The 72,089-nt window shown below is 35.0% G+C and overlaps 5 protein-coding genes across 8 annotated transcripts; 2 read left to right on the top strand and 3 right to left on the bottom strand.

Annotated features, from left to right (window-relative positions):
- Window positions 1-20,425: 20,425 nt before the first annotated feature.
- Window positions 20,426-22,496, top strand: LOC137829495 (actin-depolymerizing factor 2). Its single transcript, XM_068636300.1, has 3 exons — window positions 20,426-20,692; window positions 21,700-21,965; window positions 22,098-22,496. The coding sequence occupies exons 1-3, from the start codon at window positions 20,690-20,692 to the stop codon at window positions 22,246-22,248; spliced, it is 420 nt and encodes a 139-aa protein (XP_068492401.1). The 5' UTR covers window positions 20,426-20,689; the 3' UTR covers window positions 22,249-22,496.
- Window positions 22,497-25,914: 3,418 nt separating this feature from the next.
- LOC137829493 (pentatricopeptide repeat-containing protein At3g53700, chloroplastic) lies at window positions 25,915-28,675 on the bottom strand. Its single transcript, XM_068636299.1, has one exon. It carries the CDS (start codon window positions 28,447-28,449, stop codon window positions 26,182-26,184), a length of 2,268 nt encoding a protein of 755 aa, XP_068492400.1. The 5' UTR covers window positions 28,450-28,675; the 3' UTR covers window positions 25,915-26,181.
- An 18,431-nt stretch (window positions 28,676-47,106) lies between these two features.
- Window positions 47,107-47,727, top strand: LOC137829328 (uncharacterized). Its single transcript, XM_068636136.1, has one exon. The coding sequence runs from the start codon at window positions 47,107-47,109 to the stop codon at window positions 47,725-47,727; it is 621 nt and encodes a 206-aa protein (XP_068492237.1).
- Window positions 47,728-53,369: 5,642 nt separating this feature from the next.
- On the bottom strand, window positions 53,370-53,834 carry LOC137829327 (uncharacterized). Its single transcript, XM_068636135.1, has one exon. The coding sequence runs from the start codon at window positions 53,832-53,834 to the stop codon at window positions 53,370-53,372; it is 465 nt and encodes a 154-aa protein (XP_068492236.1).
- Window positions 53,835-62,646: 8,812 nt separating this feature from the next.
- Window positions 62,647-66,241, bottom strand: LOC137829491 (short-chain dehydrogenase TIC 32 B, chloroplastic-like). Of its 4 annotated transcripts, none has more exons than XM_068636298.1 (9): window positions 65,960-66,241; window positions 65,436-65,566; window positions 64,338-64,569; window positions 64,038-64,117; window positions 63,737-63,890; window positions 63,534-63,612; window positions 63,263-63,347; window positions 63,119-63,165; window positions 62,647-62,998 (listed from the first exon to the last, which is right to left on the bottom strand). In XM_068636298.1, exons 2-9 carry the CDS (start codon window positions 65,554-65,556, stop codon window positions 62,825-62,827), a joined length of 972 nt encoding a protein of 323 aa, XP_068492399.1. In that variant the 5' UTR covers window positions 65,557-65,566; window positions 65,960-66,241; the 3' UTR covers window positions 62,647-62,824. The 4 variants fall into 4 exon arrangements, with proteins under 4 accessions (XP_068492399.1, XP_068492397.1, XP_068492398.1 ...); XM_068636296.1 differs by having other exon boundaries at window positions 65,863-66,150; XM_068636297.1 differs by having other exon boundaries at window positions 65,667-66,078.
- Window positions 66,242-72,089: the final 5,848 nt, after the last annotated feature.

Raw genomic sequence — 72,089 nt, 5'->3', positions numbered from 1 at the left:
GTGCTCCCTCAAATGTTATAAGTATAGATTTCTGAATTTTATTAATGTAGGTTGTATATGAATTAAGACACTTCAAATGTTTCTTTTAATATGTTTTTATTTTTTTATCAAAAAAATGTATAATTCTAAATGTTAACATTGAGAAACTATATCTATTAAACACAACAAGTTTATATATAAAATAAAAATATAATTATTTGAAGTGTTTTTTATTTTTAAGAAAAACTCAATGATATTATATTAAACATTTTTAACTCGTAATATTTAATTTTTTTTAACTTCGTATTATATTTGAGTTGAAAACTAGAATTCCCTCAATTGATAAAAAGAACATAACACTATAAAACTATGTAAAATGTAAATGGCAGTGCGAGTGGAGGTACTTTAATTGCTTGCATTAATTTTACACTCAATACTGTTTGGGGAGAAAATTGAGTAGCCAAATAATACCAGGTTATTTCCACAATCAGTACCTTTTGTTTGATAAAGGTTCAGTCAACATATAAAAAATTCTATTGTGTGCCTCATGAATAAGAAGGGAGAGCCACTAGTGAGCATAAAAATGTGGAACATGAGGTTGTTTAAGAAGGAATTCCACAAGAGGATGTTAAAAATACTCTTCACTTTATCTCAGTAGAGGCTTGTACTCAGGTTTTGAATTCGACTGAGTGTGAAAAAAATTCTAAAGCGAAGGGGGAAGTTGAAGAATTTCCTACAATGAAGAAGAAGGTTAAGAATAGTGATTATATTTGTTAGAAGAATATTGATGATGTTGAAATGACTGTGGAAGTGAAGCTTAAAGGTTGTGGAGTGGTTGACAGTAAAATTTGAGACAATGGTGACCTAATGTCTGCAAGTCATAATGAACCTGCTATATCACAACCTGCTCCTACTGATACAAACACTGAATTTGTGAATGTATTAGAAGTTGAGAATAAGGCTGATGAAAAGCAAGCTACTGATTTGCTGATAATGGGAATTCAAACTCAAAGCACTTGGTTTTCCTGGATGTTGACCATTCCTAAGATGATAATGAGTCAGGAACCGAGGAGGATCAGTTAGCATTTATGAAAGAGCTTGAAAACTTCTTTAAGGAGAGGAGCTTGGAATTCAAACATCCTAAGTGTTGAACATAGGCTTTGATGTCTCCAAATCCAAGAAGATAGCTTGAAGACTTTGTTGTTGCTTGTGTGTGTTGGTTTTGTGTAGTTTGAATTTGTAAATATACTCATAGATTTGGTTCAAGTTCTTTTGGAAAAAGGTGTTTTCTAAAGAAAGTAGAAAATCAACATGTTGAATTTTCATTTCAACCGGTTGTTTTACTTAGTGTTTTTGAAAAGAATTTGAAAAAGCTTGAAATTGGTTGACTTTGTTGTCAAGCCAATTCAACCGATTGTTTTGTGTTTTCAATCGGTTCATTTTTAAAAATTCTTAATAGAATTCAGTTTGACTGATTTAATCTGTTATGTTTGTTTTAAAACTGATTTGGCTTTTGCATTAAATGTTTTTAACAACTGATTAGAGTATATATAATCTCTTTTACGCTCCTGGTTGTTATTGATTCATGGGAATACTTTCAAATCAAGTTTTTCCAAGATTACTTCAAGCTTTGGATTCTTTCTAAGAGTGGAATAGGATTGTTGTGTACTTCATCCATTCAATCTGTGATTGTATCAGGTGTTATCATTTCTTTTCTCTTTTGACCATTGTATTTATGTAAGAATTGTTGGTGTGCAGATTCAGAGGGTGTTTTGAATTATGTGATTTGATTGCCAAAGGTGATGTGTGTTCTTGAAGGGTTCACGATCACCACTTTGGTGTGTGTGTGTGTTGTAATCAAAGTGTTTGATTGCTTAGTGGAATACTCAGAGGTTTTCTGGGAACTGGATGTAGCTCTTGGCTAAGGGTGAACCATTATAAATTTCCTGTGTGAATTTTTCTATCCCTTATCTCTTTAAATCTGTTTTTGCTTGAAGTTTATAATTGTTGCTATAAACAACAACTGGTTAATTTTCTGCTGTTAAGTGAAAACTCTTTTTAAAATCAGCTGAACAAATTTTTGATTGATTAATTCTCATTGGCCTTCATTATGCCTTCAATATTTGTGAAAATCCTTCATAAACAATTCACCCCTCTTGTTTAAGGCCTATAGTTCTAACACTAAGTTCTATGGAGAATGACTAAATTGACTCAAGTGGGTTATTCATGTTCATTTAAACTTTTTCTTATATTTAAATATGACATAAATACACTAGTCCATAGTATGATCACTTTGACATGATGCTAACTTGTGGGTGAATATTAGGTTGTGGAGAGTTGTAAGGAGATTAGGTGGCTATGTTAAGGTATTCCCTGTTGGATCACTTACATGTAGAAGTTCATTGTAATTTTGCAATGGAGGTTGCTGGTTTAGCTTGTTCACAGTCTTCATATGAGTTGTCTAGCTAGCATGTAACATGATTTTTTTTCACTTTATGGATTGCAAGGTGTCAGCCATTCAAAGACCAATGCTATTTGTCCTAGTAAAATGAAGTGAACAAATACCAACTTGCCAAATACTCACTTAATAATCCTGTAATCTGTTTTTGTTTAATTAATTTATAAATGAATAGTTTGTCATAATGCACCTAACACTTTGTAAATCTGGCTACTATTTTAGTTATACAATTGTTTAATTTTCTTCAGTTGTTGAATAAATGTCCTGTACTTTACAATTGAATGAACAAAACTTTAAGGGGTTGTCTTGAACCAAATTAACTTTGGTTACACTCTAAGCTATTACTTTGTTTATTTATCTCTTGTTTTGATGTTTCCTAGACTAACTTCATGTAAGTTATGGTGGGAGAGTCTTTCAAATCTCCCAAGTAAGGATTGACATGCACTTTCAATATCTTTATCTTTTTTATGGCTCTGAAATCAAAGTTTTCTTATATATGTATTTTTTGTATTTGATTTCTGTGTAGTTTTTATGTCTTCTATTTATTTTGCTAAGTATATCCACTTTGGAATTATAGAATGTATTTGGAAAGGGTGTTGAGAGAAATTGAAGTGTGTTTTAAAGTTCTAAGTATTCATGGGAAACAAAGAGTGTTGGATGCATCTATTGAACTGTGAATGGTTGATTTAAGAAAGCATACTAACTTAATTTTGAACAAGCAGTTTTCATTATTTAAGACATGTTTTGCTTGTGGTCTTCCAATATTTCCTCATTGTTTTGGCTTTTCTACATATCCTACCCAACTTTTCACTCTTTTTTTCAATTTTCTTTTCCTTTTCATTGGGTGGTTGTGGGTTAGGGAGTAATGATACAATTGTTTTTCTATATTACTTTTAACATAATATAATTAAAGGAGTAATGATAAATATCTAACCTATATGTATAATTTCTCTCTATCTTCTTCTCTTTGTCATATCATAAAATTCCTATATTTATTCACATTAAACACAATTTATTATTTAAAATGTTCATGTAATCTTATTGGTAATTCCAACTCATGGGTAAATAATTATTTTCATGAATATTTAACTACTAGAAGCATGAGCAACAATCTTTTTATCCAAACACATATAAACCTTAAAGGTTTACTCAAATTAGGAATAATCAACACTAGAGCACTAGTCATCCTCTGTTTCAACTCTAGCAAATTTTAATCACACTTTTTTTGTCTAAATAAAAGGTTGTCCATTATAAGTGAATTGAGTTAGAGGAGTCATTATCATGAATCTTCTATAATATCTAATCACCCGTACAAAAGTCTTAGTCATTGAAATTGTTTTGGGACATTCTCATTGAAGAACAACATTGCCTTTAGAAAGATCTACGTTAATCCCTTTACTCGAGATAACATGTCAAAAATAATTCACATTTTGACAACTTGGCATACAACTACTTCTCTCTTAGACTACCCAACATTGTCCTCGTATGTGAATCATATTCCTCATGCGTATGAGAGTAACTCATTAATAAACACCACCATAGATTCTCTAAAAATCATATTTCATGCAATCATGAATATGGGTGAAGCATTAGTAATGTGAGTTGATTTATTTATCCATTTTATACATGACACTTTACTTAGGATTGAGATTTTATTAATTATATGGTGAGAACCCAAAGAAGATCTCCACTGGACACGAACTCTTAACCAAGTGGTTAAGTAAGTGTGAAGGTTCACTTCTAAAGGGCAAAGGAAAAAATACAAGTATATGGTGATTGATGATGAAGAACGGAAATTAAATGAACATGGAAGGAAACATAAAAGCATGATGGAAACCGAATTGGCAATGGAGGAAAATAAGAACATAAGAACACAAAGATAAATGGAGTAATGGAAATATGAAAGAGATGAAGGAAGGAAAAACTTATGTGGTGGAAGAGAGTTGGTCACGCCACTTGGAGTGTGGTTTTCCTCCAAGATAAGTGTTGATGGCCGCCACTTGAGAGCTCTCCAATCACTCAAGATGAGAACTAATGCTAAGAGGAAACAAGCCTCACAAATACCTCACAATTTGTGTTGAGTAACTTTTCTATTCAAATTCAATATGAAAATACATGGAGTAAGGCACCCTATTTATAGAAATGGGTGCCTTTGAAAACAAGATGAGCAAGGATAGGATGGTAAATGTGTGAGGGGCTGCCTTTAGGGTTTGACTAAGTCAAAAACGCACCCTAGACTTGATGTTATAGAAAATAGGTCAATTTTCCTTCCTAAAGAGCTAGAAACAAGCTAAAATGATAACTACACCCCCTTTTTATGCTAAATGCACCTTATTCTAGCCTATCTTGCTATTTGGACCCCTAAAGTGACCCCAAATTATTTACAACATGTTTTATTTTTTAAGAAAACCAGAAGAAAGAACATTCGATCTTCTAGTCTTTGCCCATTTCTTCTTCTGGTAAGGTTTGCTAGATCATTGGTGGGGTCTTCATTTGAAAGTTGAGATGACTTCTCATAGTGTGAATGATCATGTGAGTCCTTGGTCATCTCCTTGTTGGCTTGGATTGTATCAATTAGTCACTCCAAAAAGCATGGCTACATACATAGTAACCATACCTAGTACGAAAAGTTGTCTTATGCAAATATCAATTCAATCTTGGAGAACATCATTGCTCAGTGTAACTGATCTAACAAATCCTCAATCATGGGCAAAAGGTATTAAATTTTTATAATAAGCTTATTCAATTGCCTATAATAATGCATGACCTTGATGATTCATCCTTCTTCTCCATCAACAAAATTGGACCATGAAAAAACATTTGATATAATAAATCATTTCTCTAACATATCTTCAACTTTGTCAACTTAGTTGACACTTAAAACCAAATTAATGTAGAAACTCATCCTCCTCTAAGGTCGCAACTTAGGACTATTATATGGAAAACATGCATAAATTCTTGCACCGCCTACATTACCAAACTAACGTCATTAATCATAGTATGAGTTAACAACACATAATATTTTTGCACCACCATATACATCCTCCAAAAATTATTGAGCTAAAATTATGTTCTCTCTAAATATTATGGATTATAAATAGCTTTTTAATACAATCCATAAAAATACGATTGTCAGGTAATCGATAAATCCCTAAAAAAATCTAAGTCCTTTTAAAGCATACAAACAAGAATAACCATGAACTTGTGTCCTTTAATCAATAGTCCTGACTCATCCATCCCTAAAAAACATATAAGTCCTTCAAAAGCATACAAACAAGAATAACTATGAACTTGTGTCGCTTAACCAACACACCTGACTGATCTATCCCTAAAAAATATTTAAGTCCTTTAGAAGCATACAAACAAAAATAACTATGAACTTGTGTTCCCTTAACCAAAATTCGACTGAAAACATACAAAATAATAAAATTGACATTCAAAGACCATGAAAACAAATAAAGTTATTATAGATGATTATATATCGTACACTCCTTTTACGTAGCAAAAATAATTGAGTGAATAAAATTAAATATTTTCCACGTTTTTGTTATTTAATAATAATTTATATATTTTTTAAATTATATATTATGGTGCGACCATGTTGTCATATTTTATATATATATATATATATATATATAATTAGATTAATCTTGAGTGCCATGGAACAGAATTAATCATGGAAAATATAAATAAATATATTTTTTGAAGGAAAAAGTCATTATTGGTGAAAGACTTACATTATCTAGATCTAGTTTGGAGGTGCAATCGCATACGTTAAAAAGGGATCCAATTTTTTTTTAAATTCTATAATTATATAATTTTTTTAAATTTTTTGTGTTATTTTTAATAATATATTAAATTTATTTTTTATTTTACGTTTCATTTTTAAAAAAAAATTAAATCTTATATTAATTAAAAAATATTGTCATGTTGGTTGATAGCTTTTATAAATGTTACATTTATAAATTTATGTTGAAACAATTCTCTTGTAACATGTAAAAAATATGATAGATTTGTGATAAGTATTTAAATTTTTTACTTTTTTACAATATAAGAAAAAAAATTAAAACTCAAATTATAAAAGGAAGCAAGCTAAAATTTAGTGCATTAATAAATAAATAAATAAGTCTTATGATAGCATGAATGTTAAATAAAAAATGCTAGAGACTGATGAAAAATATACAAATAAATATATTTTAAGAAAGAAATAAAATATTTTCTAAAGTTCTAATAATTAACAATACTTTCTTTATTCCTTATAGTATATTATACATCATCTTTACGTTTAGATTAGACTATAAATAATCATCTACATTAAACTATATATTCTTAAACAATAATAATTAAAAAAAATTAATTATAAATGTTATTTAATATTATTTTTGGAGGTTTACTTTGTTGTCCTTGTCATTTATGGAAAATGATTATTTTGAAAAAGTTAAGATGCACTATTTGAATTGTATGAAATTTATGTTGATATTATTTTAAAAATATTTTTTTTAAAACATTGAATTATTTAAAAATATTTAATTTTTTAATAAATTTTATAAAAAATAACTTCAAATTATCATGACTTTTCATATAATGTTTGGATTGAGACAAGTTCAAAATGGAAGTTATTTGAGATGAGGTAAGAAATGTGATGGTCAATAACGGAATAAGATTATGAATACAAAATTTTCAATAAATTAATCATTTACTAATAGTTTTTATTTTTTAGTATTTTTGAGACATTTTTGTATATTTTAGGCTTTTAGTTTTTTTAAGGTTTAGTTAACACAAATTTTTTAATTAATTTATAATTAAAATAATAAATAAATATTTCTTAATTTTATAAAATGTGACAAATTAATAATTCAATTAATTATTTCATTTAAAAAATAAAAAACAAATAATTTAAGAAAAATCAACAAAGTTGAAGTCGTGTTCTACATGTACAACTTCAATGTAAATTTCATACAATTGAAGTTGCGTTATGTATGTACAACTTCAATGTAAATTCCCTACAATTGAAGTTGTGCATGGATATGACGAATTCTTCATAGTTTTTTTCTATCGTAAGTCGTACATCCATAACACGACTTTGTCATCATTTTTTTCTTTCAAAATCATGTTTTTTACCACAACTTACATATTTTCGTAATAAAAGAATTATGTCAATTATAATAATTTTGAGAAAAAATTGCACAATGTCTTTTCTTTTACTAAAAAAATATATTAAATATTATCTAATGATCTCTCTTCATATTTTTCCATAACTATCTCTTATAAATACTTATACATAAAACATTCACAAGTATGCAATATTATATTACAATTATAATAATGATGAATTACAAAATTTTATTAAAAAGTATAAATCATACTAATTTAAATATAAAACAATACAAGTTATATTTTTTACGTAAAACTTTACTTCCAACATAAAATAATAGAAGTCTTGCTATGGATAACTTTAGTTAAAAAAAAATCATATACGAATCTATTGAAAAAAATTATAGTTAATATAAGTTGAAGATGATTTAGGAAAAAAAATAAAATAAACACATTTATATAATGTCCAACACAATTTCTTTAGGATTAAAAGCAAAAGTTGAAGTTGTGTTTGAAAAACACAATTTCTTTACTATAAGTGTTTTTTAAGTATAATTTACTTATTCGTGTAAAAAAATTACACCACCATAGTAAATTTTCCTAAAACATTGTAAATTTTCCTAAAATATTTACAAATATGAAAAAGAAACTCAACTATCATTTCATATGTGAATCTCTATTATATTCATTCAAACTTTGTAAAATTATTTTATCCTCTCCTTTATTTTTAGTTAAAAACTTTTGGCTTACATTTATATTTGTCTATTTAATACATTGTAATTCACAACAAGTAAGTAGAAAGTCAAAAAAATAAAAAAGTAATAATAATTGGAATAATTACTTAAAAATTGCATAAAAAATATTTGAGTCTTTTTTTTATAAAAGTAATTTTTTGTAAAAGTGTTTTTTTAATAGAAGTTGGACTTCTCTAAAAGCTACAAGTAATCATGATATGGAAAATAATTAATATAAAACTATTTGTTTCCTCCTTTTATCCCTTTTAATGGAACAAATGTTTTAAACTATCTTTCAAAAAAAAAAGTATTCAAGTGCAAAATGTTTTTGAGAAGCACAAGTAATATTTTTTTATATCTTTTGTGTTAGTAATGATATTTGTAAACAATTGTGTGACATATTGATACAGTAATTCACACACACACACAAAAATCAATAAAGTTCATTTGAGATTATTTGGAAATATAAAACTATTCATTTAAAATTGAATCTTTCCCATGTAGTGTAAAGATAGAAATGGAGAAAGCAAACCTCTTTTCCAACTTATCACTTGTCACATTGTCATGCTATTTATGTGTTTTTCTAAGAATTATTAAAATTATATTGATAGTTTAATAGGATAAAATACACCATTTTAAATGATTTATCTATTTTTATATAATATGAATTTTTAAATATTTACATGGCCTTATTTCTTTTGGTCCAAGACTATAGTTTTACATTCCTAGATTTTCATTAACTCCTTTTCATACAAGATTTTTTTTTAAATTTCAAAACCAACAATTTTCTTTTGCTATTTTATTTGTAATAACTATCAACAAAATAAAAAATTTAAAGGATGTTGGGGTGTATCTTGTACATCCTATATTCCCTTATGATATGTAGCAAGTTCAACTCTTATAAATGCAAATAATAAAAAGAAGAAGTTGAAGATATAAATAAATATAAATACAAATGTAATATACAACTATGCAACTTTACAATATTATTATTTATTTTAAAATTTATAATGTTTCACTACTTATTTGTTATCAATATAAATTTTATATTTAATTTTTAATTGCAGTTGCTAATTCCTTGTTGAATATAAAAAAAAATTGTGCAATTATTTCATAAGCTAATTTTTTTTTATTTCACTAATTAGTTTAAAATAATATTCTTTTGCAAAATTGTTAATAAGATGTATATAATTATAACGTGACTTATTATCTTCTCTATTTTTGTTAGTTTAAAATGTGGTTGATGTTTGTGCTTGTATGGGGCCTAGAGAATATATGATATCAACAAAATAATCGAATCTCCTCTTTCGGTCGTGCTTTCTTCCTCTTCTTATCGTGTTTGGGTTTCAGCTCTCGATTATGAGTACACCTGTAAAAAAAATTTCGACGCTCAAGTAAGTATTCAGTATTTAAGTGTGGTTAATGTTTGTTTATATAAGATGATTATTTATAGAGTTTGTAATGAGATTTATGATTGATGAACCATATTTAATATGTATCATTATAAAAAAATAGAGTTACATGATTTATTGCATATATCTTATTTTACCTTTATGTATTTATGCTGGTTGGACCTCTGATATCGGAAATTTTTGCATCCTCTTTGACTTACCAATATAATGTTAAAATAGATAAGATTATGGATTGTTTGTCTTTAAAGTGTTCTTTTAAGTAAAATGAGTAATTTTTTTCCTATCTATTTGTCTAAGATTTATTTTAAAAATGGTCAAATTTGACTTTTAATTCTTTAACTAATTTTTTTATAGCTAGTTTGGTTGTTTGACTTTTCAGAATTCAGTATAATAATTTAAGGTAATGAAGATAAATAGTGTTTTAACCTTAAATTTGTTGAGATAGCATTGTTAACCGCATCTGAGATATTGTCCGTTTTGGAATTTTTTAATTTTGTCAATATTAAATATATTATTGTATTGTTATTTATATTTAATATGTAATCTATTAATTGAATGAAAGTAATATTAAATCAATAGCATAAAGAGTATTAATAGAAATAAATCCTCTGTCTTGATTATGCAGAAGAACTTCGTGAATGATGAAAAGAACCTGTGATGAGAATGATGCAGAGATGAAGGGAAGATAAACCCTAAAAGGGTTGAAAGGTTCTGACCAGAGAAAGAGGGAAAAAAACGTAAACGCTATTATGAAATTGAATTGAGGAGAGAATTTTCAATTACAAAAAGTTACCATCAGTAAAGTAAAAACTCACTAAATCTAAGATACATGGTGACAGAAAATAAAAGAAGGCCCAAGGCCCAAAATAATAATAAAATATACTAACTAACACCCCCCCTCAAGCTGGGAATAGATATTTTGCATTCCCAGCTTGGACTTGAGAGCAGTAAAGGTGGAAGCAGCCAGTGGTTTAGTGAGGATGTCAGCAGTTTGCATGGAGGAAGTGATTGGAAGCAACTTGAGAAGACCAACATTAATTTTCTCGTGGACAATATGACAGTCAATTTCTATGTGCTTCGTCCGCTCATGAAAAACCTGATTTGAGGCAATATGAATTGCTGACTGATTGTCACAGAATAAAATTGCAGGTTCAATGTAGGAGATACCAAGATCCTTAAGAATGTAAGTCAGCCACTGAATTTCACAAGTGGTTGCTGCAAGAGCTCTATACTTGGCTTCTGAAGAACTTCTTGAGATAGTAGGTTGTTTCTTGGACTTCCATGATATAAGAGACTCACCCAAGAAAATGGCAAAGCCAGTAACAGATTTTCTAGTTTCAGAACATGTGGCCCAATCAGAATCACTGTAGCCGCGAAGCTGGTTGTTACTGTTCTTGTGGAGAAAAATGCCCGAGCCAGGATTACCCTTAAGGTACCTTAGGATGCGAAAAACAGCTTGTTGATGGTGCTTCGTAGGAGAAGAGACGAACTGACTTAAGTTGTTGACACTGAAGGCTATGTCAGGCCGCGTGTTGGTGAGATAGATCAGCCGTCCAATAAGTCGACGGTAGGTAGATGATTCTTCTTCATTGAGTTGAACGCTGTCCGTGGAAGAAAGGCGAGAGGAATGAGACATGGGTGTAGGCATGGGGGCACAATCCAGCATTCCCGTTTCATGAAGAAGATCTAGAGTGTACTTTCTTTGACTGATATGTAAACCAGATTTGTTGCGAGCCACTTCCAGTCCTAAGAAATATGTGAGATCCCCTAAATTTTTAATTCTGAATTGTTGATCCAGCAACTTAGTGATATGAGCGATTTCCTCAGCATCGTTTCCAGCAAGTACAATATCATCCACATACACAAGAAGAGCAGTGAGTTTAGTATGAGTGCGTTTTAAAAATAATGAATGATCAGTAGATGACAATGTGTAATTATGTGAAAGCAAGAAATTAGATAATTTGGCATACCATTGTCGGCTAGCTTGACGAAGACCATAGAGAGATCTTTGGAGTTTGCAAACATGGGTTGATGAGGGTAGAGTGAGACCGGGTGGTGGCTGCATATACACTTCCTCAAGGAGATCTCCATGTAAAAATGCGTTATTGACATCGAGTTGCTTGAGAATCCAATCATTGGAAGCAGCAACAGCAAGTAGTAGACGCAATGTTGTCAATTTTGCAACAGGGGCAAAAGTATCTATGAAGTCAAGGCCTTCTAACTGTGTGTACCCTTTGGCAACTAAGTGTGCCTTGTACCGGTCAATAGACCCGTCTGATTTGTGCTTTATCTTGTAAACCCAACGACAGCCAATAGCCGTCTTCCCAAGCGGAAGTGTGGTAATCTGCCAAGTGTGATTGGCATCAAGTGCAATCAACTCCTCTTGCATAGCTTGTTTCCAGCAGGCATGTTTTGAAGCTTCCTTGTAACTGTGAGGCTCCGAATGGGAAGAGATAGAAAGAACAGTGCATTTAAAAGCAGGAGATAAAGATTTATAAGAAACAAAATTATTAATGGGATATTTAGTACTTACACTGTTTGTGGTGGTCAAATCAGTTTGAAAATCTGCAAGGTATGCTGGTGCCTTTCTTTGTCTATTTGATCTCCTCAATGGTATGTTCAGATCATCAATTTGTGTATCATCTAGGGTCTCTTCATTTTGGTTAGGATTCATGTCCACATCAATTTGTGCAGTACCCATAGTCTCATGAGGATGACAATCATTTTGAAAAATAATATCACAGCTTGAATCATAATTGTGAGGAATAGGCAAAGAAAGGTTGTTGGAATTCATACAAGAATCTTTGTTCAAATGATATGGAAAATGGTTTTCATAAAAGGTAATATTCCTTGATACCTCAATACTATGATTTTTAAGATTTAGAAAAATATATCCCTTTGTGTTGGAAGAAAAACCGAGAAAGATACCATGCACAGAACGATCATCAAGTTTCTTTTTATGTGTAGTGAGTGTGCTAGAGTAACACAAACATCCAAACACGCGTAAAGAAGAAAGATCATATGGTCTACCATTCAATTTTTCGTAGGGTGCAATGTTGTGCAACAAAGGAGTAGGAGTGCAATTGATTAAAAAGACAGCATGTTGTACAGCAAAATTCCAGAATAAATGAGGTAAATTTGCTTGAAAAAGCAAGGCACGGGTAACATTTAAAATGTGTTGATGTTTTCTTTCACCAATACCATTTTGTTCAGGTGTTTCTACACATGTGGTTTGATGAACAATGCCTTTAGAAGAAAAGAAATTTTTCATGGCAAATTCAGCACCATTGTCAGTGCGAATAGTTTTAACCGTAGTTTTAAACTGATTTTCAACGTAAGCAATGAAATTAACAATATGATTTCTAACTTCAGATTTTGTGTGTAAAGAAATAACCCAAGTAAAACGTGAAAAATCACCCACAATGGTTAAAAAATATCTAAAACCGTGCATTGAAATGACAGAACAAGGACCCCAAATGTCCATATGCAGTAATTCAAAGATGCTAGCAGTATGAGATTTACTTAAAGTAAAAGGGAGTTTCTTTTGTTTGGCACGATGACATACATCACATACATGCGATTTTTCAGCAGGAATATAAGAGTATTTAGTTCTCAAAACATTTAATCTTTCATCTGAAAGATGCCCCATTCTATAGTGCCACAAATTAATGTCTTTGACAGTACAATTGAAAGAATGAGCAATAGTGTGTGTAGCAGTATTACGAAAAAAAGAAGATTCAAATGCATACAAGCCAGCTTTGACACTAACTATACCAATCCTCTCTTTGGTTGTATTGTCCTGTATCATACAATTATTGGAGGAGAAAATTAAACTGCAGTTCATATTTAAAGAAAGTTTAGAAGTAGATACAAGATTAAAGGAAAGCTGAGGAACATATAAGACATCAATAAGGTAAAATTTGTGATTAAAAATCACAGTTCCAGAATATTTTGCAAACACATGATGGCCATTAGGTAGACTAATAGAAATAGGTTTAATGCTTTTGTATGAAGTAAACTCAGATAAAGAAGAACACACATGATCAGTTGCTCCTGAATCTAGAATCCAATAATTTCTACCATGCTGTAAATTATTTAAGGTAAGAATGTTACCAGTTGGAGACCTCTCTGCCATTTTGTGATTGATGTCTGCAGTGAACGAGCCCACCTTATTTACTTGAATATTGGCTGCAGTGTTATTATTGGTGCTTTGTCTAAACAAATCTAACAAAACTTGATATTGCTGTGCTGTGAGGTGATATTCCCCTTTTTCCTGTTCTTTTTGGCAAGGCTCAGAAAGCACATCATCAGATATAACAATATTATTAACCTGATTGGTTTTACTACCATAAAACTTGTATCCAAGAGGATACCCGTGTTTCTTGTAACAAGTTTCTATGGTGTGACCATTTCTTCCACAGTGGGTACATATTTTCTTATTCCCATTATTTTGAAGGACTTATTTTCTTGATTAGGAAACCCAACCTTCCGAAAACAAACGTTCTCTGTATGGCCATTTTTACCACAAAAGGTGCATATCACAGAAGAAGAGATACGATTAGAATTAGCACTATTAATATTTGAGACAGAAAAGTTGCTGGCCAGTTGACGTTCTTGTTGCACCACAAGAGAAAAAAATTTTGTTATAGGAGGTATAGGCTCCATAAGAAGTACATGAGATTTTATGTTATGATATTGTTCATTTAACCCCCTTAGAAACTGCATGGCCTGGTCTTCACATTTTCTTTGGTTGATAAGAGAAGTAAAAGCAACAGAGCAAGAGCATTTTGTCTCACAAATGCATACAGGATTAGGTCTAAAGTTTTCTAGTTCATCCCAAATTATTCTCAGCTTAGTGAAATAGTCAGTTACAGTCAATTCACCTTGATGTAAAGAAGCAACTCCCAGTTGTAAATCTGAAATTCTAGATAAATCCCCCTGAGAATATCTACTCTTCAAATCATTCCATATATCTAAAGCTATATCCATCCATACGATGCTTTGTCTAATGGGAATAGAGACAGAATGGACTAACCACGAGACGACCATATTGTTGCATCTGTGCCAAGCCGAGTAAGTGGGATGGTTCTTGAGCGGACATGGGCACGTGCCAAGAACAAACTCCACCTTATTTTTCGCACTCAACGCCGTTATAATCGACTTACTCCAAGAGTGATAGTTTGTAGAGTCCAACGCCGGCGAGACCAAAGGGACAACAGGGTTCTCACTGGGATGGAGATAAAGGCAATTGGTCATCAAGTTCAATTGTTCCACTGATTGATTCATTGCATTCGGCTGAGACAATTGCACCGTGGTTCCTTCAGTTCCAGCGGTTTCAGCCATATCTGAAAGAGAAACAAAAAAAATTCAAGATTTGGAACAAGAAACCGTGAAAAACGAAATTCATAGAAGAAGACGAAATTCAGAGTGCACAGCAGAGCTCTTCAAAGAAGAGCTCTGATACCATAATAGAAATAAATCCTCTGTCTTGATTATGCAGAAGAACTTCGTGAATGATGAAAAGAACCTGTGATGAGAATGATGCAGAGATGAAGGGAAGATAAACCCTAAAAGGGTTGAAAGGTTCTGACCAGAGAAAGAGGGAAAAAAACGTAAACGCTATTATGAAATTGAATTGAGGAGAGAATTTTCAATTACAAAAAGTTACCATCAGTAAAGTAAAAACTCACTAAATCTAAGATACAAGGTGACAGAAAATAAAAGAAGGTCCAAGGGCCCAAGGCCCAAACAGCCCAAAATAATAATAAAATATACTAACTAACAAGTATCTTGCAAAGAAGAAGAAAATAATATGAAATAGTATATTTGAAGTGGATGTCGTGAGCATATGAAAACGAGCCTGTAGAGGTAGAAAAGTCGGAAAAAAAAATCTAAAAAAGAAAGAACTTTGATTTACATCCACAATCTTTGTCACATACTGTTATATAGTAGGCAATTATAATAACTGATATTCTCGTCCATTATATAATTATATATTAGGTAATGATATATTTACAATCATATCTTTTATACAACTATATTATAATTCTTAATACTATTATGTTAATATTTTTTCCTATTATTTAATTTTAAATTTATTTTTGATTATATATATTTATTTTTAAATCCAGAGTTATATTATATGCAACTCCATAGATTATGAAAAGTATTATTTTTCTATATTATTTGTAGAAAAAAAGGAAAAATGTAAATGGGAAGTGAAAAGACGTGTGTGTTGGAAGAGTTAGTGGTGTGGTGGAAGAGATGAATGTTGGAAAGGAAGGAATAGGAATATGAGTAGCTTAGGATCCACGCAGAACAACAAAATGGAGGGACCCAATTCCAAGTAAGACCCATTCTTTTTCTTTTTCTTTTTCTCCATTAATTCTCAATCACAAACAAATCACTCTTCACAATTTAATAATAAATTATTATATATTACAATTGCTAAACAGAGAAAAAGGAATAATATTTCAGTGAGTTGTAGATATATATAAGAAAATAAAATAAATTTTAAAAAGAAAATGTTATTTTAATAAATACATTGTTATTCCCCCAATTCACTCTATAGTTTAAGCCACTCACCCCAGCCAAACAGTGACCCAGCTTCTCGCCGAGTCGCGTCGCCATAAATGCAGGTAGCGTACTCGCCGCGATTCCAGCCATTCACATTTTAGCTTTTTCTTTAAACTAAAACTTAGCTCCATCGGACAAAAAACAACAAACAAAGAGTAAAAATGTTTACATTGAAATAAACGTTATACATGAGTCTTAAAAATTATTTTACATTGTATAAATCACAAACAGTAAAAAGCTCCCACTAAATACATACACTTCACAAATATCTTCCCACTAAATAGATATCACAACTTATGACTGGATTTGAGAGAGATATGAAAATGAAGAGAGAGAAAAAAAGTGAAAATTGAGATTGTTTTAATTAAGGTATAAATAGAGGAAACTAAAGAGAAATGAAATTTTTTTTAATAAAAGATTGTAATAGATTGTTTATACTGATTTTTCTTCTTCTCAACCTCCATTATCATGTCATATTGGTTTCTTTCGGCCATAATATCTTATCTCTATACCTCAAACCAACTCTAACAACCACCCATCTTAACACAAGTCCACGAAAACATCTCCACCTTCAGCAATTTCTTTCAAATATAACTCCACCAATATGTGCTCACTAGCACTTCACATACACCACACACTCAATTCATACTAACAACCACCAACTTTGTTAAGGAAAAATGAAAGTCTGAAGCTCTATTAATAGATTTTTCAAATCACGGTCAAATGATTCTTTCTCTTGTTCAAGAATCTTTGCATGCATGACACACATTTGTATCATAGAGAGTGTAAAAGGTAATGACACTTTTCTAACTAGCTTTTCCTCTGTTTTTTTTTTTTTCATACAAGAGAGAGACATCCATTTGATTCATTCATCGCACATCCACACTTTCACTGTGTGAACAATTCTGACCTAAATATTAATAGAATGTTAAAGTTTGAACTTATTTCATTTTTATTAACATGTGATAACATTTAGCCAACATTCAATATAATTATGTTATAAAATTCAAAGCAATGAATATTTGCTTCCATGTTTTATTTTTTTATTTTGAAATATTATTTTTACAAAAAAAGTTTGTTTCAAAATGCTTTATAAAATTCTAATTTACTTTTTTAAATTACTTTTTATTGTTTTTCATTAAAATGAAAATATAAAGTAAGTTTAGTTATATAATTTAAAGTGATAAAAAAATAATTATTTCATTAAAAACTAGATTACTCTCTGATTCTCATTAAACTTAAATAAATAATCCCATAATTAATATATATATATATAATAAAACAAATTTTAATAATTTAAAATAATCGCAGTTTTAAAATTTTGTATTCATTAAGAATTATAATTTATAGCGATGAATAAAATATTTAACTTAAATGATTAAAAAACATTATCGCCCTCTCTAGTCCTTGTTTAGATGATACAAAAGCAAGCGAGGAAGCAAATGAGAAATAAAAAAAATTAAGTGGAAAGTAAAAAGTGAAATTATTTAAATGGAACGAACTAGAATGTATTATAAATTAATGTGCTTGATTGGAAAAAATAGAAAAGAAAGGAAACTTGAAAAAATGACAATTATATATATATATATATATATATATATATATTATAGTTAGTTAATAAGAATTGAAAGCAATTTCTTCATTATAGGTTTTCAAATTTAGTATCGGTGAGAAATTTGTATGATACACAATCTATTATATTACCTTTTTTATCAGCATGTATTATAGTATACTCGATTATATGCAATTGTTAAATAACCATTTTTAAATTTCATTTTTCATCAAACTCATTATGATTTATGTATAATCAATTAAGTAAATGTAAAATAAAACAAATAATGAAAGAGAATTACTATCTCATTTGGAATTATATTTAGTATATCCACCATTTATCTTTTATTTTTTTATTTTTTTGTTCAAAAAAGATATTAAGTACATTGTTGTTTGACTTTTATCTTCAAGGAATGATATGATCGTTATTTTTTTTGTTTCGTTTCTAATTTATTGAGTTAACTTTTTTCTTTTCTAATATTTTTAATTCTATTTACTTTTTTAATGTTTTTAACTTTGTCATCAATTCGCTTATTTCATTTATAAAAGTAAGAGTTAAAAATATTAAAGAGATACAAGTTGATCGTTCGAGAAAATAAAAATAATTATCATATGATTTAGAATCAAAACAATATCTATATAAATATAACAAATATTTTAATCATTCAATAAAATAATTAAGAAAAATTAATTAAAAATACTTAAATTTATTCTAAAAACATATATGATTTTTCTTCTTCATAAAATATAATTTAAGGTGGTACTAACTTTTATAATTGATTCTCATAAAATTAAGCTGGTACGTTAAATTAAAGTTCGTGCAAGTTTAATTTTATTCTAATAACATTCTCAAGACTTTTTTTAAAAAAAAATTGTAACTGTAACTTTTTATAGAAACATTTAAGAGAATAATTTTTTGGACAATCTAGCACCTTCTCCGGATTCAAATATTTTTTTTCTTCTCATAATACATATTTATAATATCAAATTCTAATGACAGAAATTTTAAGATTTTTTTATTAAAAAATAAATTAACTGACTTTTGAAATTAATATTATAAAAAGTATTTATTATTTCAATTTTTTGGCAAATATTTAAATCTTATAATGATTTGCATTGAGGACTGTCGTAATCAGTTATCTACTCCTATTTTACTGATTTTGCAATCTTTATATTCAATGAATAAAGTCCAGTATACCCTTATAAACATACACGAGTGAATTCCTAAATTTAACGTAACTTCTTCGACTTATTTAACGTAACTTCATTCCTAAATTTGAGTGACCATGAATTAAGTAAAAACAGTTTCCTATCGGTTGATTTAAGTGCTTAACAATTTCAACAACATTTTGTAAGAAAATAACGTACACAAAATAAGACAACATTAATATTTTTAAATATTTTTCAGAAATAACGTGTTAATTTAAATATATTTGTAGTCTCGAATTAATATTTTTAAATATTTTTCAGAAATAACGTGTTAATTTAAATATATTTGTAGTCTTTGTAAAATGAGGAAACTCTAAAAATATTTATCCTTTTTCTCTTTAAAATATCTAATCAAAATTAGTTTCATAATATTAAATTGTTTATAAAACAAATGTTATTCACTTATATTAAAGTAAATATTAAGAATTATTTTACGGGACAGGTTGAAATTAAGAGAACAATTGTCTTTTCTTTTGGTAGATTGGTCTTCTTTTATCTCCGGAACACTTTCACAATTTTTTATTTGTTTTTTTTTTCTGCTCATCCTTGTAAACTCCAAATTCGAATGATACTTACAAAAGACACTAATGACGTTTAAGTGAGATCTTGATATTCAATGTTTGGTGTAATTATTGTGTGATGATGACTTACCTTATTCTCAAAATCTGTGACTATTTATATGATGATGAACCAAAGGTAAGATTAGAGTTTTGTTAAAAATATATTACATAATACTTAATCATTGTTTTGTCACGTTAATATTCTCTTTAACTTAATTCTGGTTGTACGAGGCTCCACCTGCCATATGGATCCAACCTAAAAACACTAATTTAGAATTTTAGATTTTTTTTTTTAAATTTGCAGAGGTTAAAATTAAATTTTCATGTGTTGATAATATTAAATTGGATGATGAATATCATGAGAAATAATAATAGTAAATTAAACAAAGAGTCTTTTCCTTTAATTTAATATTATTTATTTTTAAAATACATAGAAAAATGAAAATAATTATTTTTTAGGGATAACTAACATGTGGTTACATTTGAGTTAATATTGGTACATTAGAAAATGAAAAACCAAACGAATCAAACTGAAATAATAAGAAAATGTGTGCACAATCTCTTTATTAATTGTTATTTATGTTAATCATTTTAGCTATCTAGTTTACAGTAATAATTAATTAAAATTGACAATTTTTAATGACTATTATAATAAAATTAAGAGACTAGGTAGATTAATACACAATATTTTTAGATAACATTACACAGTTCGAGAACTAAAAAAAATTATAAAACACAAAAGAGAGAAAGAGCAAGCCGAGCTGAGCCGAGCCGAGTAGCAGAAGCGAGCGAGCAACGTAAAAATTGAAAAAACGGTACTGATTTTAAACACGTAATTGTACTAACCGCAACAGGTGGCACTGTTGAGAATTGATATTTTCCACTAATCGCAATTTCACGCTCGGAGACGCTCTTCCGCGTGCCACAATAATATAAATTCAATTTCTGGCATCACCAATTTTACTCCATTTTTTTTCTTCCATTCCTTCCTCACCTTCTTCTTCTTCTTCATCTTCTTCTACTTCTTCCACCTCAAAACCCTTTCCTACATCTCCTCCTTCAGCGTCGCTCCCAACTTCATTTTCCATTTTTGCCCCTCCTTCTCGAGAGAAAAAAATGGTTAGTTTTCCCTCTTTCTCTGTTTTATTCTGTTTTTGCGGAAGCCTCTGGATAATAGAGAACTCAACTCAACTCCACTTCTTACCGATTTCAAGTTCTCTTCTGAAAATCTCATTATTTACGCCAATACTTGTCTTCTGCGTTCTCTTTCTGTTCGTGATTTTAAATGATTTTCTGCGGTTACTGATTTTGTGTTTTTATTTATTTATTTTGAGCTGGATTCCTGGTCGATCTCATCATCAACATTGAACTGAGTAGAATCGAATTTTTAATCATGCGTTTTCTGCTGCGCTATCTGTTTGGTTGCATGTTCGGTGATAGATCTGATTTTGATATGGATTTCAGCGTTTAATCTGGAATTGCATTGTATAGTAGCGAGTGTTTCTACGCACTCATGATCATCTAGGGATGATTATAATTCTAGCATACAGTTTGGATTATCTTTTGGAGTGTTTTCTTTTAGGTTTTCTGCTCTAAAATCCTTGGATCCATTTTTCGTTGCTCATTTTCCTGTTTTTCCTTGCTTACGGTTTTTTTTGTATGTTTATGTTTTGTTTTTATTTTATTTCTTCTGTGCGTAATCGCTTGGGCTTGCTGCTTCAAATAGATTTATTGAAGCTTTGGTGTTTGGTTTAACTCAGTTGTATCTGTCGAAGGAATTTTTGTATAAACTTCTTCCTAGAAGAAACAAGTTTTTTTGTAGAGGTTATCTCATTTTAGCTTTTCCAAAAGCTGATTTTTAACCTACAGGCTAAATTTAGGCTAAAGAATATTTTTTGTTCACTTTCCTTAAGTTTTTTTTCTAGAAGTCCTTCTCGAGTAATTTATCCTAGGAGACCTAAGTGTAATTGATCCCATGCAGAGGAATCAAACTTTGTTGTTGATGTTTCAATCACATTGCACGGGCTTGTGGATCTGCTAGCTTGTACATTGTAGGCATTGCTAGTGAAAGGAGATATTTTCATAATGTAACTGACCGTTACTTGTTGACCTGTGGAACTGTACAGGCGAACGCAGCATCAGGTATGGCTGTCCACGATGACTGCAAGTTAAAGTTTTTGGAGCTCAAGGCGAAGAGGACATATCGGTATATCGTTTATAAGATTGAGGAGAAGCAGAAGCAAGTTGTTGTGGAGAAGCTGGGTGAACCAGCAAATGGTTATGAAGATTTCACTGCCAGTCTTCCAGCTGATGAGTGTCGATATGCTGTTTATGATTTTGATTTTGTCACCGAAGAGAATTGCCAGAAGAGCAAAATTTTCTTCATTGCTTGGTAATGTCAACAACTTTAAGCTTAATACAAGCAAAACAGCCATAACTTTTAAGATTTGAAAATTCCAATTAAATTTTTACCAAGAGTTAGTAGTTTTTTTTATCTACATTAATTTTGTTGCTTTGTCTGAAGGTCCCCTGATTCAGCTAGGGTTAGGAGCAAGATGATTTATGCGAGCTCCAAAGATAGATTCAAGAGGGAGCTTGATGGAATTCAGGTTGAGCTGCAGGCAACTGATCCTACTGAGATGGGTCTTGATGTGTTCAAAAGCCGTGTCAATTAATCGATTCTGTTTATGCATTATGAGTTGTGATGGGGATCTTCCTTCAGCCGAAGTTCCTCATATGGAAATGTCTATAGTTTGTTGGGATGGTCAACTTGGCTAATTTGGACTCAATTTTCCAAGTTTTGACAATGAAGTCTATTGCAACTTCAACCAGCTTCTCTTGTTCCAGTGTATCTTGTGGTTTGTGACATACAACCCGGGTTTGGGTGTCATCTTAATGCTATGCCTGCTAGTTAATTTTGTTACTGTTTTTTGTGTGATTGGATCGGCTATTGATGTAATATTCACACTTGCCATCTTACTAATGTCTTGCAACTCAAATTAACTCAACTAAGTTCTTCATAACAAGATTTGTGGATGCCAACATAATTGCATTGACATTAAACAATCTTAACTTAGCAGAAATGATTTTTCATAAAATTTAATTATGCCCTTGCAAAAGACTATTGTAGGATTTTCAAGTATTTGCGGTTATTAAGCATCTCCACTTTTGTCAGAATAATTTGCTACCATTGTGCCCAAAATAATTTTTGTTCATATAATTGCAATAATTCACAATCAACGCCCAATACGAAATTAGTACCTGGAAGGAACTCCTATTCTCCCATAGGGAAAAATATGTTTTTAATTCGACATATATTAACAAATTTTGTTTTTAATATAACTAATATTATTTTTTACTTATTTTGGTTTTAGTATAATTGTTTTTTTTTATGTGATATGTTACATCAAGGGTTAACTTAAATAAGCATAAAGTGACACAGGAGAAATGTCATTAAGTGAACATAGGAGAAATGTCATTTGGATGTTGGTTGTAAGTGGTAGGTATAAGTTTGAGAGATAAATTTTTTAAATAGGAATATGTTACTATAAATGCATTTATCCTTTTCTCTCACATTGAGAACAAAACTCTAAAAGAAGGCTAATTCTAATATGTTCAACCCGCTTTGGTTTTCCAAATTGAGATGAGAACTCTAAAAGAAAACTAACTTCAATATTTCAAAATCACTTTGGATGATGTGGTATTTTAACAAAAAAAAGTGATGTGGTATTTTAACAAAAAAAAAAGTGATGTGGTGCGAATAGTGGTGTCCAGACAGTAACTCTGCAAGAAGACCAATTCGAATTTTGGTATTAAAACCCCAAAAGAAAACCAACTTGGATGTAAAATTATTTTGGTAGATAATGAAAAGTCATATGTTGCAAATAGTAGTTGCAAAATTACTTAGTATATAGTGAAAGGTGGTAAAATACCAACAATGACCAAGTAATTTTGTTTTTTCTTGTACTAGTTTTTTTTTATTTAAAAATATGACATTTCGTTTCTAGTATAATAAGGAAAAAGATAGTCTTAGTATTGTTTTTTTTTTCCAGTCTATTAGTTTTGTTTTGTTTGAACTTTGTTGATTACTGAAGTAATTGTACATATATTTAGTTTTAGTAATTATTATGTATGTTTATTAAAAGAAAAATTAAAATTAATTAATTTTAAAGAGTTTTTTTTATATTTTCTTTTTATTTTATAAATTTAAAATTTTTAGTAACTCCTTGGAGATTAATTCTCTTATTAATTTAATTTTTTTAATAAACATACGTGATAAGTATTAAAAATAAATATATGCTACTTACCTAAATTATTACTGGAGTTAAAAAATAAAAAATTAAATTTTTGTACAAAGACTATTTTTTTTTCCATACTGTACTAAAAGTGAAATATGCAAATACCTGGACTGACTATTTACTTTTTTTTTTTTGAATATTATAGTTGCTTATGTTATTTGAGGATTTTTGTGCATAATAAAATAGAAAATAAGGATAGGTGTTTTGGATTTTATTACATGTAAGATATGTAGAGTTAGGACAAGTCACACATAGAATGTCTTTTAAGAAAAATAATGGTTTGTTATGTTTTTTTATGGAGAATAATATATTTTTGCTACTTTGTTTGTTATGTTGTGGTGTACATTTGTTTGACTTGTCAACTTATTCATGTGGTGAAAACCTTCTTTAAAAGTTTAATTAGTATTTAATAATATTTTAATGATTTGTATATTTGTCATATAGCATCAGTTTGTTCGCAATTATAATTTACTATAGTAGAGTGTTTTTTTAGAGAACTCCATATGATTTGTGGATGTTGTTATGAAGAAGACTCAAACATTTGGTTGATTCTCATTTTATAAGAAATGTGTATTTAAGGTGTTAGGTGGGAGATAAGAGATTTCCTAATTGGAGTATAAAATAAGAGCACATTTTCATTTTCCATTCTTGTTAATTTTCATTGAAAAGTAATCAAAATGAAGAGTGCTCAACTTTTTATTATCTTTTCAACAAGACCTCCTTTATTGTATTATCACCATAGTGAAGGTTAAATACTAAGTTTGAGATGGATCAGTGGTACGATCCTAAAAATAAAAAATAATAATTGTATTTTTGTTTTTAGCCTAGTAAGAATAAGCTACTTATCCTATTATATGTTTTGTTTGAACATAGGGTTTGGAAGGGAAGTGTTTGTCTAATGCCTCCCACCACACTCTCTATATAACTATGTAAGGAGAGTTTATATATTTGATAACTTTGATTGAATAAAAATATGAGTGAGTTGTTATTTTTATTATGTCATATTTCAAGGGGTGAATCACTCTCTCTACTTTCTTTTAGAGTGGACAGAACCTCCAAACCAAGCAAGCCTCCCTTGGGTTCTCATCAGGTGGTACAAGAGCTTTGGTCCAATTGAAGTTTTCCTTAATCCAAAGTCATCAACGGTGCCAAGAATTTCAAGAAATCAGTCTCTAACTTGTTTTTCCAATCTTAGTTCATTTCTTTATGTCAAGATTAGAAATTGTCTTAGGGAAGCATGTGGTGCTAACACATCTAGAAATTGGTGAACTCAACTGATTGAATCCACATAGACCATTTTAAGATGATGCGGCATAATGGATTTGAATTCACGGGTGGCAATGCAAGATAGTGCAAGTGGTTCACATTTTTCATTTGAAGTAATTGGTGTGCAATAAATTCTCCAAGATATGACATTGCCACACGTCAAGATTGATTCAAAGAAATTGAAGTAGCTATTATGGTTCTTTCTGAGTTCGATGAATCAAGAAGTTGACACATTGCAAGAAACAAATATTGAAGAAAGTTGTTTCAATTTGGTGGTATTTTGCAATCGTGGCAAGCAACCAAGTGAGGAACTTGATTGAAGAATTGAATATGATTGACACAACATATTTGACACGTCTTGGAGCAGCTAACTGGACTGTGTGCAAACAAATTCATACAACGATGGATCAAGAACATAAAATTTGAAGCACTCGGTGTTGCAACCACAAGGTGGAGAATGAGATTATAAGATATGCGTTCGACGATTATGCCGAAAAAACTCCAAGCAGGTAATAAACTCCTTTTCCTTTGTTGATTACTTCATTTCTTCGATGGCTTCATACGGGCAAACGCAATAGGAGTATAAGCAAAGTGCTACAAGCAGCTATGCAATCGACAACTTCTTGATTTCAATTGTTGAATTCAAGAAATTGAATCCTTGAAGTAGTGCAACAAGTAGTTGGATGAAATGGAATTAATTAAGGTCCAAGTCAAATAAAAGCCTGCAATTCTCATCCCGGAACTAAAATAGTTAAAATTAATAAGTGAGCAAACTCCTTATGCCATAAACCCATTAAGAAATATTCATATGAATGATAGCTACAAGTTAAATGTTCACATTTTCCCCTTGAAACTGGAGAAGTGGTATCATCAATGAGGCTAGACAGATGAAACCCAATGTATTGACTACAACCGTGTAATATAGCTCCGAGTCCTGGTTTTGGGCACTTTCATATGTTTCAGGCCTTTAAAATAAGGTGCTTCCCTTCCCATTACATTGTTTAAAGCATCACCAGAATGCACTTGCAGGAAAGCCTTTCACTCTCAAAATCTTCTGGGCCTTTTCCTATCCAAAATAGCACCAAGATTGGCTAATGCATCATTAAATTTCTGAATTTTGAGGAAGCCTTTGACAATAGATGTTTCGGATGGTGAGAATCTTCCTTTTTCCATCACCATATTGATGAGTTCAACAAGGGTGCCCTCCATTGATAAAGAGCATAGACCTTCGGCCAAGAAACCAAATGACGGGAACTCTGGTAATACTCCGTTCTCCAACATTTCAACCGTAAAATCCACAGCCTCTTGTATGGGCCCTCCGCCATTACAGAGGCCACGGAAAAGAATCTTGTATGATACAGCATCCGGAGGATCACCTTTTTCCATCATTTCTCTGAAAAGCCTCATGGCTTCGTTTGTTCTCTTCCTTCTGCAGAGTGCTTGAATCACAGGGTTATAAGCATGTGGAGTCAAGACCATGCCTTTCATCTGAACAGATCTAAGGAGCTTATGTGCAATCTCTACTCTCCCTGCCTTACACAGCCCCAAAATAAGGGTCCCATAGGTTACAATATCCGGTTCACACCCATTCAAAGTCATATTCTGCACAATATCAGCTGCCTTCTTTATATCCCCCTGATGGCAGAAGTACTTAAGCATTGAAGTATAAGTGAATTTATCCGGCTTTAACCCTTCCATTATCATGTGATCCATAAGGTGAGAAGCTTCTTCCACTCTCTTGCTCATACACAGGCCATTAATGAGGGTGTTATACGTCACAGAACTTCTCGATACCCCCAACATCTCCATCTGATCAAAAATATCCTCTGCCTCCTCAATCCTATTGCTCTTACACAAACCATCAATCAAAGTATTATACACCACCACATTCCTAGCACAACCACATTTCTCCATCTCTTTCAGCAGCCTCAACGCTTGCTTAAGTCTCTTGTCAGAACACAGACTATCAATCAATATACTATACGTAAACTCATCCGGCTCACACCCTTTGTCCTTCATCTCCTCAAACAACTCCATCGCAATCTCCCGGTTACTCGTCAAACACAAACCCTGTATCAAACTATTGAACGTACAAACATCAGGCAAAAACCCCTTGCTAGTAAGAACACGGGCAAGCTCGGTCGCCGCTTCAACATGATTCTCCTTACACAAAGTACTAATCAGCGTGTTAAAAGTCACAGTATTCGGTGAACAATCCCTCGAAACCATATGGTTGAGAATTTCAACAGCCTCTTCAATCTCACCCAACTTACACAACCCAGAGATCAAAGAGTTATAAGTATAAACATCCAAATCAAACCCTTTCTCAAGCATAAAATCCATCATCTCCAAACCCTGTTTGATATGACCGGTCCTACACAACCCACTCACCAAAGCATTGAAGGTAACCTGGTCAGGAGAAAACCCTTCTTCATCATAGATAAATCTCAAAGCTTCCTCAATTCTACCCTCTCTGCAAAGCCCATTCACCAAAACATTCACGGAAACAGTCGTTAGCGTGCACCCAGACTCCACCATCAGTTCCTTAATCCTCAACGCGCCGTCCACGTCACCCTCTTCGATAAATCCCTGCATGAGCGTGGTGAACGTTTTCTCGTCGGGCCTGAGCCCATGGTTGGGCATGTCCTCAAGCATGAGAATGGCGGGACGCAGCTGGTGGGCCTTGCAAAGGGCCCGAATCAAAATATTGAAGGTGGAAACGTCAGGAGCGACGCTGTCAGCCACCATCTTGGAATGCAGCGTTTCGACGAGCTTGAGCTTGTTCGCTTTGACGAGGAGGTTGAGGGCGACGTTGTAGAAGCGCGTGTGGGGTCTAAGGCCGAAGTCGCGTTCCATGCGCTGGACGACGGCGTTGATTTCGGAGTGGAGTTCGAAGTTGGCGTAGGTTTCGAGGAAGATGAGGAAGGTGGACTCGTCGACGGGGCAGGCGGAGGACTGCATCTGGTGGAGGAGGGATAGCATTGAGTCGACTGAGCCGACTCGGCCGAGTTGGCCCAGGAGCTCGTGGAAGATTGAGGGGTGGGCGGAGTAATTGGGCTGGGCCGAGGCCCATTGGAAGAGGCGGAGCGCGGAGGACTCGTCAGGCTGGCGGCGGAGGAGGTCGAGAAGTTGGGAGGGGGAGAAGTCGTGGGGGAGAGGGTGGTGAGTTGCGGAAGTTGAAGATGAGAGAGCGGAGGAGAATCTGAAGGTGGGAGTGATAGAGAAAGAGAAAGAGAAGGAGAAAGGTGTTGTGTGGCGCTGGGTTATTAAGGTATAAGGAAGGGGGTAGGAGTGGAGAGAGGATAGTGCCATTGAGACAATTTTACAAACATGTGGCGTGCCTCAAGAATCGGGTCACCGCTGCAGACCAGTAGAGTGAGTGTGGATGAATTGGGAAGAGGGTTTGCCACTTGGTGGTCAAGAATCAGTAATTCTGGTGTCGGAGGCTATGTTAAAGGTAGATTGAATTTTATTTGTTTGGATAATAAGAAAACTAGCTTTATTTCGACTTTTAAAATGTAAAAATAAATAATTTTTGTGTGTGTTAGTATATATATATATATATATATAAATTAATTTTCTGCATAAAAAATTGTCATAGAAAAAATATATAAAATATTTACGTTCATATTTTTTGTTCTATTTTTTATGATTATTAAAATTGCTCTTGTCATATGAATGTTTATGATTGATATATCTAATTGATGTAGTTTTATCAGATTATGTTGCTTTTTTTTTATGTCGACTAAGACTATATCCGTTATAAAAAATGTGTTTTGTAATTATTTTTTATAAAAGATTTTATCTGAAAGAATATCATAATGAGACTTTAACATCCCAACTTATCATGTGACACTAGAGTAAAATATGCATTAAAAAAAGAAAAGAGAGAAAACAAAATACATAAAATAATGGGCAAACCAAATCCATAAGCCTAATCAAACATTCTATAGTCTGGCAGCCCATACTTATTTGTAAAAAATATTGTCTAATAAAATCACTTTTAGATTTATCCCTAAACTAGAAATTCCATAATCATTTATTTCATTCTCTAAAGATGCGTGACATATTTGATAAAGAGAGTCTAGTCAATCATCTCTCTTTCATAGCCATTGAATAAAAGAAAGTTACTAAACTTCTCATATCATTGTCTTGGAGCTTACTTAAGTCCATACAAGGTCTTTTTCAGCTTCTATACATGGTTAGGATGTTGATGATCTTTAAAGTCCGGTGGTTGTTCAACATAGGCTTCCTCATTGATGATTCCATTAAGGAAAACACTCTTGACATCCATTTGGAACAGTTTGAATCCACTCATACAAGCAAAGTCCAATAACAACCTTACAACTTCTAATCTTGCAACTAGAGCAAAGGTTTCACCATAATCTATGCCCTCTTCTTAATTATAACCTTTAACCACAAGCATTGCCTTGTTCCTTGTAATTACCCCAGATTCATCCAGCTTGTTTCTAAAAACCCATTTGCATCCAATGATGTTTATCTGGTCAGACCTTGGAACAAGAAACCATACATAATTTCTTGTGAAATGATGCAGTTCCTCATGCATGGCAACAACCCATTTATCATCCTTGAGAGCTTTCTCAATTGACTTAGGTTCAACTTGTGAGACAAAAGTCATATGCTTGCAGTAGTTAAAGACAACACTACGTGTAGAAACACCCTTATGGATCTGGCCAATGATGTTCTCCACTAGAAGATCCCTTGGAATTCTCCATTCCTTTGGCAGCTCTTCCTGTTGCAGAATTTCAACCAGTTGTTTCGCATAATCAATCGGTTGTTTTTCTGAGCAGGATTCCATCTTCTGTAAAATTATGTTCTGCCCATCTTCTTCTGCATAATCCTTTATAGAACCCTAATCAGTATGAATGATTTCATCGAGCACCACATGGACAGACTCCTCCACAGTCACGAGTCTCTTGTTGTAGACTCTATAGGCATGGCTAGTTGAAGAATAACCAATGAAGATACCATTGTCGGTTTTTTCATCAAACTTCCCAAAATTTTCTTTCCCATTATTCAGAATGAAATAATTGCATCCAAACACTTTTAGGTGACTGATGTTTGGCTTCCTTCCATTGAAAAGCTCACAAGGGGTTTTCTTCAAGATTGACCTTATAAGCACTCTATTCATCACATAGCAAGAAATGCTTATTGCATTAGCCCAAAAATACTTGGGTAAGGAAGGTTCATTTAGCATGGTTCTTGCAAGTTCTTCAAGAGACCTATTCTTCCTCTCCACTACCCCATTCTGTTGAGGAGTTCTATGTGCAGAAAAGTTGTGAAAAATTTCCAGCTTTTCACAAAAGGTGCTGAATTTTTCATTTTGGAACTCCCCTCCATGATCACTTCTAATTGCAATGATGTTGTTGCAACAAGAGTTTTGCAATCTTTTGACAAGCTTCTTGAATGCAGAGAATGCCTCACTCTTTGTCTCCAAGAACAACGTCCATGTATACCTAGAAAAGTCATCAACAACAACAAGTGCATAATAGTTTCCACCAAGACTCATGGTTCTTGAAGGGTCAAATAGATCCATGTGCAACAGCTTAAGGGGTTTTGAAGTGGGAACAACATTTTTTAGTTTGAAAGAATGCTTTATTTGTTTCCCCTTTTGGCATGCTTCACATAAGTGGTCTTTCTCAAACTTGAGTTTGGGTAACCCTATTACAAGATCTTTAGATATCAATTTATTCAAATGAAGCATGTGAATATGAGCTATTCTTCTATGTCATAGCCATGACTCATCATGTTTGGAAAGAAGACAACCAATAGATGTAGGAGGAGAGATATCTAAAAGATAAACATTGTTGATCCTTTTACCAATCAACACTACTTTCTTTAAATTGGGTAGGCATATCTCACAAGAGTTTGGCTTGAAGGTTACTTGGTAACCTTTGTCACATAGTTGGCTAATGCTAAGAAGACTGTGCTTGAGACCTTCCACATAAAGGACATCATGAACCAAAAAGTTGTTCTTGTCTCCAATGGTGCCTCTTCCAAGAATCTTTCCTTTATTGTTGTCTCCGTAAGTCACATGACTCTTTTGCTTGAAATTGATGTTCACAAACTTAAATTTATCTCCAGTCATGTGTTTGGAACAACCACTGTCCAGGTACCACATTTCCATTTAGTCCCCTTATGAATGTGGGTCCTTCATTAACTTTATCATGAGGAACCTCAGAATTCTTGGGAATCCATCTCATAATACCTTTATGAACAGAATATTTCATAATATTGCAGAATCTAACAGAGTGGTCTCTCTTCATGCAATAAAAGCATGTAACAACCGGTTGTTTCGATTTTTCAATCAGTGGTTTTTCTGGCAGTTTTGAAAAAGGATTTGAAAACTTACTATGTGGATTAAAACCTAAACCTGCTTTTCAAAAAGCACAATTTTGAGATGCTAAGACATTATCAAAGTTGGATTTACCCTTTGAAAGCCTATCCACAGTTTTCATAAGGTAGTGAACCTTCTTTTCAAGAGATTCACAATTGTCACAAACAAGAGAGTCACACTTGCAATAACAGTTCTTGTAAAGCATTTCTAGATTTTCAAAATTACTTTTTGAATTCTCCAACTCTTCTTCTAGTGCCTTGACTCTGTTTTCAAGCCAGTTATTCAACCCTTTTAATCGGTTGTTCAAGAGTGCCAATTGGTTAGCTTCCTCATGTGTTTCTTTAAAGGCTTGAAGAAGTTGACTATAATTTTAAGCATTTAAAGAAGTACAAGAACTTACACTACTTGCATCATCCCCTTCCTTGGCCATTAAACACATATTAGCCTTTTCATCTTCACTTGATGAGGAACTAGATGAAGAGACATCATTTTCATCCTAAACAATGTAGCCTCTTTCTGATTTTGCATTCTTTTCCTTCTTGCTTGACTTCTTCTCTTTATTTGGGCATTCAACCTTTATGTGCCCCTACTCTCCACAACCATAACAAGTATAATTGTTAGCATTAAAATCACTAGTTTTTTTGTTGCCATACCTTTCTTTATTGGAGTCTTTGTTGCGATTATTTTTCAAGAATTTGCTGAAATTTTTGGACAACAAACTAAGAGTTTCTCCTTCACTCTCATCACTTGAAACTTGATTGTTCTTGTGCTTGGCAGTTTTCAAGGCAATGTTTCTTACATGCTTATCCTGCTCTTTGCCGATAGAGGGAGAATCTGGTATTTCGGCTGTTTACTTTTTACGGCAAGTACACCGCTTTGTCAGAAGGAATAATTCTCCCTAAGGACGGATATCGATCCCACAAGGAACATTGAATTATCAAGTACAATAATCGCTAAATATAGAACAAAACAATTAAAAGTGTGTTGAAAGTGGTTGTGTTGACGATGATCAATGAGAAAACAAACAATTGTTGAGTCTATTAGTGTCTATGTTGAGGGGAGGGGTGAATTGAGCTTATAAAATTTTCGCAAAAACACACAATTAACAGTATATCAGAGGCAAAAGAACAGATTGTTTTTACATGAAACAAATTGATTCTTCAGAGCAGTCTAGCACAATTTGAATTTGTTCAAATTAAAAAATTAATCAACAGAGGGTTATAACAGAATCAGATTAGTTGGATTTTATGAGTATGAAGAATACAGCTATGCTAAGAAAACAATCAAATTCATTCAACACACGGTTTTAAAGAGAATGAATCTTTCTCAGGTTTTAATGAATAGACTATTTGTTCACAGATCAATTAAAACATCATATACAACTGCCTTGTTTATGATCAGAGAGCTTTAACAAATCAGGAAGAACAGTTTTTACTTAAACCCAGAATTAACAGATTCAATTTCAAAAGAACAGATTTAGTTCTTGACAGAATTAAGCAAAACCAGAAATGAGTGCAAGGATGAGAAGAAAAGGCACGCAAGTTTTTATACTGGTTCACTCATATAGAGCTACGTCCAGTTTCACCTTACCCTAAGGTGGAATCCACTAAAAACAGTACCAATCACTTACAAACACAACAGTTCTTGAACACTACAAGAACAATACAACCAATGCTGAAAAACCCTATTTCAGCACACCTTGCACTCCAAGAAACCCTATCAAGGAGTGACTAACACTTACACCTTTACAAACCAGAATAAAGGAAAGATTACACCTGAAAAGAAGATGCAAGAACTCAAAACCAGTAGTTCAATTTGCTGCAGAACTGCACCAACACCTTCACCAAGATCAAAGGTTTCCTAGAACAAGCACACTTGAAAATTCCTTTTGAAAACCTTTCAATCCTTCTTCTCACATAGAAAATGTTTGATCTCTGTCAAAAACGTAATTGCTCAGCATCCTTTCATGTGAGAGAGGCTTTTTCTTTATATAGAAAACAGTTTCTAACTTCTTTTCAAAAACAGTTGAAAAGCTATTATGAAAACAACAAATTCAATTTTAAAATGAACAGATTTATTTTATGAAAACTGCCAACTCAGCTAACTGAAATAACTGTCTGAGTTGTACCTTTGGTGCCCTAACTAACTTTCGAAAATCCTTTCAGCAGACCAAAGAATAAACTTGTTCTTTTATAGAGAAACATATTCATTTTTGTGCAGTATCCTGATTTTAGGAGAAAACTCTAAAAAGCTTTTGGAAAAACTTTTAACCACTTCATGTGCTTATTCTAGGCTTGGTTAGGCATCTAGGATAGATCATGTAGCTAAAGGCAACCTTACACATACACAAGCCTACATACAAGATCATCTAAACCTATTACAAACTTTACAACAAACTAGCTATTTTCTACATCAAACACAAACTAACACTAGGTAGAGAAGAGACTTCATCCATCTTCAACAACAAAGAATTGGTTGTTTCAAGTTGGAAAAATAGGGATAAGGTTTCATCTCTCTCACTCTCATGTATTTTGATTAGCATGTCAATATTAAGTTCTTTGATTGAAATTGATGTCCGTATAAAAATCATTTATATCGATTCCTCGCATATAAAATCCTTAAGAACGTCCCCTAACTATTAATCTCTCACATAATTATAAGAACAACTTAGAACGAAGCTTAGACGTTTAATAGCAATTAACATTTCAAGTCTATTCCTAGCACTCAAATATGTTAAGTATTGTTATTTAGGTCAGAACCCTAAAAATACTTTCCAGTCAGATTTAAGATTCTCAATTTGTCACGGAAAATTAAAAGTAAAACAACAATACCAATAATCAATCAAGAACTGGATATTTTAATATAAGATATCACCTAAATACATAAGAGTTCGAGCATATTACTCTCAATCCCAAAGGGTAGAATTAGCCACACATACTTTTAACACCTTCCATTCTCCCAATTGGGTTACAATTCACTTTATGGTGTTTTCCTCTCAATCTGGTACACTAGGGTTGAGCCTCTAGCCCTCTATTTATCCTAGTTTTCTAGGGTTAGGTTGCTTCTTGTGTCGTGCTAATGGGCTAAATGACAAAACATAAAAAAGGCCCAATCTTTCTTTGCATCTTTTTCCATTATGGGACCTTCCAGCTTTCTCTTTTTAGCTCAGATTATTCTCCTTTATTCTAAATCTTCAATCCTCCCTAGAAATATGCAATTAACACCAAATTTGGGAATAAAATGCTCTTATTAAAAAAAACTCATAAAAATGTAAAAAGGTATAAATGCATAAATTAGGGATTATTTTATATGTAAATTAACAATAAATCCTCATAAGTGCCTATATTTTAACATGAAATATTATTGAAATTAGAAACTTATCATCGGCTTCACAAATCTATTTATGGTTTAAAACAAGCATCATGGAATTGGTTCTCAACTTTTGCAACTACTGTTAAATTTAATGGTTAAAAGGAGGATCTTTATGTTTCAAAGAAAATATGCATTGGATATGTTACAAGACACGAGATTATTAGGTTGGAAGCCAGAAAAATTTCCAATGGAGCAAAACTTGAAACTGACAAATGAAGATGGCAAAATACTTCATGATCCGAGCAAGTATCGGAGATTGGTTGGAAAATTAATATACTTGATAGTTACTAGACCTGACATGGTATATTCAGTACGTACCCTTAGTCAATTCATGAACACACCCCGAAAGCCACGTTAAGAAGCAACGATGCGGGTTCTTAGATATATTTAAGGGACGCGAGGTCAAGGTTTTTTTTCTACCATTTGAAAATAATTTAACTCTTAATGCATACTTTGATTCAAATTGGGGAGGATGTCATACTACAAGGTGTTCTATTTTTGGTTACTGCGTTTTTCTCAGATCATCACTTATCTCTTGGAAATTGAAGGAACAAACGAATGTATCACGTTCGTCGGCAGAAGAAGAATACAGAGCAATGAAAAATACTTGTATGGAATTGGCTTGGTTGAGATATATACTTCAGGATTTGAAGGTTGAATTTTACAAACCGGGTTCGTTATTTTGTGATAATCAAACAACTTTATATATTGCAGCTAATCCAGTTTTTCACGAACGTACAAAACACATTGAGATTGATTGTCTGGAATTGGCTTGGTTGAGATATACTTCAGAATTTGAAGGTTGAATTGCATAAACCGGCTTCGTTATTTTGTGATAATCAAGAAGTTTTACATATTGCAGCTAATCTAGTTTTTCACGAACGTACAAAACATATTGAGATCAATCCGTGTTATGTTTCTACAAAGATGCAGTTGGCAGAGATTTTTACAGAAGCACTTGAGGGGAGTATTAATGATTTATATCAGTTATCATATGATATTATTAGTCATTATATGACTTAATTAGTTATTAAGGAAATTATATATCAATTATCATATGATATAATTAATTATTATGAAACATAATTAGTTGATTGAATATATATAATTAGGTTTTATATTCTTGTTTAGTAGTTACAATTTGGTTTGTATACATATACTACACTTCTTCAATAAGAATTCATTCCATTTTGAAACCAATCTCTTTATTCTTGACCAGGGATCTCAACACACCAAGTATCATTCCACATATTAATAATAAAATTCCCATTTCTAAGAACCCATCTAGAGCGTCCTCTCACAATGCCTAACCAAGGTTTTAGCCTAGACCATGTGGAAGATAAAAGATGTCTAACCAAAAACTGCATTTTACATATAATAAATATATTTCTCAAGGTAATCACCCATAAATGGTTAGAAAAAAGGAAAACCTAGACCAACTGAATCATAAACGCTTGATTCTCCTATAGGTTCAAAGCCCTTAAACCACCTTTCTCTTTTGGATCGCAACTCTAATTTCACTAAATAGAAACAAGGATTTTGTGTTGAAAGATTCTAGTCCATATAAAGTTTCTAATCCATCTTTCCAATACTTTAATGAGAGAACTAGACCAATTGTAAATTCTGAAAGTGTAAGCAACAACACCCTTTATAAATGAGTTCACAAGTTACATTCTTCCCATTATGATGTGAAGAGAAACAATGTTTGTATTTTGAAAGTAAAGGAAAACCCTTACGTGGCAGAGGATTTGTATTCTTTATCCATCAGAAAACTCTCTTTGTTATTGAATGTATTGAACTGACGGTACAAGCAAATAGAGGAAGCCCATTTTAAAAAGGAAAAGAAACGGATCTGATTATGTTAGGTAACCGACAACCGCTAAAGGGAATAAAAGCAATTAAATAATAATTACAATACCCACCCTCAAGCTGGATAATGAATACTCATTATTCCAAGCTTGAAAATGATGTTTTGAAAATTAGAATGATTCAAAGCTTTGGTGAAGATATCAGCTGGTTGATCACAAGATCGAATGGGAAGAAGATGAAAAAGTCCAACATTTAACTTCTCTCGGACAACGTGGCAGTCGATGTCAATATGCTTGGTTCTTTCGTGAAAAGTTGGATTCAAAGCTATGTGACAGGCAGCTTGATTGTCACAGTATAAAACTGTAGTAGCATTAGGCTTGATATTAAAATCATTAAGAAGATGAATGAGCCACTGAACCTCACAAGTAGTAATGGCAAGAGCACGGTATTCAACTTCAGAGGAAGAACAAGATACGGTGGTATGCTTTTTGGACTTCCAAGAAATAAGAGAAGTACCAAGAAAAATACAAAGACCAGTCGTGGATCGCCTTGTATTTGGACATGCAGCCCAATCAGAAGCACTAAAGGCCTTCAGTTGAATGCTATTGTGAGCAGCAAAAAAAATGCCTTGTGCAGGATTGGCTTTTATGTATCAGAGAATATGTTGAGCAGCTTGATGATGATGAATGGTTGGCTGTTGAACAAACTGACTAAGTAGATGTACAACAAAGGTGATGTCAGGACGAATGTTGGTTAAGTAGAGAAGCCGTCCAATTAATCTGTGGTAGGAATTGGCATTGTGAAGAAGAGGCTTGTCTTCAAAAAGAACTTTGGTATCATGAATCAAAGGAGTAGAAGATGGCTTGCTGGCAAGCATTCCGCATTCGTGGAGAATGTCAAGGGCATACTTGTGTTGACATATATGTATGCCTTTTATTGTTCAAGCAATTTCCAATCCGAGAAAATACTTGAGTTGACCCAGATCTTTAATTCTGAAACTGGAATGCAAGGAGTTCTTTATACTGTTGATCTCATCAATGGAATTTCCAGCAAGGATGATGTCATCTACATAAACAAGTAAAGCAGTGAAAGTGCATGCAGTATTTTTAATGAATAAGGTATAATCTGAACTAGATTGTATAAACCCAACAGAAATAAGAAATGAAGATAATTTGGCAAACCATTGTCTACTTGCCTATTTAAGCCCATACAAAGATTTTGTTAATCTGCAAACTTGGTTAGGTTTAGAGGTGATGAGTCCTGGAGGAGGAGTCATATAGACTTCTTCATCAAGATCTCCATGAAGAAAGGCATTGTCCACATCCAATTGATGTAGGTGCCAGTTATGTGCAGATGCAAGAGCAAGCAATAAACGGATAGTGGTCAACTTAGCAACTGGAGAAAAAGTATCTAAAAAATCTATACCTTCTAACTGATTATACCCTTTAGCTACTAAACGTGCTTTATACCTTTCTATGGAACCATATAATTTTTACTTTATCTTGTAAATCCATTTGCATCCAATAGAAGTCTTATTAGGAGGTAATTCAGTGATATACCGTGTCTTATTGGCTTGAAGAGCACGAACTTCTCTGTTCATAGCTTCAACCCAATTAGAGTTTCTTATGGCTTCCTCATAAGTGTGGAGTTCAACATGTGAAGAAATAGCCAAAGTAAAATTCAAATGCTTGTCAGATAGGAAATCATAAGTCAAAACAGAAGATATAGGATATTTGATTTTGAAATTAGAATTAGAACTTTTGTGCATATTTGCAATTTGATGGTGATAATCAGCAAGATAGGAAGGAATTTTCTTTATTCTTCTAGATCGTCTCAGATCACTACCAAGGCCATCTTGAATAACAGTGTCAGGATCTATATTATTGAAGTTGTTACTTTCTGTCAGATTGTCAATACAGTTCGGAATCTCCAAAACAGAATAAGCATTTTGAGCAATTTATGGTGTGTTATAAGAATTTTGAATATGAACAATATTACCTGAATCAGCCATGGTACTTCCAGTACAACTATTAAGATCAAGTAAGATATTAACATCATCATGAATTAAACTATCATTATTTTTATTGTGGTGATTTGTTAGATTATAAGGAAAAATGTTTTCATAAAAGATAACATTTCTGCTGATAAAAATTTCTCTACTTTTAACATCAAGCAGTACATACCCTTTAATGCCAGTATTATATCCAATGAAAACACTTTTTCTAGATCTTGGTTCAAGCTTACTGCGATTGTTTTCCAAAGTGGAGGCAAAACATAAGCAACCAAAGGTTTTAAGATTTAAATATGTAGGTGGTTGGCAGTATAACATCTCTTAAGGAGACTTACCTTTCAAATTTTTTGAAGGAAGTCTATTGATTAAATGAGTAGCATGACTAACAACATAAGACCAGTAGATTTTAGACAAAACCTGATTGAAAAAGAAGGCTACGTGTGACATTCATGATATGCTGGTGTTTTATTTCGACAACAACATTTTGTTGAAGAGTTTCAACACAAGTTCTTTGATGCAGAATGCCATATTTCTCATACAATTCATTACAATCAAATTCTTTTCCATCATCAGTTCTAATAGTTTTGATGTTTCGATTAATCTGGTTTTTAACAAGAATGATAAAATTGTGTAATAAGTTTCTAGTTTCTCCTTTAGTTTTCATAAGAAAAATCCAAGAGTGCCTGGAACAATCATCAACAATAATAAGAAAGTATTTATAACCGTGAATAGAGCTAACAACAATAGGTCCCCATATATCTATATGTATGAGATCAAAAGTGTTTAAAGAAACAATATTACTTATTTGAAAAGGGAGTTTATGTTGTTTAGCAAGGTGACATATATCACACAACTTATCAAAACTAGAATTAACATAAGGAAAAGTTTTGCAAACTTGTTCAACAACATGTTTGGAAGGATGGCCTAATCTAAAATGCCATAGGTCAATATCATATTCTTTAGAATTAAGAACATTACAATTCATCAAATATTTTTCTTCGTGTATGTTAACAAGATCATGAAGACAATATAAATCTCCATGCAAATTAGCTTGACCAATCGTCTTGTCCTGTATCTGACAACTCTTAAGAGAAAATATTAGTTTACAATTAGAATCATCAATCAACTTAGGCACATAAATCAATTTAAACACAAAATTTAGTATGTACAGAACATTATAAATGGTAAGATTATTATCAAATTGTATTGTTCCAGCATACTAAGCAGTGACAGATGAATTATCAGGCAGTTTTATGAAAACAGGTTTAATTCTAAAAAAAAAAATTAAACTGGTTTTTATCGTAAGTAACATGATCATTAGCACCTGTATCGAGAATCCAATGAAAGTTTGATTTACCTGGTTTGGTATGATGTGTGGCTGAGACATCTTTGTTGACACTATGTATTTGGTTTACACTGTGGTTTGGTGATTCTTGCAGTAACTTCAAAAGCCGTTGAATTTGTTCAACAGTGAAAGGAGGAGTATTCTGTCTTATATCTTGATCACTATTGTTTCTATGAATTTGACTATCATCACTTCTTTGAACAATATTGCAAGATTGGTCATTGTCTTTCTCCCTTTCAGAATTCTCATTTCTTTGCTTGTACCATGGAGGGTACCCGTGCTTGGCATAACATTCATCAATTGTGTGATTTGTCTGTGACAATATGAGCATTGCTTCCCTTGAGTATAGCTTCTACCTTGACCTCTTCCTCCTTTCCAGTTGTTATTTCTCCCTTGCGGTTTCCAATTCTCTTGATCTTGCAATTTCCAGTTATTCTGTTTGTTAGTACCATTCCAATTTTGTTGTTTCTCAGCCAGATTAATCACAACTCTATTATCCAAATTTCCATTTCCATTAAGCTGACGTTCATGCTGAATCAACATGGCAAACACACGACCAATGTTGGGAAGGGGTTCCATCATCAAGACGGGTTTTCACAGTACTGTAAACCTCATTAAGCCCTTTCAGAAAACATATAACGTACTTGATAACTGTCATTTTGCTATCAAATTAATATGATTCTAGCATAAAATTGTCTAACACTAGAGAGATAATAGTATAATTGTGGCCATATGACCCCAAGTCGTTTTCCAACAAATCCAATAGTGATTTCAGTGAATAGAGTTAAAAACCTATCTACAAGTAATGAAAAGTTAGTAATAACAATAATAATAAAAAGGGGTTAGATAGTTGTGCAGAAAAATATTAAAGAGATTGAAATAGAAAATAAAAAGCGGTTGATCCCCAAGTTCTTCCACCATTGAATTCTTCACAGGTTCTCTAAAGATTAATCTTTTCTCAATCCTCCAACAAAGCTAAACCAGATTGAACATGCGCCGATCTGATTCAACTGAAACTCACTAGTAAAGCATGCGTCTACTAGTTTAATCCATACCCACTTTGTTCCATGTGTATATTCCATGGGAATGCTTACCTCCTCTCTCTTGAATCATGCGCCCAAGAAATTAATTAGAACAATGCGAACTAACTAAGAAACCAAAATTTAAGTCAAGGAAGACTCTCAATCATGCATTCAAGTACAACCTCTCACAAAAACTAGTTTTCCATGAGATTAGACAATAAAAACAACTGCTATAGAGAATTAAAAATCGAAACTTTTATTGAACAAAACCTCAGAACTCAATGGGAAATTACAAGAGAATCAACCAAAAAGGTTTAGCCTTCCATGCGGAGGCAAAACAAAAGAATTACAAAGAAGAAAATAAACTAAGAAAACCCTATGAAGCTCTCTTTTTCTCTTTGATGCTTGTGTCTTTTTATAGACTTTTCTGCTCCAAGGATTTTGGGAAAATATTGCAGTTTAGATTTTGTAAACAGTTTCCACTTTCCATAATTCTTTTTATTTTGCAGAAGATTTGCTTCCAATTCTGTTTCTGGGATCTTGTAGCTTTTATTTTCTCTTTCTTCTCCTCAAAATTTGTTTTCTGTTTTCATTCAAAGAAACAACTTGGACTTTTGCATATTGGGCTCATTCACAAAGGTAGACAACTTCATATCATTTACCCTAAAAACATAAAATTACCAAAAATAATAGTTAAGGCCCAAATAAACCCAATTATAAGAATATTAATTAAAACAATGGATTTATTTATTATTATAGTTCAATAATATATGATTAAGGCTAGTGAGTGTGAATAAATATATGCTCATCAGTAATCTAAGTCTCTGTAATTGTGAGAGATTCTTGACAGATCACATTGAGAGGTACCGCCACATTTGCATCTTGGTATATGTCTCAAATATTCTAATTCTTCCCAAAGAATTTTCAGACTAGTATAAAATTGGGTAACATTTCTCTCACCTTGTTTGATGGAGTGAATCTCTTGGAGTAAATCGGAGATCTGAAATGGTTGCCTCTTGAAAAACGTTCTTTCAAATCATCTAAGAGATTCTTTGCAATGTCGATGTAGACCACGCTTTCGGAAATTTGTGTAGACAGGGTGCGATTGATCCAAGACAACATGTCAATACTGCCATCAACGAATTTCAATTTGTTCTTCGACAAGAGCGAGCGCTCTTCTTATATTTCTACTCCAAGAATGGTAATTTTGCTCACTGAGTTGAGGATGAACAAGAACAGCTCTAGGGTTCTCACCGGGATGAAGGTAATAAACACTAGAAGGATCTCCAGAGGGATCCTTGAAAACCTTGACCTCAGAAACCTTGGGCTCGGGATCATCTTTTTTGACAGGCGAGGAAGCCATGGAAAAGCAAGAACGAACAAAGACACACAAAGAAGAAATAGAATGATTGACGGTGACGAACGCAACAGAATCATAACAGGGTTCTTCAACCCGCTCTTGATACCATGAAGAGAATCAGTGTTTGTATTTTGAAAGTAAAGAAAAACCCTTACATGGCAGAGGCTTTGTATTCTTTATCCATTAGAAAACTCTCTTTATTATTGAATGTATTGAACTAACTGTACAAGCAAACAGAGGAAGCCCCTTTTAAAAAGGAAAAGAAACGGATGTGATTATGTTAAGTAACCGACAACAGTTAAAGGAAATAAAAGTAATTAAATAATAATTACAATATGATGAGAGGCTTACCTTTCCAATTTTGAAGTTTCGTTTAAACTTTTTTCCATAATAGAAGAAAAGTGTTAAGTTTTAGGAGCACCTTTAAAAAAAAGGGATACCAAGGTATGTGAGAAAGAACTTTTGCTTTGATTGACCAACAACAATAGGAGTCTAAAATCCTTTTAATGTTAATGAGAAATGAATCACTGACATGTAAAACAAAAATATGTCATTAGCATATACCAATATTTGAGGGGATTTTTTTACCTTAGGTACTAGTCATCTGGTGATATGGCACTCTTGCACCAACTTAGAGAACCTTTAGTGAAACCCTCTTCAACCAAATAGAAAAATAAAAGAGACAAAAGATCACTCTCATTAACTCCTTTATAGCAACAAAAATAACCTGCAAATAATCATTAACTCTTAAGAATTTTTTTTGGTGTGTACTACATTTATATATATATATATATATATAAAGTTATTTAATCATTTTTCTATTTACATAACAAATATTCAATATAACAAATGCAATTCATAGACAAAGATTTTTAAATAAATCTTAATAATATAATGTGTAAACAGTTGTATATTTTACTAAAACTTAAATAACTACATAAAAAAAATTTAACTATAAAAAATTTGTTAATCCTAAAATGTTCATTTCCAATAAATAATTGATGCTCTTTAAATTCTTGTAACAGTTCATTCTTGAAGGGAGACGAGTTACTAAATATTTGTATAATCAAATATTTAATTGATCAATAAGAGGTAAAACTTGTTCATAATGACATTAATAAATAAGAAAATTAAAGTAAATGATATATATATATATATATATATAAAAAAGTTGTAATTAAAATAATATGATATACTTGCTTTGAAAAGAGGGAGCTAAAGGCAATGAAATACTTTTATATAATTGCTAAATTCTATTTATAGTGTGCTAAAGGCAATGAATTAATTTAATGTAAATGTAGTGTAGAAAACTATAAATAATTTTATAATAGATTTTTATAATTCATAAGAAGCTAAGCTATGCAAAAAAAAAATCAAGGTATATTTTACAAGTATACTACATCAACATTTTCCAAGTTTCTAACAGTTTGTAGCACTTTAATTTATATTGCCTAATTTTTATTTTATTAGAAAAAAATAGTTATATATATATATATATATATATATATATATATAAAAGAAACTTTGTATATGCATCAAATGAGATTGACTTCATTTTTTAAAGAATGAAATAGAAAATAATTAAATAAAAATCAATCTTAAAGACAAAAAATAATTAGTTGCTATATGATAAAATTAGATACTATTTTAGATAATAAAAAAATTATTAGTATCTAAATTAGTTTCTATTATTGATAAATGATTTCTAAATTGGTATCTGATTAAATACCAACCTTAGAATCTAAATTATCGGTAGTTAAAACTTAGGTAGCTAATTAGATACTAATTTAGAAACTATTTATCAATAATAGAAACTAATTTAGCAACCAAAAAATTTTTTAGTCTTTAAAATAGTATCTAATTTAATCAATATACAAACTAATAATTTTTTTCTCTAAAAAATTGATTTCTAATTAATGATTTTCTTTTAGTATACCATACATTCATATTAAAAATTAAATATAGATAATAGTTACCAAACTCATCCCAAAAACCCTATTATATGTTTATTCCACTCATTATTCATTCTACTTATGTTCCTACTAGGGAGATGGGACCTAAAGAACTATTGAAGTCTTCTTCTCCTTCCTTCGGTCGGGCAGGTGACTGGGTGATGAACTGGGATTCTTCTCGTTCTCCTGCTTATCCTTCGGCACTCGGTTGTCGGGTGAACACCGAATGGTGGGGGTACCTGCGAAGGCACTCCGACGCTCAAGTCAGTAAAGCGGATGGTAAGCTCTCAGGTAGGTGAACAGTAATAAATGACATACCTTACTCCTTGGAATGCGTGCTATTTATATTATTCTAATGGGCCTACCTTGTTGGGCCCATTTATCGAGGTGGATACCGCTTAGGGCTGCATTACCTAATTCTTGATGATGGATTAACTTTACTGATCTCGGTTTGAGCGTTAATTGTAATGGGGTTCGGCCATCGGCCAAATCATCATGGTATGGGTCGGCCATCGGCCATATTCCATTGGTCTCGGTCGTCTCGGCCAAGCCTTCCAAGGTCTCGGCCTCTCGGCCAAGTCTCCAAAGGTCTCGGCCTCTTGGTCTCTCGGCCAAGTCTCCAAAGGTCTCGGCCTCTTGGTCGTTCGGCCAAGTGTCCAAAGACCTCGGCCTCTTGGTCTCTCGGTCAGGTTGACTAAGCATCGGGCAGGCAGGTGGGTCCCATCCTCGCCCAGTACCGGTACACTTGCCCCCCAGGCTCAAGGGCAGATGCGTAAGTTTTGTCCGATGAGTCTTTAATGATGGGAGTCGGTCGGCTTCCCTTGGTCGTGCGGGCGTTTCATTTCTCGAGGTATGACTTGACTAGGCGGCGTGACATGACCTCAGACGGCGCGACGTGACGTGCATTGTTGAGGGGTTTTTTGGGCGGGGGAGTTTGTGGACCGTTAGATCTACAAGATCCAACGGTTGAGATTGGATTGACGTTTTGCATTCCGAGGCCCATGGGCCTTATAAATAGGGGTCTCCATGGTGCCGTGACGCTGTGTCTTCATTTCTGAGCTTTGTCTGATAGCTGAGTGTTCTTTCGCCCCTAGCTCCGAGATCCGAGCGACTTGTCGCCCATTTTTACTAGGTTTGGCCTCGTCCATTATTTACAAGGTTAGTGATGTCGACCGTGTCTCGGCCAACGTCTTCTTCGTCCGGCCATTCTTCTCCTTCTCTCGGTCGCCCTTCTTGTTTCGGAAAGTCGTCGTCATCTTCCTCTTCCTCTTTTTCCTCTTCTTCCACCTCCTCTGCTAAGCCTACCTCGGTTGGGGTGGCCGAGGTGTCGCCTAGGGTAGAGGTTGTAAGGGGGATGTCTCGGCCAACGCTATTGATCGATCAGATTCTCTCCTGATGGATATCTCGACTGACGTTGTTGGTCGGCCGGACTCTCCCCTGGCGGTTATTCCTTTGGAGGACCTTAGCTGGGTGGATCCTCGAGTAGTCGAGATCTCGTCCCTCTATGAGACCGAGTTGTCTGTGGCCAAGTTCTTGGCCCGTCATCCGATCTTAAAGGCGGAAGAGTACTCGAGTTACTTCGACGTCTTGCCTTGTGGGGCGGCCGAAAGCGTGTGTATGGGGCGGGCAGGCGTTGGCCCCCCATTTTTTTATATGTATGCCTGTTTTTTCAAAGACCTTTATGTTTCTCTCCCTTTTGACGAGTTTACGATGGGCGTCCTTCGGACGCTTAACGTGGCTCCTACCCAGGTTCACCCGAATACCTGGGCGTCCCTTCAGGCCTTTCGCCTGTTGTGTGATGTTATGCGCCTTCATCCCACCCCCTCTTGTTTCCTTTCTTATTATAAGTCTCACCCCGCCCAAAAGGCTGCTTGGCATTCTTTGGCCGGGCGGCCGGGTTTGGTGTTGTTTGACTCCTTCGCCCTCTCGTATAAACGTTTCAAGGAGAGGTTTGTGAAGGTCGTCATTCGTCCCGAGGCGACCCCCTTCTTTTTTGACTCGGCCGGTTGGTCGAGGTTCCCTCTATACTGGACTCGGAATCCCTGTGATTTCAAGGAGTGGCCGAGGCCGATAGAGGGTGAGGACGAGTTGGGGGTTTTTGCCCTTTTTGACGCCCTACCGAGGAAGCTTCCATGCCGGGGGCTGATCGGCGCGTATACCAAGTTTGCGCGATGGGCGGCCGTGAGGGGTATGTGTTTAGCTTGTCTAGGGCGGTCGGTCTCTTTTGACTTGCGTGTGATCTAACTTGTTTATTTTTTGTTTTGCAGAAATCATGGTTAACGAACGACCGGCGGCCGTTAGCGTACTCAACAAGCACCGACAAAAAGCGGCCGATCGCAAGGGTCATCGGAGTTTAGAGGTGATCCCGCCGCCAAGCGATACAGGGGCGGCTGGTCCTTCTCAGAAGTCTAAGGGGCCGGCCGGCCCCACCCACAGGTCCAAGAAACGTCCGAGGGACGTTAGCAATATTTCCACCACCACCCGATCGCCCGGGTCCATGCCGACGCCCCCTCCTTCTCGGCGAGGGATTGCCGAGGCAGTGACACGCTCGCCCGGGTCTTTGGTGCATGCGGCAGCCGGGCCATCAGAAGTCGACGCTCGGGCTGCGCCCACGCCCTTCGACCTCTTGGGGGGTGGGTACCGATTTTCTCGAAGAGTTCGCATGGCTCTTCCAGATGAGGCCTGAGACTCCCTTCGCGACGTCTCTCCCTCGGACCTCCTAAAGAGTGGCTTTGAATTGATGTGCCGCTCGGTCGTCCTCTTTCAGGGCGGGCTTGTTGGCCGAGAGTGTCAGGCCGAGGAGGTGTCGGCTTTGGAGCACAAGCTGTCTGAGGCCAATCATGACTTGGAGCAATCTCTGGCCGCCAACACCAACTTATCGGCACTGATTGCTACGGAGGCGGCCGAGAAGGAGTTCGCGCAGAAGGAGGCGGCCGAGGCGAGACGACAGCTGGAGGACGAGAGGTTAAGGGCGGCTGCTGAAATTGCCAAATTAAAGGAGCTGGTCGAGGAGAGGGGTGAGCAGCTCTCTGCCTCGGCCACTGAGATGGCCGCCCTTCAACTTGCCAAGGAGCAAGCCAAGGCCGAGCTTGATGAAAATTATGAAGAGGCCGAGGAGTTGCTGAAGCAGTGCTTCGAAAGGGCCGTGCGTCAAGCGCATTTGCTTTATGGCGGACCGCCGACTTCTGGTAGCTTCGACCTTGACTGCGAAGTTTATCAGGGTCGGTTGATGCCGAGTGCTGAGGCGGCTGCTTTGGCTGCTCAAGAAATTGCGCCGGCCGGGACCCAAGTGGGGGAGGTCGAGGCTCCGGGTGGGGAGGCTGGGGCTGAGGAGGGTAAGTTCGTCGAGATTCAAGATTAGGTTTACCCTCGGCCGAGGTGTGGCCTGTTCTTGATTTTTAATTTCCTCCGAAGCCGGGGTGTGGCTTCGTTATTTTGCTTTTTGTTGTATCGCCCTCTTTCCATCATCAATATATTGTCTATCTGCCTTTCATCTTTGTTTTGTGTGAAAACTTATAAGTTAACCTACCGGTCTCCCATTGATTCGCGCAGTCGCCCACAACTGCGAGCGTCAAGATTTGAGCGAGTAAACCGCGGGCGATCGGCCATTAACTACGAACGTGAGGTTCGAGCAAGTAAAATATGGGCGATCGGCCATTAACTGCGAATGTTAGGTTCAAGCGAGTAAAATATGGGCGATCGACCATTAACTGCAAATGTTAGGCTCAAGCGAGTAAAATATGGGCGATCGGCCATTAACTGCAAATGTTAGGCTCAAGCGAGTAAAATATGGGCGGTCGGCCATTAACTGCAAATTATAGGCTCGAGCAAGTATATATGGGTGATCGGCCATTAGCTGCGATCGTTAAGTTCGAGCAAGTGAGGTATGGGTGATCGGCCGTTTTAGTTACGAACGTTTAAATTTGAGCAAGAAAAGTATAAGGTGGTCGACCATTAATTGCGATAAATATAATTCGGGCGTTCGGCCTTAATTTGCGATGTTAATCGAGCAAGTGGGCAGTTGGTAGGCCGGCACTTGTGATGTTAATCGAGCAAGTGGGCAGTCGGTCGGCCGGCACTTGCGATGTTAATCGAGCAAGTGGGTAGTCGGTCGGCCGGCACTTGCGATGTTAATCGAGCAGGTGGGCAGTGGGTCGGCCGACACTTGCGATGTTAATCGAGCAGGTGGGCAGTGGGTCGGCTGACACTTGCGATGTTAATCGAGCAAGTGGGCAGTCAGTCGGCCGACACTTGCGATGTTAATCGAGCAAGTGGGTGCCGGCACTTGCGATGTTAATCGAGCAGGTGGGTAGTGGGTCAGCCGGCACTTGCGATGTTAATCGAGCAAAGTGGGCAGTCGATCGGCCGACACTTGCGATGTTAATCGAGCAAGTGGGCAGTCGGTCGGCCGGCACTTGCGATGTTAATCGAGCAAGTGGGCAGTCGGTCGGCCGGCACTTGCGATGCTAATCGAGCAAGTGGGCAGTCGGTCGGCCATTGCTTGTTTGGTAGAACATTTCCGAGAGGTGGTGGCAAAATATTTCTGACATTTTGATGAAAACGCCTCTTTAAAACCTCCCTGGTTGGGTGAGGAAAGAGTGCGTGATTTTATTGATTTTAACTGTAGTAGAACTTGAGGTGTGTGGCATTCCACGTCCTCGGTACAATTTTTCCTGAAAGCCATTCTAGATGATAAGCTCCTCCCTGCGCGACTTCTCGGACTCGGAAAGGCCCCTCCCAGTTGGATGAGAACTTCCCTTCATTTTTTCGTGCGTCGCTGCGCATTCTCCAGATGGGGTCGCCCTTCTGAAAACTTCTCGGTCGGGCCTTTGTGTTGTACCGTCTGGACGCCCGGGCTTTGCAGGCGGCCTCCCGAATCCTGCTTTTGTCACGAAACTCACTTATCAGATCGAGGTTAACCGCTAGGCTTTCCTCGTTCAGGGTGAGATCGAACATCAGTCGTCGTATGGTGGGCTTGGCCACCTCCACTGGGATCATAGCCTCGGTTCCGTATGTCAGGCTGTAGGGTGTCTCCTGCGTGGTAGTTTGGGGGGTGCACCTGTACGCCCAAAGTACCTCGATCAGTTCATCGGTCCATCGGCCCTTTGCTTTGCCCAGCCGCTTCTTCAGCTCGTTGAGTATGACCTTGTTGGCGGCCTCGGCCTGCCCATTGGTTTGTGGGTGTTCTACCGAGGCCGTGATGGACTTGATGCCCAGGTCGTCATAGAAGGATTGTAGGCCTCGGTCGATAAACTGTCGGCCATTATCCGTTACTATTGTGTGTGAGACGCCGAATCGGCAGACAATGCTCCTCCATACGAAGTTTTGTACATTCTTTGCCGAGATGGAGGCGAGGGGTTCGGCCTCGATCCATTCTGTGAAGTAGTCGACTCCCACCAGGAGGAACTTGGTTCGCCCCTTCCCTGGGGAGAATGGACCGATAATGTCCATCCCCCACATGGCGAACGGCCACGGGGAGGTGATGCTGTGCAGCTCTTCCGGCCTGGTGTGGTGGAGGGGGCCGAACTCTCGGCACTTGGCGCATTTCTTCACGTATTCGGCACAGTCGCCCTGTATGGTCGGCCAGTAGTAGCCGGCTCTCAAGACCTTGGCGGCCATCGTCCTCGCCCCGGCATGATTTCCGCAGATTCCCTCATGGATCTCGGCCAAAATGTACTCGACCCTTTTATTGGTGATGCATTTTAGCAAGGGGGTCGAGTAGCCTCTCCGGTACAAATCTTCGTTGATCATGGTGTACCGGGTGCATTGTTGCTTCATCGCCTTCTCTTGGTCGGCCTTGCATGTGCCGCCCGTTAGGTATTGGATGACGGGCTTCATCCAGTTGTCGGCCTCGGCCTCGTCCTCTTCTATAGCCAGACACTCCGCTTCGGCCTCCGTCACACTAGGGTGTCTCAGCCATATTTGTATGACTGACCTCTGATGGCTCTTCTTTTTTGTGACCGAGAGCTTGGATAGGATGTCGACCCTTTTGTTGTCCTCCCTCGGTATGTGTTGCAAGGGTGCTTTGCTGAAGCGGGCGATACTGTTTTTGGTCGCGTGGTAGTACCGCTGCAACAAAGGCTCTTTAACCTCGAAATCTCCATTGACTTGGCCGACCATCACCTGGGAGTCGCTTTTGCATGTAACCTCGCGCGCTCCCATGTCGTAGGCTAGGTTCAGCCCGGCCAGCAAGGCCTCGTACTCGGCCTGGTTGTTGGTCGCCCGGAATCCAAACTGGAAAGCTTGTTCCAAGAAGAGGTCGCCCGACCCCTCCAGAACGACTCCCGCTCCACAGGCTGTTTTATTTGAGGAGCCGTCCACATAGAGAGTCCACCCGCCCGAGAGGGTGGGTAGCGGTGTCAGCTCGGTCGAGAAGTCGGCCAAGCATTGAGACTTGATGGCGCCCCTCGGCTCATAGCGTATGTCGAACTCGGAGAGTTCGACCGACCATCCTATCATCCTCCCTGCAAGGTCCGGTTTAGATAAAATTTTAAAAATAGGGTAGTCGGTTCTTACAGTTATGGAGTGATTTTGGAAGTAGGGGCGCATCCGCCTTGCCGTGAGGACGAGTGCGAGAGCCACCTTCTCAATCATCTGATATCGGGTGTCGGCCGAGTGGAGGGTTCGGCTGACAAAGTATACGGGTCGCTCCTCGCCCTCGGCTTCCTGCACTAGGGCAGCGCTGACTGCTTCCTCCGAGACTGCTAGATATACTAGGATTGGGTTGTCGGGCCTCGGCTTCTGGATGACGGCCGGGGATGTGAGGAACTCCTTGAATTGTTTTAAGATTTCCTCATATTGGTCGTCCCAGACGAATTTTTTCCCCTTTCGGATTGGCCTCGTCCTCTCGGCCAGGCGGGGGACAAATCGAGAGAGGGTAGTCAGCCGACCAAGGAGTTGTTGTACCTCCTTCACGGTGTTCGGACTTCTCATGTTGAGTATGGCCTGACATTTGTCGGGGTTGGCCTCTATCCCTCGGTGGGTGAGCATGAAGCCTAGGAACTTTCCTCCCTCCACCCTGAAAGTACATTTCTCGGGGTTGAGTTTCATGTTGACTCCCCTTAGAGCCCTGAAGACCCCGTCCAGATCCTTCAGATGTTGCTCGAACGAGTCGGATTTCACGACTATGTCGTCCACATAGACTTCTACCGCCCGGCCTATCAGACCCTTGAAAACTTTGTCCATGAGACGCTGGTAGGTCGCCCCTGCGTTCTTGAGGCCGAACGGCATGACCTCGTAGTAGTAGTTGGCGTCAGCCGTCATAAAGGTCGTCTTCTCCTTGTCCCTCGGGTGTATGCTTATCTGGTTGTAGCTAGAGTAAGCGTCCAGGAAGCTCATAATTTTGTGGTCGGCCGCCCCATCCACCAGGCGGTCAATGTTCGGGAGGTGGTAGATGTCATTCGGACATGCGCTGTTGATGTTTCTGTAGTCGACGCACATCCTCCAGTTACCGTTAGGCTTGGTGACCATGACGACGATGGCCAGCCATGTCGTGTATCGGGCCTCCCTTATGAATCCGGCCGACAGGAGCTTGTTGGCTTCCTCCTTCGCCGCGAGTCGCTTTTCGTTGCCCAAGTCCCTCTTCTTTTGGGAGATCGGGCGGGCTTCCTTGAATATTGACAACCGATGGGTGATGACATCGGGGCTCACACCCGGCATGTCGGCCGGCGTCCAAGCGAACATGTCGATATTCTTTTTTAGCGCGACATGCATGGTCTCGGCCTCGGCCGCTGCCAAGGCTGTTCCTACAGCCGTGCTGTGTTCTTCGTCGAGGAGGGGGACTCTCCTTAGCTCTTCTCTCGCCTCCAGTTTGTCTTCGGTCGCCCGGGGGTCGAGGTCCACCAACGCCACGGTTGGCTTGATTTCCCTCGGTCGGTCCTTCCTGGGAGAGCGGTCTTTTCGGGAGGACTTCCTTACTCTGAGGGGAGAGATGTCGGCCCTTAAAGGTTCCACCCGGAGGCTCTCGGCGTAGCACTCTCGTGCTTCTTTTTGGTCTACGTGGACCGTGAGAATGTCCCCTGTTTTTGAAGGGAACTTCATTGCGAGGTGAGGGGTTGATACTATGGCCATCAGCCGGTTGATGGATGGTCGGCCGAGGAGGATGTTGTAGGAGGTGTTGGCGTCGATGACCAGGTACCGGATTTTGATGGTCCCGGTGTTCTTCCCCTCTCCGAAGGTGGTGTACAAGTCGATATACCCCTTGGTACCCACCCTTTCGCCCGAGAATCCTACCACGTGGTCGTCGTATGGCATCATCTAGGCCTCGGTCATTCTCATGGCCTTGAAAGTTTTCCAGTAGAGGATATCTACCGAACTTTCTTAGTCCACGAGGGTCTTCCTTATGGTGAATCGATCTATGTCGACCGCTATCACCATCGGGTCGTCCTGTTGGCGGTAGTCTACGCCTTTGAAGTCCTCGTCCGTCAACGTGATGGGTGGCATTCTCGGTCGGAACGCCACAGCGTTTACCTGGTGTACCGCCCGGAGGTGCTTCTTTCGGGTGTTGTTTGTGCTTCCTCCCCCGGCGAAGCCGCCGGCTATAGTGTTGATAACCTCTCGGTTACCTCTCCTATCGGCCTCCCTGGAGGGATCATCTCTTCGAGGGGGATCGGCCCTTGCGGGTTGTCGGTCGTCTCTGTTATTTTGGTTTTCTCGGCCGCGCTGAGGTGACCTCGTCTGCCTGGGTGGATCCGCCCGACCGGGTGGGTCTCGGCCATTCCTGATGAAACGGCGGAGGTGCCCAGCCTGGATAAGTTCCTCGATCTTATCCTTAAGGGCCTGACATTCGTCGGTTGAGTGTCCGGTGTTCTGGTGGTACCGACACTGCTTCCTCCGGTCGGCGTTATTTGAGTTGGCCACCTTCCTTGGGGGAGGGATCAGCTCAGCGTTGAGGGCTTCGTCCAGAATCCTCCCTCGCTCGGTCGTCAGGGGTGTATACCTCGAGAAACGGATCGGTCGGTCTCGATTTTCCCGGCGTCGGTCGTTCCTTTGACCCGGCCGCCCCTAACGAACCTTCTTTTCCTGGTTACGGAATTCTCTTAGCTCTTCCAGCTGCATGTACTTAGCAGCTCTCTTTCTCAGCTCGTCCAGGCTGTCGACCGGCTGCATGCACAGGTTGTCGGCAAAGGGCCCCGGGCGCAGGACCGTCAGCATGTGGTGCATGGCGACGTCCGGACTCAAATTCTGGATGCTCATCGCCACTTTACTGAACCTATCCACGAAGATTCTCAGCGACTCTCCCTTCTCTTGGCGAATGCCTTCTAGAGCGATGGAGGTCAGATGGTGCAATCGGCTGGTCGCGAATTGCGTTTCGAACTTTGCGACGAGCGTGGCAAAGCTGTCGATGGAGTTGGGTGAGAGCTTGGTGAACCAACTAAGGGCTGCACCTTTCAAGGATGTGGGGAACACTCGGCACAAGACGGCGTCGTCCGAGGTGTAAAGACTCATATGGGTGGTGTAGGCGTCCATATGCTCGTCCAGGTCGGTCGACCCGTCGTATCGGTCTCGGTTGAAACCCTTCCACTTCTCAGGTCAGCGGTTCGGGTCGGCCGTCAGGGTCGTCCGGGTGGACCTGATTAGGCACGACTCGTCGCCCATCTCAGTCTCGCGGGGAGGGGGTCAGCCTCTTGTCCCTCGGCCACATCTGGGTCGGGCGGAGAGGTGTAGGACTTGCCGACCACGTTCGTCGGTATGACAGAGGGTCCTCCCTCCCCCAGCTTCTTTCTCATATCTTCGTTCTCCCTGCGGAGAACTTGCAGCTCTTGCTCATTTTTCCGAGCGGCCTCCTCGGCCTTTCTTCGCATCTCGGCCATCTCCCTCTGGAGAGACAGCAGCAGCATTGTTTGGTCGGCTTCAGTCATTCTTTCCATGCTTCTTGACGAAACCATCTACTTTTTTCCTTCAGCTAGTTTCCCTCGTCCCCACGGTGGGCGCCAATTGTTCCTACTAGGGAGATGGGACCTAGAGAACTATTGAAGTCTTCTTCTCCTTCCTTCGGTCGGGCAGGTGACTGGGTGATGAACTGGGATTCTTCTCGTCCTCCTGCTTATCCTTCGGCACTCGGCACTCGGTCGTCGGGTGAACACCGGATGGTGGGGGTACCTGCGAAGGCACTCCGACGCTCAAGTCAGTAAAGCGGGTGATCAGCTCTCAGGTAGGTGAACAGTAATAAATGACATACCTTACTCCTTGGAATGCGTGCTATTTATATTATTCTAATGGGCCTACCTTGTTGGGCCCGTTTATCGAGGTGGATACCGCTTAGGGTTGCATTACCTAATTCTTGATGATGGATTAGCTTTACTGATCTCGGTTTGAGCGTTAATTGTAATGGGGTTCGGCCATCGGCCAAAACATCATGGTATGGGTCGGCCATCGGCCATATTCCAGTGGTCTCGGTTGTCTCGGCCAAGCCTTCCAAGGTCTCGGCCTCTCGGCCAAGTCTCCAAAGGTCTCGGCCTCTTGGTCTCTCGGCCAAGTCTCCAAAGGTCTCGACCTCTTGGTCATTCGGCCAAGTCTCCAAAGACCTCGGCCTCGTCTCCAAAGACCTCGGCCTCTTGGTCTCTCGATCAGGTTGACTAAGCATCAGGCAGGCAGGTGGATCCCATCCTCGCCCAGTACCGGTACAACTTATTAACCATAAGATAGGTAGATTAATGACCAAACACATTAATTATTTAATTTTTTTCGTTACTTACTAATTATGATTTAACTCTTTTATTTGGATGCTAAATGTAACATTCAAAAAATATAATATATTACTTTACTACTATGATTAACATTATCCATTATCACCGGATGATCTAAATAATTTAAAACCTCACTAGTGCAAAAAGATTAAAAGAATACTCCTTATTAAATGCGGGTTTGCGATTAAACGCATTTGTAAAAAACACGGTGACATTTTTTAAATTAATTTGATTTACAAATGCAGTTTTTCATATGACAGCATTTGTAAATCAATGTGCACTGATTTACAAATGCGGTTTTACTCTAGAACCGCATTTGTAAATTCTTTTTACCCTAAAATTTGAAGCGCGCCACTCAGTTTCAGACTTTCACTTTCTTCTCCGCTCTTCGTTTCCACTGTTTTTGCGCTCGCGTCCTCTCTGCATTTTCACCATTGTAAGTTTCGTTCGTTCATTCATTCATTCATTTTCGTTCCTTACTTCATTGGCATTGGCATTTTCGTTCCTTACTTCGTTGGCGCATTTGCATTTTAGCTAGCTTACTGTTCCATTGGTCTTCGCTGGTCTGTCCATGCTCCGCCACCGCCACCGCTTCGCTGATCACCAGCAACTTGGTTCATGGAAAGGTTGGTGTTGTATTTTAAATTTTTTGAATTTTTATTTAATATTTTGAATTTATATTTGTGTATTATAATTTATATATTATTATATATAAATTTGTATTATATAATTTGTATTTTCTTAAATTTATATTATATATTTAGTTATTTGTTAATTACATTTTAATAAAAGTTTAATGTTATGTTAGTTGTTACTTTTAGAATAGAATTATCGTGTTTGGATTGAGTCCGGGGGTGTTCGACCCTCGGCAAATGTGTGAGATAGAATACTAATTATTAGAAAATCCTAACTATTCCAGAATATATAATGGATCGAGGTTGGATTAATGTTGTTCGTATAAGTGATGAGTACGAAAGGGGAGTAGAGGAATTTATACAATTTGCGCAGCGTAACGCGATTATTAGTGGTCATGATGGAGCAAAGATCAGGTGTCCGTGCGTTAACTGTTTGAATGGAAGGATATTGGATGTGAATATCATAAGGGAACACCTGCTATGTGATGGGTTTCTTCGATCTTATACAACTTGGACATGGCATGGTGAATTATTAAATTTACCACGTGTTTCCGTAACTGAAGAATATGTGGGTTCTACCATGGATGAAGCAGTACACGATGATGGAGATGATGATCGATTGGAGGACATGATTCGTGATGTGGGAGCTGAGTGTTTTGCAAAAGCGCATGGATATGGAAGTATGTCAAGAGATGCAGAGACTCCTTTGTATCCTGGATCAACTAACTTCACACGGTTGTCGACGGTGTTAAGATTGATGAATTTGAAGGCAATAAACGGATGGACTGATAAAAGCTTCACGGAATTGCTCCAGCTATTGAAGGATGTGCTTCCAGAGGGAAATACTCTACCTAATCGTAATTACGAGGCCAAAAAGATTCTGTCCAATGGGTATGGAGTACAAAAAGATACATGCATGTCCTAATGATTGTATATTATACCGGAAAGATTTTGAATTGTTGAAAAGTTGTCCGAGGTGTGGGTTATCACGTTATAAGTTGAAACAAAAAGATGATGATTCTATTGATGAGATGGAAAAGCATGGACCCCCAATGAAGGTTATGTGGTATCTTCCCATCATTCCAAGGATGAAGCGTTTGTTTGCAAACCCAGACGATGCTAAGAATGTTAGATGGCATGCCGTGAAAATATGATTTTTGTGTACTCTTGCAGGATTCCTTGGAATCCGACAGTAAATTTGTTGCTGAAGGTCGTCACGATATCCTGGTTGAAGCAATTGGACGACCTGAGCACTCTGGTCGTGTTCATGCAGCTGGACAAGGGGTCGGAATTAAACTATATTTTGGAGTTTCAGAACGACAGTCATCCTCCTCCTCCAAAGAGAACGAAACTCAAATGAAGACTAAGATACGTGAAGAATTAATGGAAGAGATGAGAAAGGAGACTGATTTGATGTGGCTAGAGATGAAAAAGGAGAATGATCGAATGCGACAAGAGTTTCTATCGCAACAAGTTTGTGCTGAGCCGATTGAACCCCTTGTTAGTCTCACTCCCAAGAGCACAAAGGGGAGTTGTGCGGCTCCTCCAACATCAGGGGATGATATCAATGGGCAGACGGAGGATTGTGAGCTACTGGTAGTGGGCGGCAAACTTCCTCGGGTGGTGGCCCTTGGAAAAGTCTATCAAAACGCCACCACCTTACATAACGTTCCTCTCTCCCCTGATGTGGCGAAGGTAACAGTTGAAAAAGTACGATTTCCTGATGCTTGTGTTCCACTACCTTCAGATGAGGTAACCACTGTGGCTGATGCATTTCAGACATTCGTTGCCTGGCCCAGAGAGCTCATTCGATCTATGCCCAAACCTCATGTAATAATTTCATTTCATTATATTATTTTTTATTTATATTTATATATTACATATAATTTAATACAAATGTTGTTTATCTTGTAGAAACCTTTTCGGCCACCAAGTCCGAAAAAGAAGCGTGAGGTTCCAGTTGACGATCCTCTAGCTTCCTTACGTCTCATTGCTAGTCAGATTGGCAATGAACCTTTTCCAGTTTCGTGGGATGATACATTTTTTCAAATAAATACTGAACTGCCACTGATGATTTACAACACAGATTTATCAGAATTTATATCTGGGAAACAGGAGCTCAATATAAGTATAATTCAGTTTTTTATGATGTAAGTATCTTTACCTATTATTCAATTTACTTTATGTTAAATTATTATTGATTATGCTTTAACTAAAAACTTGTAGGTTTTTGCATAGAGTCTGTATCACTGAGGGGAAGGAAAATATGTATGGATTCTTATATCCTGCATATACTAATCCCGTTGGACCAAAGTCATCTGAGACTCAAGCATACATCACTAACACCCTGGAAAAAGAGGGAAAACAAATTTATTTATGCCCTTATATTAATGAGTAAGTTTAATTATATGTCATCAATTATTATTATTTCATGTTTTAAATATTTACTAACTCTTTTCATTGATGATATAGGCATCATTGGCAGTTACTTGTCTTATCAATGGTTGATAAGACTGCTATGTGGTTTTGTTCCCTACACAAGAAGATTCCCACAAAATTTAAGGATATCATTGATACGTAAGTACATTATAAACTAAACTTTGTATATGTTACTAATTAACCATCTACTAACGAGGTTTTTTGTATTAACCAGTTCATGGCGTGGATATAACATCCTAAAAGGTCGATCAAGTTCAAATAATTTGAATTGGATAAGAATAAAGGTTTGTAATTTTTTTCTTACTCTATTATCATTGTTTATCAATATACTAACATATTACTTTTTATTGAATTATAGTGTAATAAACAACCAGGAAGCTATGAGTGTGGCTATTACATTATGCAATGGATGATTACCATTATAAGACTAGGAGTTAAAACTGGTTGGAAAGAGGTACTATATATGTTAAATCATTTTTATAATTCTTGAACATATATATATATCTAAAAACTAATTTATGTCAACTTTGCAATGCAGTTATTCACAGAAGAAACACCAATGAATGAGGAAGGCATTTCATATGTTAGATCATTATGCAGGTTATTTGATTACTCTAGCATAGGTCCACATATTTCATAAATTTTTATAACTCTAGCATAGGTAAACAATAGTGGTTTTATGTATATGTAATTTGATTACTTGTAAATGTACATTTGATGATCTCAATTGATTACTATATTTCTGTATTTGTCTGGCTGGGTTTGATCATTATGCAGGTTATTAATTTATATGGTTTATGCACAATACAAACTGCACTTAAAAAAAAAACACTATTTACAAATGCGGTCATTTACCAAAACCGCATTTGTAAATGTGTTTTTCCTATTTACAAATGCGGTTATTACCAAGACCGCATTCGTATATCTTAAACCCCTAAACCCTCATCCCTCATTCAGAATAATATACAAATGCGGTTATTTTAATTAACCGCATTTGTAAATCAAATTTATAAATGCGGTTCTATGACCGCATTTGTATATCTCCGATTTATGAATGTGTGCTGATCAAATGCGGTTCTATAACCGCATTTGTAAATGTAAAATAACCGCATTTATTTTATATTTTTGCGCTAGTGCCTTTTTAGGAGTAAGTAATGAAAAACATAAGGTTTTGTCTAAAATATTGTGTATGATATAATGATCAAATTTTTTAAAGTTTCACTCAGTGCCTTCCTTCTAAAGAGTCCCGCAATTGAATCTTCGTTTGATGCAGATGGACATAAAGTCTCTCAAGAAATGCTAAAGGATTTCATTCTGATGTTCATGATCCAACAAATTCTATAGTAAAACACTTGCTTGACATGAGCCAGAGATATGTTAGTAAAAAAATATACATGATGAAATAACTCTTGCATGACCGATTCACGAAAAGATAAACAATTTGCATCAAAGGAAAGAAACTTGCATGTAAAGAATAATCATCTGAATCATGAACCAAATAAGTTGTTTTGTCTAAGTATTAGAACATATTAAGACCATTTACAATCTTAATTAATCATTTGACAACAATTTCATATCATAAAGACAAATCAAAAAATGATCAAAGGAAATAACAAGGTTAACTTATTAGGCTACTTATTTATATTAGAACAAATAGATTCTTAATTTCTATTGATCATGATATGATAACTTTAATGTAAGGATAAGGTTACTAAAATTCTTTTACTCTATTAAAACTTTCTAGGTGTAATTTACTGAATTATAGTTTTCCCAATTACCAGGAAGATTTATCTTCAATCTAAGAGAAATGTAATTATTATAAGTAAGAATATTGATTTAAGATGTATACACACACTCTTGAAAAAGAAATAACAAAAAATAGAAGAGAGAAAACATGACAAATCAATATGTCGATCTTCAAAAGTATTCAAGTAAAGGATGATATTTATTATATATGTAAACTAATCAATTTATATTCTTCTTATTAAGTGGGGTGTCCCTAACCTCATTATTTTGTGTAATTTGTGTATAATGACATGAATAAGGAACCATCTTTTTACTTTATTATTCTACTTGATTGATATTCATTTAACTTAACAATGGTATTCCTAGTTTACTTTATGTCTAACTTCACACTATTTAGATAAACTAGACATTTAAATTATATGTAGTTGGAGGTTTGACTTTAAGAGATTAAATAAGTGATTAAATAAGTGATCTTTGAATTAGATTAGATGGTCATTTACATTGAATGTCTTTTATCCTGCCTAGTCATTATAAGAATGATTTAAATTAATGCACATAAATAAAATAGTAAATTTGATTGTATATTTATATATGTACATAATATGTGTCATACAAATAATTATATAATAATTGTTCTCACTTCTTGATTTCCTTTTTGTGTGTACTGTTTATTTTTTTTTGTAAAATATAGAGAAATTTACTCATAAAATTATATACATATATTTCCTTGCAATCATAGCATGCAATAAATTGAAAAGGGTGTATAAATATAAAGTCTGCTGATTGTTAAAGTGTAACAAGTAAACAATTTCGCAAATTTTGTTGAGGGAGGAGTGAAGGTTTAGGATTTCCCGAAGCTAAGATGAGTCAAAAGAAGGAAAATAAGTGGACAGTGCAATTTTCTTTGAAGATAAGTATAGGTAGAAATGAAAATTTGCGAGTGGAGGAGAAGGCTGGGAAGGGTGAAGTTAATGCTACTTCACTTTTTTTACAAGTTATTCATTACAAAATTCTTATTGCATCAGTATGCTTACTACAATTTTAAGCTATTTTTTGTAGCTACCAAATAGCTTTTTGGACAATAAATGGCAAACTTATTTTTGGCCTAATTTCTTCTTTGGATTTATATGACATCTTACAATGTGTACAATAAAATAAAAATTCTTGAAAGATTTCGATTCTAAGATTTTTTTTATTGAAATGAGTTTTAGGGCAACGATAACTTCATTTCTTACCCTTTACACACCTAAAAAAATTATTATTTTATTATAATATAATATTTTATTTTAAAAATATCGTAGAATAGTTATTTTTTTAAGTAATAGAGTATGAAATAAAATTTATTCATAACTTAACCTTGATATCAATTTTAAGAAATTTTGTGCACAATTATTTATCTGTCTTAAAAGTTTTTTTTTCTCCCAAAAACTAACAAGTTGACCTAAAATTTCATCAGATGTGATGAAATAGCTCTTCACTTTCCAGCTTAATAATCTAAACCTAATCTGCAACAACCAACCCACGAAGGAGAGTCCAGCACTCCAAACCCTCACCCAAAACTCCAACCACCCCTCATCTCAAAAAGTAGCTTTGATTAGGTTAATAGTACTTTTTTAAGTTCAGTTCTCCTTTAATGTTTGGTGTTTTCATTGAAGATTATTCCACAGCAAATACTACTTTAATAACTTGGATGGCAATGTTTTTGTGGCTCTCTAATTTCATCCGTTCGTGGCCTCTGCTAATGTCTGCTCTGAGTTGGGTGGCGCTAATGACGTTTACGGTGGCAGTTGCTTCACTCTCCACCGAGGTGGCTTTTGTCTCCACCATCGCTTCCTCTCGTACGTGCAAAACTAACGATGGATCCCTTGTTAGAGTTCCGTTGGAGGAAACACCGTGTTTCCCTGCTCGTCTTCTCACCAAAACCAGCATCGATGTCATCGTTCCACCAATTTTTGCAGCGTTAATTGTAGCTGCTTCTGCTTGCGTAGTAAGAGCTGTGGGCCTGTGGGAGCATCATCAAACCACACACTCTTCTATTCCCACCTAGTTTTTCCCTATTCTCCTTTTTTTCTTTCTCTTCCTAAATTTACTTATGTCTCTTTTACACTACACATAAACATGTTTTTGTTGTTAACTACAGTGTCTCATTTGTACTCTAGCTTTGTCTTTTGCATATATGATGCAAAGGAAATGTAAAGTATTTGTAATCTTTAAAGTTTTCGATTAAATTATTTACAATTTTTCGAAGTTATGAAAAAAAACTCTTATTTTTATACCTGTTTTTTTTATCAAAATTAAATTTTAAATATTAATACTTTTTAAGTGTGAAATTACTTTGTAATATTGTACTAAGCTTTAAACAATTATTATTTTACAATAAATCAAAATACTTAAAATTCAGAGTTTGTTACTTTGGCCTTTGTAAATCCAATTAACACGTCGAATTCTCTAGTGTATCCATTGTGATTACGATTTCAGAAGTTAAGTGCGTGTATAGCTTAAAGTCAAAATCTGATTAAACTAATCGTTTGATTGGACTAAATCATCATTAATATGTTTATAAAATCCTTAAAAACATCATTTGAATCAACCAGACTGCACAATCAACCGAAGCTGAATCTAAATTTTATTTTACAGTCCAATTTTAACAACGCATTGCTATCTTAGTTTCAGTTTAATTTAATAATATGTTTGATACAACAAAAGAGGACACTATATATAACGCGTACAACGTACAAATTAAGTCAAGTGTAAGCACTAATCATATAGATATCTTTGGGAAATATCTTCCCTCATATTTAAAACTTATTATTATATCTGCTCTGTAGGTAAGCATAGAGAGTTTTGTTACATCGATTATGAATTAACCGTTTGGATACAGATTAAAAGAATTTTTAGAAGTTCTTTTAATTTAATATCCAAACATAGTTGGGTTTATTGGTGAAATTATTTAAGCTTTAGAAAGTGAGTTAAGCAATTTGTTGCTGAAATCCCACAGATTTCTTCCTAAGAGTTGGTTTAAGGCATGTGCACTTGGTTGATACTCGTTACAATCCAGAAAGTACTTCCCAGACACCCCTTTCAAACTTGGGTGCAGAGCAACAAAGCACGTTGTGGCTGCTCCCTGTTTGGACAAAATTAGAAAAACAGAGAGAATTATGATTGGTGATTCCACATTTTTGAGTACTCTCGAAAGCAACATTTTGCATCTGTATTAAAATCCAAGCTAGAAGGACAACAATACCTGCGGGACGCTCTTCCACATGAAGAAGGTAAAAGTCTTCAAAAAATCTGTTTGATATTATAATATTGTCTCAGTCTAGTATGAACGATGAAAAGAACATTAAATGTTTTGTGTTTTGTTACTGTTGTTGTCATTTTTACGTACTCATAAGTAAAGAAGAGTGTCTCATGAGAGGAGTCATTATCACCCCTGGGTGGACTGAGTTGGCCGTGATGTTCACACCCTCTTCCTGTATAAATTAATAAATGGTCAATAAATGAAGGAATAATAAATGCTTGAGATAAAGTTATTTTTTTTTAACCTTTTTAGTAAACATATTTTATTATTTTCTCTTACCATTATCATCAATACATCTTAGTTTTAAAATTTTGTTTTTCTTAATCAGTAACCAAAATTGAGCAAAAGAAAGGTTCACCTGTAAGCGACGAGAAAGCTCGTTTGCGTGTAATATGTTGGCTAACTTGGACTGTCCATATGCCTTCTTGTCAGAGTATCTGAAAAGTTATACCAATAATATGTATAGTTATCTCCATTGATACAATTTTTATCTCTGATTATACTAATTATTTATCACAGAGTTGCATAACCCTTAATTAAACTCTCATATGCATTGCATACCCATCTTCTTCATTGATGTTATCAAAGCGAATCCCTTCTTCGTAAGTGTATAAGTGAGCAATTGATGACAGATTAACGATCCTGCCCTCTATTCCAGTTTCTTTTGCTGTTTGTTTCATCTTGTCAAGAAGAAGGTTCGTCAAGAGAAAATGACCTGAGAGGTGAGAATACTGCAAATCAGACTTTCCAGAATATATCAGAATATATACAAAGTTATTATTTAATTCCAATGTTATAATGAAAAAAATGTTACAAAGTGTATAATTAACATTTATTCAATACAGTAAACAGTGATATTAACCAAGATGATTTGTTGCAAACTGCATCTCGATCCCATCTTCTGTTTTCTGATAAGGGCAGAACATGACCCCTGCGTTGTTTCTGAAACCAAATCACAAAAATGGCATTAGATCTACATATTGTACGGGGAAACGGCAAATGGGGCCAAGTAATTTAATTCGCTCTTAAATGAAAGGAGTTTGGTTTTATGTCAAACTATTTTGTTTTGAATGACTTTTATATTTTATCTGAGATCCAAAACTCTGAATGTTAAATCCAACACAGTGGTATTGAGAGAGAGAAAGTGGGTGAAAGAAAGCACATTAAGATGTTGAGAGGAAGAGCAAGGGCGATGAAGTTGTCAACAAATGTTCTGACAGAGTTGACTGAGCAAAGGTCGAGTTTCAATATGTCCACTCGAGCTGACTCCTTCTCATGCAGTATGAGTTGTTTGGCTTCCTTTGCAGACTCCATGTTCCTCGCAGCAATAATGACATGGGCCTTTCGAAGAGCCAAGACACGTGCTGTCTCCAACCCTATTCCACTTGCTCCTCCTGCATTTTCATTCCCAATGTTTTATACTGCACAATAGTTTATTAACACCTCACCTCATCCAAAATCATAACTTCCATCTCATTCTTAATCTGTGGCTTGCAATTTTCCATTATTCTACAAATTACATGTGAAATGCTTTGTAAATTGTACCAAAAATTTATTATCTTCTTCATGCTATTGGCAAAAAATGAAAGCTTTATCAAGACTCACCCAGACAACATAACGAAAAAAATAATCACAAGTATCTGCAAACTTAAAAATGTTGCCACAAATGGAAGGAAATTCATATAAAGAACAACATCATCAAACATTCTGTACCACAAAAATATGTCTCCTTTTCGTGATTTCAGAGCAATACTTCAACAGGGTACACAATCATAGACTCAAGCAGCGACTGTCACTCAAACTCACATGTTGATGCTCTCAACATTTCAATTTTTTCACTCAACTAAAAATGAAAAAAAAAAAAAGATACAAAACAAAACCATGTGAAGAGAAGACCCTGTCTCCTGCGGTTACATAAATCTATTCACAAACAAATGTCTAAAAAACGACAAACATGAAGGTAGTAAAATCATGAAAATTATTTACACCATGTGAGAGTCAGAACCATAACCAACGGTGGGTTTTATCTCCAGTTTTTATATTGTAAAAAATGATACTCATGCAGCCATAATCAGGGGATCACACTGAATTCGAAAACTTAATTTTGTCAAGAAAACAACAGCCTGTTTTTAAAATATTGATAATTAACATTAAGATTCTTCGAAAATTAGCTAGAATAAGATTATAAAATATATGGAGTGAACATTTGTGTGTCCTGTGAAACATTGTGAAAAACTAGGAATTGATGTTATATTCTGACCTGTGATGATTGCAGTGAGGTTGCTGGCATCAATTCCTTCCGTAACCTGTTCAGCAGTGGAGGAAGATCCAAATCCACTGGCTCCAGGCCTCCCTGTGACCAACGAAAAGATACCCACCATGGTGAATTCTCTGCTAGCACGCACGCAAATAGAGAATATGAGAATCTGTTCCAAAAGCTTAAACTAAGCTCAAATTCCTATTTTTAGCAGAAATGGATGACAATACACACAAACACGATTGGTGGGGTATCAACTGTCACTTCTACTATATCGATTAATATGGTGAATGTGGGGACAAAGGGTTGGCAAAGAGATGAGGGAAGAAAAGCATGAGTGAATGTAGTTATATATAAAAATAGGGTTGGGAGGTAGCAGGTTGCAAATTTCCTTGATTTGAACCATAGATTGGGAGTATTAAATTCTCACCGGTGAAGAGCTGTTGATAATTAAATTCCCTCAACGACCAAACTAATACTCAACTAGTATTTTTCGATCATGCACACGAAATTTTATGGGGCCATGCCTTTGTATCAAATTTGGAATGGAATGGAACCCGCGTGAACCACCTCAACCTTTTTAAGAACCTCAAAGCACTGCATCATGTCCTGTTTCTTCTACTTCTCTCTTTGTGTCCTTTATCCTTAGCAGTAAGGTAACTCAACCCTCCATTATATGCAAACAAAAACACAACTCCTCTACAATTTACCTTTCTTTAATCCCTTATATAAAATCTCAAATTCTTACAAAAAAAATGGAGACCCCTTTAGTTAATTAGTGATAAAGAACTACTCTTTCCTAATTAACTGCCACAATTAGTAGTTGAAAAATCGTTTTTAAGTGAGCGATGAGCCACAAATTGTACCATGGTTTTGTCTCAGCATGTTCTGGTTAGTGTCCACATAGATGGACCACCAAATTATCTAATTAATCCACCCCTGGAGAGTCATAAAAGTATCACAACACAAACTGATTTCGGTTCACAATTGCTTTTAATTTCAACCAACACAACATGTAGTTGAGATATCAACTCAATAGCATAACATGACTGATACATATCAACTCAGATGCACTTAATAGCATGGTATGATATAACTTATACATGTCAACTCAAGTTCACTCAATTCTCTATCCAAGAGTCAGGGAAAAATATCATTTTAAAAATATAACAAGGTTTTTGTTCTTACCCGAGATGAATTTGAGTAGTTCGATATGAATATCAGAGCTAAACGAGCAAAGTTTTCACATTCAACTTCGTAGGAGTTACAAAATAATTGAATACAAGTGAATGAGAAAGTAATTAGATGTCGAAAATGATACTTATAGATCTATATAATATCTAGTTAACTGATTTGATTTCACATATTTAGTCAAATTCCACCAAAATGAGTGCAGTTAATTTCTGTTGTTAACGAGAAATATTCGTTAATTGTAAGTGGTTAAGATATGTAACAAAATATGCGACGGTAAGTGGTTAATATAAGAGAATATATTACAAGGTGGACTTTAAGCCCAACTCAACCTCATAAAACTAGTTGTTGAGGTTTGCACCCATTTATATACCATACTCACTTACATACAATGAAAGACTCTAATCTTTAATCGACAGGCTCTAATCTCTAATCGACGTGGATTTTCAAAGAATACTTAATAAAGGCGTGAGTTTTGATACTCGTTAACACAGTTTTGTTTTGGGTTAAGAATGCTATTGATAATAAAACAAGATTTAGTTGGGATCTTTGAAATATATTTTTGTTATGATTCTTCGATTAGTTGGTGACATGATATATAGCTGTTGAGTAAAGTAACTTGGTGCAGTTTAATGCAGTGGAAGCATAGGCAGAAAGTAATATAGACACAGGTGGTAGTGCAAGTGTAATGACAAATACTGAAATTACATTGATCGGTGGGTCACATGGCCATAGCAAATATTTATCAAAGTGCAGCTTTTTCAGAAAGTTGAACCCTATTATATAAACTGGCCACCGCATTTTTTATTTTTTATTTATATATAATTATGTTTAATATTAAAATTAAATAAATAATATTATTATGCCCACATTTATATTATATTATTAATATAAATTTAAATTTATTTTAATAAATACGAACACATTAGTCACATAAATTTTATTAAAACATAGCTAATATAGTACTAATACATGTAAATTTATCGATTATTCAATTTAATTTAATTTTAATTAAATATAAATTTTAATCCAATTAAATAAATTTTTAAAATGTATATTATCACCAATAAAAAAATATAGTATGGAGTACTAATAATATTTTTGTTAACAACACTTTTTTTTATTGAGCCAAATGTCAAATAGATGTGAATCTTATTTCTGAAACAATATTTGTCATATGAATAGTGTTGTTTCTTCTTTTACTATATTCGTGTATTCATTTCTCTTTTCTATTTTCAACATTTAGTCTTCAAATTTGTGTTTGTTATGTAATCTATTAAAATCTGGAAAAATAATAAATATTTAAAAATTATAAAAATTAAATATTTATATTTAGTTTTACTTAGAAAATTTTAAAATTGTAAATAATTTTTTTAAAATAAAATTATATAAATTTTTAATACTATTTTTTAGTAAAACTAATTAAAGTAAAGAAAAGTAAGTGAATAAATAATAAGATAAACAAGGGTATTGATATATTAATTTTAAGTAAATTTCATATTTGTTAAAAATATTAATTTATATGCAAAGGAACTTATGTGATATTTCTTTATTATAAAGTTTAAGAAAAAAAATAGAAAATATCCAAAATATGAAATTGATCAATTTTAAATGCAAATAATAACATTATAAAAAAAAAATTTAACTGATTTCATAAGATTGTTCTTGTATTTAAAAACTAACATATTACAACACAATAAAAATTGAAAATTTATAACTATTAATAAAATAATAAAACATGAAAAACATATTATCAATTTATTCCTAATCTTTATTCCTCTCTCCAGTTTTCTCTTTTTTTCTTATTCATTTTATTATATTTTTTTATAATATATCAGTTTTTCATAAAATGTGGGAAGTATGGTAAAAAAAAGAATGTGGAGAGTAGGTGCGTGGGAAGGAAAGAGAGAAAGTGAGAAGTAGGGCAAGTGGTTTATGTGTAGTGGAGAATCATAAAAATTGTTTCTCAAATAAATTTTAAAACTGCTACAATAGTGTAGAGTAATTAAGAATAATAAATATAGTGCAAGTTCTTTCACATTTAATATTAACTATTTTTTTTAGTTTTAAATTTAAGTAATTATAAAATGATGAAATAACCAAAATAAAATAATAAAATGAAATATTGATATAAAGATAAAATAGGAAAATAAATTTATACAACCAAAAATAGTTATAATGGGGAATCCCTCTATATATAGGTATAGAGGTATAGATAACCAAAAAATAAATTAATAAAATACAATATGAAGTAAGGAAAAAATAGGAAAAGAATTTAGAGAATATCTTGAATTTTGTATTTAATAGAAAAGGAGATCACTTTAAAATATAAAAGTATACAAATCTTTCTACTCTCATGTCAGTTAAATGACAACAAATAAAATAAAATAAAAAAATTATTTTATTAACTTCTAAAATAATAATCAAAATAAATTAATAAAATAAAATATGAGATAAGGATAAAATAAGAAAAAAAATTTAGAAAATATCTTGAATTTTTTATTTAATAGAAAAGGAGATCGCTTTAAAATAGAAAACTAACATATCAATCTCTCTACTCTCAATGTCAGTTAAATGACAACAAATAAAATAAAATTTTAAAATTAAAAAACTACTTTATTAACTTATGAAATTATAAAATGTCCAAATAGCTAAAATAAAATATAAAGTAAGGATAAAATAGGAAAATAATTTAGAACAGTTAAAGTGGGAAATCTCCTTTATATATAGGTATACTTTTTTTGTTTTTTTATTTAACTATATTAAAATGTGAAAAAAATTAAATACAAAATTTAATCAAATTAAATAATATATTAATATTTTTTTTAATCTTTTATTACTTATATTTATATTTATATTTTAATTAAATATGTTTAAAATAGTTAAATAATTATTTTTTTATCACAATAAATTGAAAACTTAATATTTTAACAATGTGATTCTTAATGACTAAAGAAATTGAAGTTATTAATTGTTCCTGCTAGGGAGATGGGACCTAGAGAACTATTGAAGTCTTCTTCTCCTTCCTTCGGTCGGTCAGGTGATTGGGTGATGAGCGGAGATTCTTCTCGTCCTCTTGCTTCTCTTTCGGCACTCGGTCTCGGGTGAACACTGGATGGTGGGGTACCTGCGAAGGCACTCCAACGCTCAAGTCAGTAAAGCGGGTGGTCAGCTCTCAGGTAGGTGAACAGTAATAAATGACATACCTTACTCGTTGAGATGCGTGCTATTTATATTATTCTAATGGGCCTACCTTGTTGGGCCCGTTTATGGAGGTGGATACTGCTTAGGGTTGCATTACCTAATTCTTAATGATAGATTAACTTCACTGATCTTGGTTTGAGTGTTAACTGTAATAGGGGTCGGGCGTCGACCAAATCATCATGGCATGGGTCGGCCATCGGCCATATTCCAGTGGTCTCGGTCGTCTCGGCCAAGTCTTCTAAGGTCTCGGCCTCTCGGTCGTCTCGGCCAAGCCTTCTAAGGTCTTGGCCTCTCGGCCTCTTGACTAAGTCTTCTAAGGTCTCAGCCAGGTTCCCCTGGTCTCGGTCAAGTAGACTCGGCCTCGGGCAGCCAGGTGGGTCTTTGCCTCGCCCATACCGGTACATTAATTTATAAAATAAACTAAACATCTTTATTGAAAACAATAAAATAAAATATAAACATTAAAGAAATAGGAAAAGCAAAATAAGATAAATAAAAGAGATGAAATATGAAGAAAATTAGCAATATACGGTTTCATAATCTCAAAATTAGGGTTGTTGAAGCATTGAGGAGGCAGAAGACATGGTGAAGTGACGGTGATCAAATGTGAAGAGAAACAGCAATACACAGTTTCAGAATCTCAAAATTAGGATTTTGGAGGCATAGAGGAGGCGGAAGGCACGACGGTACTGACAGCCAAGGAAGACTGTGTGTGCTTGCATTTAGATGTTGGAAGAGTCAACAATGAAGGCGTGTGCTCACGCAGTGGTGCATCACATCTTGGAACTTCTCGATTTCTTCATCTCCTGTTTTCACTCACTTTGCTTTTTGATTCATTGTTAGTGTTTCAGTTCTTCCTCTTGTGCTTGAGAAATATGAAAGAAAACACACCAGAATTGAATTTGTTGAATTTGCGCGCACTTGGGACTCTGTAGACAGAATATCAAATAACACCCAAACAACAATTTTTAACAAGTTTTTATATTCTTTCTCTCTCACAGTTTTTTTGTATATCACTCTTTTGCCTAAAACAAGTAATAGTTTCATAAATCCACATTTCACCCCTCTCTTTCCACTCTTTTCTAATAAAACTATCAATCTTTCTAATTTTCTCTCAGTTAAGTGAGAACAAATAAAGTAAAATTTTAAAATTAAAAATTACTTATTTAATAAAGAAAAATATTAGTTTAAAATTGAAAAGTAATCAATGTCTCAACTCTCCTAACAGTTAGGTGATAACAAAAATAAGACTAATGTATCAATCTCTCCACTCTCCTACAATTAAAATAAAATTTTAAAATTAAAAAACGGCTTTATTAACTTCTAAAATTATAAAATATTCAAATTACTAAAATAAATTAATAAAAAAAAATATTAAGCAAGATAAAATAGAAAAATAATTTTAGAACGAGAAATCTCTTCTTTTATATATATAGATTATATAATAACATTTAGCTCAGCATCTTAACTTTTCACCACATTATTTGTCTCTCTTATCTTATATTAATATTTTCCTGCTTCACTGGTAAGATAAGAAGAAATCAACCCTTGCTTATACTATACTATATATATATATATATATATATATATATATATATATATATAAAGATTAATTACTATATAAAATGATAATATAAGAATTCAACACTAAAATTAAAAATAGTAGTTTAACAAAACAAAGTAGTGTCTCTTCCTTTTGCAAAAATACACAAAAATTTCATTATCTGATGAATTCACTTTTTTTTTCCACATAAATATGATTGTATACTTGATTTCTAGAGATGTCGGTTTTAGAAATAACTAACTGTGATAATCATAATATGTTATCCTGGATAACTAACTTTGATGGTAAAGGTTTTGTAAGAAAAAAAATTATATTTTGCAATTTTTGAAGGTTAAAGTTTTTCTAGAAAAATGGGATGAAAAAACTATATTTATCTCAAATTACTATTATTTTTTAAATATTTTTTTTTGCATTTAGATTTTAAAGTATCTATTTTGGTGTCTAATGTTATAACTTTATCATTAGCTCTTTTTTATTTAAAGAAAAAAGTATTTTTCTCACAAGAGTAAATTACTTATATTTAATTTATCAATTATGCAAGTAAATTTTCTTACAAATTGATTTTTTTTTATTAATATTTCTAATTTGATATACAATAAAAGTACCATAAAAATACCCATGCCTTGTAAGAACTATTTGTTGGCGTTTATTATAGTTGAAGAAAGAGTTTGATTACTTTAAATGAGATTTAAATATGT

This window comes from Phaseolus vulgaris, chromosome 7, assembly GCF_000499845.2.
Source record: "Phaseolus vulgaris cultivar G19833 chromosome 7, P. vulgaris v2.0, whole genome shotgun sequence".
Lineage (NCBI taxonomy): Eukaryota > Viridiplantae > Streptophyta > Magnoliopsida > Fabales > Fabaceae > Phaseolus > Phaseolus vulgaris.
Note: the sequence above shows the minus strand (reverse complement) of the source record. Positions and strands in the feature narration are given on the sequence as shown.

Excerpts from the sequence above, each read along its gene's own strand:
- LOC137829491 (XM_068636298.1), bottom strand. The coding sequence starts at position 65,556 with ATGGTGGGTATCTTTTCGTTGGTCACAGGGAGGCCTGGAGCCAGTGGA. Across the intron at positions 63,891-64,037 it reads GTTTGCAACAAATCATCTTG|GTCATTTTCTCTTGACGAAC; the intron begins GTTAATATCACT and ends CTCACCTCTCAG. Across the intron at positions 63,613-63,736 it reads AACATCAATGAAGAAGATGG|ATACTCTGACAAGAAGGCAT; the intron begins GTATGCAATGCA and ends ATAACTTTTCAG.
- LOC137829328 (XM_068636136.1), top strand. The coding sequence starts at position 47,107 with ATGTGCCGCTCGGTCGTCCTCTTTCAGGGCGGGCTTGTTGGCCGAGAG.
- LOC137829327 (XM_068636135.1), bottom strand. The coding sequence starts at position 53,834 with ATGGACGCCTACACCACCCATATGAGTCTTTACACCTCGGACGACGCC.
- LOC137829495 (XM_068636300.1), top strand. Across the intron at positions 21,966-22,097 it reads AAAATTTTCTTCATTGCTTG|GTCCCCTGATTCAGCTAGGG; the intron begins GTAATGTCAACA and ends CTTTGTCTGAAG.
- LOC137829493 (XM_068636299.1), bottom strand. The coding sequence starts at position 28,449 with ATGGCACTATCCTCTCTCCACTCCTACCCCCTTCCTTATACCTTAATA.